This window comes from Pezoporus flaviventris, unplaced genomic scaffold (assembly GCF_033815535.1).
Source record: "Pezoporus flaviventris isolate CSIRO_AGI_PZ_B2104156 unplaced genomic scaffold, CSIRO_AGI_Pfla_v1 ptg000015l, whole genome shotgun sequence".
Lineage (NCBI taxonomy): Eukaryota > Metazoa > Chordata > Aves > Psittaciformes > Psittacidae > Pezoporus > Pezoporus flaviventris.
The window spans coordinates 38,699,228-38,760,175 of record NW_026892563.1 but is presented as its reverse complement, the minus strand read 5'-3'; the positions used below and the strand labels follow the sequence as shown (position 1 = coordinate 38,760,175).

The window sequence follows — 60,948 nt, the reverse complement described above, 5'->3', positions numbered from 1 at the left end:
AAATGTCATCTGATGTGGTTAACTGTGATGCAGAAGTAGTTCAACCAACTTGCCAATTCTGTGGCCAAGTGTAGCTTAGAGTGTCGAACAAATACGTCAATCTACCCCGTCCTTTAGGTGGAACTCAGAATAAACACCACAGCTAATCCCAACAAATGTCTCATTCTGGCTGATAACTTTCTTCCCTTCCAAATGTCCCCGCAGTTTCACTTGTGTGGAGTACATGTTCGTGTCCTGGGCTTTGCTGTGGTGGCACTTTGCATCGTTAGGCAGTCGCTGTGCTCTCTTTCAGAGGTACCTGCTCTTCACTTGTGGATGAAGAATTCTGCTAGCAGAGGGAGTGGAATGCTCCATGATCTTTCAACCAAAGGTATTATTTAAGTAATTGGTGTTGTTTAATTGTTATTAAAAGACAGTTCTGGATGTTAGAGCAAAGTGATACCAGAATCACAGAGAAACTCATAGTTCTTCTGAAGATCTTAGGGATAATAAAAGGATGTTATTGAAAGAGGCAATAGTGAGAAGGAATACAAAAGGCAAAAATTAGGGAGATAGAAGGGTTTTTTAGTATAATAACAGCATAATTAAACAACAACCCCAGAATTTTTAGATGTAGCTTAGAGCTCTAAAAGACTGAGCAATAGAAAAGTTTAGCAACTGATTAATATAGTTCTGCTTTCTAGCTGGATAAACACATAGGAATCACAAACTGTCTGGCAATGGTATGCTTTTAAAATGTGTCCATTGTTGGATAGTTATGTGGTTGTACAGCTTTGTGTTTGGGTTCAGGGCATCCGAGAATTCTCTGACCTTGCCATGTTAAGGGAATTTCTTTGGGTTGTGATTTCTTTTGATAAAGTCGGTTCAAATCAGCCTGCGTTTACAACATGGGAGAAGGATGATGAATGCATCTTCTGGATGTCTCTAGGCTAGCTTTTGGGTCAGCAGTGGAAAGTCTTAGTCATACATGTCCTGTCTCCAGGAGACTCATGGAGCTACTCAGTGTTGAACAGGGTAGGAATTCTAGAAAAATTCCCTACACTAGAGGAGTCAAAAGAGTCGGTTTCTACTTCAGTATCTGGTTTTGTTTTGAGCTCATCATGAAACGTGGGGGAGGAGAGTCTTCCCATAGAAGATGTAAGATGTAAGGAGATGTACCTGATGTAAGAAAAAGAACTAATGCCATGTAAGAACATGTAAGAAAGGAATGTTTTGAAAGGTACTGAAGAAATTTAGGAGTCAAAGAGCACAGATTTGAAAGTGTCTTTCAAAAAATAGTTACTACATCCAAAACTGAAAACAGGAAAAAAGAGAGCAAATGAAAACCCAGGCAAGCATACCAGGCACAAAGCCCTTGTTTACTCCAAGACCTTCATGCTTCTGTGTACACTGGGTTTTCATATGCTGGATTGGGAGGAGCAAGAGACAGAAAGCACAAGCCAATCTCAACATAAGTCACACTGGGCTTTCTGGCACTTGCCCTCAAAAGCAAAGGGAGTGAAGTTGTCTCTTTTTCATGAACATCAATCTTACAGTTCCTCAGTGGAGGCATCCCCCTATACTCAGCCAAGTGGGAACTACTTCTTGACTTTTCTGAGGCTGATTTGGGCCAAACAAAAGCAGTCACAAATAGGGTCAGTAAAGTGCATGTACTCATATGGTTTCTTCTCCTTATGGTGATTTTGCTGCAGATAGTGACTAGAGGGTTGAGTGTGACTGCATACTGACAGAATTTCAACTAATACACTTCTCCATTTTTCATCTCTGACATCCACATGTGACTTGTAATTGTGAGTCATGGGGACATCTCCAGGAATGAGGAGGCTGACAAAGCCTCAAAAGGCAAGAAAGACACGCCACATAGTGCTAGCCTTATTTAGCAAGGGGAAATGACTGCCTCCCAATGGACTCACGTAATTCAGGATAACAGAGATAATTTGTAAGCCCCAGGTCTTTGAACCACTCCTATCTCATCAGTTATCACTGGCACTGTGAGAAAGTGCTGCTTCCACAGCTGGATGTACCCAGAAAAACTACACATACACATACACATACACATACACATACACATACACATGCTCTGAAGTGAAGCAGAATGCTCATGCACTGGGCCATGGCCACTCTGAGGGCAGTTTGGTCTACACGTTTTGCCAGCAGCAGGCCATACCCCAAAGCAAAGTCTCTCTTTTTCCTCTTGTCCCCTTTGGCTGCTAAACAGGTCTGGAATACAACCAGTCTTTCAATGGCCTGCAGATATAAAAAAGAGAATTGAGCACGGAATGTGTATTGAATATGCCAACACAGAAACTGTGTAATTCACCTTCTTCCCCTCAGTCCTCTGGACACTGGCTCAAAGAATGTGCATTTGCTGGTTAAAGGCATCTTATAAAAAAGGGGGAAGAGAAGCTACTTGCCATACTGGAGTTTTAGTGACCCAATTCATGATTCAGCAGCTCTCACATAAGAGTTCAAGTAAGACAAGCCGCTTGCCACACTCAGTGATCTCTCTCTGAAGGGAACATGGGTGTACACCCCTCTGCAGACCCACAGGATCCTTCTTTATGCAGCATGCCTTCTCCTTGAAAACAACAGCCAGGAAACCATGTAGGAACCTTGAGGCTTCTGTCCTCACTGCTCCAAATCCAACCCATAAAGCAAGGCAAGCAGGGTTATCTGGTATTTTTCCCTGGGTTTTATTTCTCTCTAACTCTTTCTTTCAGTTCCAGTTTTGGTCTTTGCTGCTGTGAGACAGTGATTGCAAGACATGCCTAGCTATAGCATACCTTCCCTGCTTAGTTTCCAGTTGCTAAATCATTTTAATTTCTCTTCTAACACACATGCACTAGATAAAAAAATAAATAAGGGCTATCCTTTTTTTTTTACTTGAAGCAAAACTTCTTATTCACTGGAGGAAAAGCTGACTGCTGAGCAGGGGGTTCTGTAGTTTTCAGTGGCGGTTTGGCACAGGCGGTTTTATTTAGGCAGTCACTTGTGTGGTTTAATTCAGCGGGGCCCAGCCGAGAAGGAAAACCTCTTGACAAAAGTTCAGCATGTGAACTTTACCACAGGCAGCTTGAGCAGAAGGAGAATGATCTCCTACAACAATGGATTCTGTACAGGCCCTCCCTCCTCTTTTGCTGGTAGATGGATCACTAAGAAAACTACCGGTGTCCTCCGAGACATTTGGGCTTCTTTCTCACCTTTCCTAAGAAAAGGCAGGATGAATCTGGTCTGGAAAAAATATTCACAGCTCTGTACATTATAGTACACAAAACCCATGGCAGCCAACTGAGGAACTATTGAACAGAAGAGACTCGGGCTCCTAGGGAACTGGGGTAAAGACTGCAGCAAACCAGCCATCCTGGGTTCAGTGTAACATTTATCTCCTCTCCCATAGCTGGTGCAGGGCTGTGTTTTTGACTTCAGCCTGAGAACAACACTGATAACACACTGATATTTTTAGTGGTTGCTAAGTAATGCTTACCCTGCTCAAGGACTTTTCAGTCCCTCATGCTCTGCCAGTGAGGAGGGGCACAAGAAGCTGAGAGGAAGCAAAGACAGGATGCCTGATCCAACTTAGCCAAATGGGTATTCTATACCACAGCACATCATGCCCAGTATAGAAACTAGTTACCCAGAAGGTCCAGATCACTGCTTGTGTAGGGCTGTGTATAGGTCGGCACGTGGTGAGCAACTGAGTTGTGCATCACTTGTGTTTATTGTTTTCTTTTCCTCTTCCACTTTTAGTTTTATATTCTCTCCCCTTGTTATTCCACTTATCACTATTATTATTGGTGGTAGCAGTAGTAGTTTTGTGTTATACGTTAGTTGTTGGACTGTTCTTATCTCAACCCATGGGGTTTACATTCTTTCCATTCTCCTCCCCCTCCCTCCAGAGGGAGTGAGGGAAGAAGGTGGGGAGTGAGCAAGTGACTGCATGGTCCTGAGTTACCAGTGAGTCTTAAACCATGACAGTGCTTTTTGGCACCCAGCATGGGGCACGAAGGGTTGAGATAACAACAGATCTGACCATAGTGTGTCTGATCATATTTGTGATAAGCATTCACTGTTTCAGATTAATAGTCACTCATCACAATGTTGATTTATTTGCTCTCAGAGCTGTTGCGCTTGGTCTCAAGAGTTTCAGCATGTTGTACCTTACTTACAGCCAGTATTTACTGTTTTAGTGTTTATCACCTGGGGGGCCTGGGCTAAAGCTCTTGTTTCTCTGTACTTCATGGTAATGACTTGTAATGCAATAGAATCATTGATCTGGGCTGGCATGCACTGTCAAAGTGATCACCTCTATACTTTGGGAGGCATGTAATGGGAATTGTTGACAATTACACCTCTTTTTTTTTCCCCCTTGGAAGGCCAGCCTGTGGAGGATACATCCTTCCCCCTTTTGACAAAAAAGCAATCAGGAAGCTGTACTACTAGTGAAGACAGAAGACAGCAATGTCACTGGTTTTAAACAGTGTGAGAGCTAAAGAGTTTTTACATCTGCTCCAGCAAAAAGAGGATTCTTTGAAGCTGTTTAAAGGAGGAGAGTGAAGGACCTTAACAGTGGTGGTGTGGAGGCTTCTCCCAGATATATGAAAAAGACACAGGAAGAGCACAAATGTGCTGCTAAAATGCAAACCAGCCACCACAGGCCAGTTAGATCCAGGTGCTGCTGTCACCCCAAAGCATGGGAATGGCTTGTGGCTGTTTCCCGGGATTATAGGCCCTTTACACCACATAGAATCATTTTTGTTTATGGGCTGTAGGGTTTTTTTCTTTTTATTTTAAAAAGATCCAGTTTCTTAACCACAAATTAAGTGCTGTTTAGACTCAATTCTTTAAACCATACAGGATTTCTCTCAGTTATATTTTACTGATGTGAAGGATAGGTTCCTGTTACAATACTGAAGGTTAAACACTTCAGCACTCCCGGTAGCTGTCATCATCACGCTGTCTCTCTCACCACCTCCTTCTATGTCACCCTCTCCTCCCCCTTTACTTTCAATTCCCCCTTCTTCCCCACACTGCCAGGACAAGCATGTTCCCCATTCCTCTTTCCTCTGCATGAGGTCTTTTGGGTATTCGTCCTACCCTTTGCACCTTGGGAGCTCTCTATTCCTCCCATGGCATACCCTGTCTGCAGCAGTCCTGCATCACATCACCTTCTCTGTAAACCAGAGCTCTGTCATGGCATGTTTCTTGTTGCTAAAGGCTATGAAGCACACAGAAGTCTTTGCACCAGTACACAGGAAAAGGTGAGATTAACTTTCTCAATAGCCTCTCTTGCTAAAACTTCTTCCTGTTTTACCACTTCTTTGGGAGTACTGGAGAAGGTACTGGAATGTTTTCATATTTCATATTTCCTCATATCTCTTCATCAGGGACTGTAGCCATAGGACAAAGGGTGAGGATTTCAAACTTAAACAGGGGAAGTTCAGGTTAGATATAAAGAAGAAGTTCTTTACTGTGAGGGTGGTGAGGCGCTGGAACAGGCTGCCCAGAGAAGTGGTAAATGCTCCATCCCTGGCAGTGTTCAAGTCCACGTTGGATGAAGCCTTGGGTGACATGATCTAGTGTGAGGTCTCCAAGCCCATGGCAGAGGGGTGGAACTGGATGATCTTAAGGTCCTTCTCAACCCAAACCATTTTGTGATTTTATGATTCTATGTTTCTGTGATTTCATATTTCTTTCATTCTTCCTTCTTACAGCATCATGGAGGTCTTCATACTCTATGCTATGATACTTCTCCCAGGTAAAAGGCACATTTTTAATTGTAAAAACTCTTTTGATTATTTGTGTCCTGCTATGTGGTACTTTCTCATCCACTAAAAAGCTCATTCCTTAGCAGTATTTAATGATTTCCACTGCACAACCAAGGTCATATAGCCTATGTAATGTGTATTTAAATTGTGTGTAGGGACTCTATAAAATATATAGCAAGTACTTTCTCTCTTCAACTTTGTATCTTTACATTACACTTGCTTTACATTGCTCTTTAAATTTTTGATTTAAATCTTTCAAATGTGCGCATATCACCCCAGTACATTATAAAGGAAAGCAGTATTAAACTGAAACCTCACAGTTTGATGTGGGACTACTGGAGTTCTAGACAGCTGCAGAGATCATTTTGCAGCCTGGTGCTGTTGAAGAGCAGTCAAAATTTTGCACCAGGAGAAAGGCTATAAATCTTCTCCTCCTTTTGAACACAGCAGAGGTGTTTGTATCTTTTGGGACAGAGGACTTCATTTCCCATTCCAAGAAAAGATAGTCTTCCTGGCCCATCACCACCCATAACAGTGGTTACATGCACTGAGGAAAGTAAGGGAAAAATCATCCCTTAGGTACTACAGTTCGTCCTTTCCTTGCATGAAGGCATAACTGTGTTTATTTCTATTCACAAGATCAGCAACAGAGCAATTAAATCTGACATTTAATTTGTCATCAAACTCTAGATTAATTACAGAAGAGTTAAATCTGACATTTAATGTGTCATTAAACTTTAGATTAATTCTTCATGAGACTGAAAGTGTTCACCTGTTTCTGACCTACTGGTCATATATTCCCTAGACACCAGCATTTACCACACACTGTGCACTTCACATTGTCTTCAAAACTGCAGTGCTGTGTTCTTTTATTAGGAGAACAAACTCAACTTTTTAAAAAGAAATTATGCATCTCTCTCCTTTATGGCAGCATTTCATTATCCTTGGGATGCTGTACTCAGGGTGCAAGAATGGTTTGGACCTTTTGCCTGCAGATAAGTATAGATGCTTGCAGCCTCTGTGTGGTAGGCCTTCCTTGGAGAGTAAAATATAGAAAGGAAAACAAGAAACAGTTTTATGACCTGAAGTCCACAAGACTAAGTGAGTCAGTTTGAAGAACTACATGTCTTGTCATACCTAGTGGGAGCATTTGTGTCTAAATGCTGGCAGTTTACTGCTGCTGTCATTAAGTCTTGCCTGTGTGAGTGCAAATACTTGGTGTTCTTCTGTAGCTGATGGAAATCTTCTTTGTCGAAGGTACCACTGGCACCGTGCATCAGGTGAAGTCATTTCTCAACCACACTGCATACCTATCCTGTTATTTTCCAAACTCTCAAAAAAGTGACATAAAGAATTTAATAGTTTTTTGGCAAAAAGGCCACGAAGTGGTGCATGAAGTGTACCACGGCCAAGAAAAACATGATAATATCAGTCCTGAATATAAAAATCGCACCAAGATGGATATGGACAAATGGACCTTGCAGCTGTTAAATGCAGGGATTGTGGATGAGGGACTGTATACGTGTATCATACAGCAGAGAGTTAAAGGAATTTCAAGTGTCATACATCAGTCTGAGTGCTTACTGCACATCATTGGTAAGTAAGCTCTTCTAATTGTCATCTGGTCTAGGGATTGGTGGGTTTTTGGGGGGGAGGGGGCCTCTGTCACTTTGTTCAGTCCAGAAATATCTGGTATTGTCCCCAACTCACCGAAGATGTACCTGCACTGGAGCTGGATTTCTAAATCATAGAATCATAGAATAGTTTGGTTTGAAAGGACCTCAAGATCATCTAGTTACAAGCCCCTTGCCAGGGGCAGGGATGCCTCACACTAGACCATGTCACTCAAGATTGTCCAGCCTGGCCTTGAACACTGCCAGGGATGGAGCATTTACCACTTCTTGGGCAGCTTCTGCCAGTGCCTCACTACCCTCTCAGTAAACAGCTTCTTCCTTATGTTCAACCTGAACTTCCCCTGTTTAAGTTTGAAATCCTCAGCTCTAAATGCAATGTACCCAGGTGAAAGGAATCAGAAGAAGTAGAAAATGAGGTAATAATTTGCTCAATATTTTATATTCCTGAATCCCACCCTTTCATAGTTGTAGTGAAAACCATTCTGCCTTCTTCGTCTTGCCTCCTGGAAGTTTTATGGCTTTTAGGACTCTGGAAAATACAGTTCTTCATTTGCATCTGATGCACTACCTTCTATTAAAAGTAGCAGTAGTTATCATCGTTGGTGGTAAATTACAGTTGGAACATAAGATTTCTGTGAACACACAGCTATTTTATGATCATATAAATCACAGAGAAAATAAGAAAAGAGCAATTTACGTGGAGGAGTAGAAATTCATATGTTCAGTTAGAAGAAGACTGAAAATACTCTGAGGAAAAAATGCATGCATTGATGAGATTAAACTTGATTTCTTCTGTGTTATCAGACGAAAAGGCGGCAGATCTTTCAACAGGAGAATGGAAGGGAGAAAGCAATCCTTTCCCAATACCTTCCAATATTTTTAGTAATTCCTAAGATATTTTCCTATGGTTTTTCTATTTTAAATTGTTCTGTTAGTAACCTTAGTCCATACGCCTGTGTTCTCTCTTCCACTGTGATAGTGCATTAATAACAACTTCTTCTAACTTCCACTGGTGTTTTCAGGCCTCAGGATACTGTTTCAAAAGAGAACAGGCCATGTGTAACTGCAGCCAAAACCAGAGTATCAGGATGTCTGAGCCTATTTAGCTCTGTGCTACCAGTAAGAGTTCTCTCAATCCACAGATAGAAAACCTAGATTGTTAATTTTGATCCTCCCAGAATCTACTTGACAAGTATTTTCAGCAAAGTTTTATAACTCAGAAACTCACAATGTGCACTCAGGATCAAAGCTTCCAATTTGAGGGAATCTGAGCATCAACTGCTCAGTTAATTCAAGCAGTTCATTGTAGCTTAGCCAGCATCTGAGCAACATGTTACAGAAGTCTCACAGTTAGGCACTGAAACTCTCCTAGACCTTTCAAGGAAGACTGTTTTAAACTGTGTACTGCTGTTTTCCTTCCAAATGACTCTGTTCAATAAGCTCCCAAAGGAAGAAGCAGCATAAAATCATATTTAACAAAATTAGAAGGAAAATACAAATGTTGAAATGTACTTGTGCTAACTTACTGTTTCTTAAGTAGAGTCTCGTATAGAAGGCTTTTTGTAGTGTGAGGTGTTACACTTAAAACGGATGTTAGAAAGACTGAGTGCTGTACAAGAATGACAGGACAGTTATCCAAAGTTATCTCTCTTGATCACTTGGTTACCTAGCCCATTCAGAAATACAGAAGTACCTTCTGATATGGTTTACATGTGTTATTTATATATATTATATTAGGCAAATATACAGATAGATATATGTATAATAAGTATATAAATCATCCCACAGCCAGGATGATTTATATAAGAGCATGAACACGTATCTTTCTCCAGAAGGTATGGTGGGCTTCACAATGGAAAGCTTTGGCACTTGAAAAAAACAAGGTAGGGACCATGGGGACAAGCAACTTAACTGGAAATTCTGCTGCTATAGCATGTCTCTAGTGATTCTTTTGGACGGATCAATAAGGGAAGTAGGTGAGACTAGGGAAGCTTTTCCAAACTATGTGCTAGGAATAAAACTGATGTCAAGAGAGAGACATAAAATTTGTGTCCTCATTTTAAAAGGGATGTTAGAAAACCTACAAGCATAAAAAAAGCTCTGCTAGAGTTATCTGAAGGCTGGAAAATTACTGTCCAACTGGAGACATTAAAAGATCAATCTGATTACACAGAAATCTGAGAGGAGACTGGGTTTTCAGAGTGTGGGAACCTGAAATGCACATAGAACACTGGATATTGAAGAAAAAGGTAATTTGCTTAGTGAAGATATAAAAACAATCAGCAGCTAAAAGTAAGGGAAATTGTCACTTTAGAAAATAGAACAAAACCAGTTAAGTTGATTAAGCCATTGAGAAGAATATTAAGGGCTTGATGGATCTGTTGTCTCTTGAGGAATTTAAATCTAAGCCCATAGTGGTTTTGGAAGATATGTTATCTTTAAATACAAAAGACTTCCTGAAACAGGCTTCTCTGTTAACAATCCAAAACTCACAAATACATTGCCCATACCCTGCGTGCAACCAACAGCACTTTTCAGTAAATTGAGGTTCCCAGAAGCCATAAACCAAAAGTGCTTTGATCAGGGTATATTCCTCTGCTTCTACTTGTTTACTGTCAATAGGATTGAAACTCTTAAATCACTGGGATGATTTGGCAAATTTCATAGGCATGGAATACATTCCTGCTCTCCCTATAAAATGCCAAGAAGAGAATAAATACTGTAGACCAGAAGCTGGAGCGAGCAGTCAGCTATGCAACTCAGATCTTGAGGAGAAAGAGGAAGTCTGAGCTTTCCTGAGGGACAGTTTAACTAAATTTAACTAAAAAAAGAAGGTGGGGTTTTTTCCATTTTGAATTCACAGCCATGGATTTTCTTGGAATTTAAGTGAGTAAGCTAAATCCTGCTCCATGTGTGTTGGTATAGAGCAAATAAAGTAGCATTATATTTCTTCATTCATCCATACTAACAATTCACTAGGGCAAGGGTTGGAGCCTGGATCCAACACATTTGAGCAAGTGTGCAAAAGAGTTAGGGTCTCTTAGGCTCATATTTTTCTAAGAATCCTTTTCCCCTTCTCCAGTATCTCTCCATATTGTCTTTAGTCCTATTGCCAGTAACGTATTGAAGTATTCTCAATGAGTCTTGAGTCTGTTTCTTGGGTTCTGGTTTTGTGGTTGATTGATTTTAACTTGCTATATGCCAATGTGCAGTCAGTATTATGTCTGCATTCTCTCCTTTTCCTTTATAGTTTGCTATTTCCACTATGACCTTTTAACGAAAGGAATCCTGGTTTGGGAATATTTGGTAGATATTTAATAAAGAGTACTTCCATTTAGCATTCATATTCATAGACCCATTGTCTGGCTGATCAGACTTATGTCCTTGAAGCATTCTGCAAACAAGGAGAAGCAAGTTCAGACACGCACCAGAACAAACCCTTCTTGGGACTCCAATTGTTTTCCTAAGACAATTGCTTAGACTTGCTCCTGCCTAAAAATCTTAAATAATTGGAAGGAACTGTCATGAGATGCAGTATGTCTGACTCATGATGCTTTCTCTTTGGTCTATTTCAGCCAACTATAGTCAACCTGAGATAGCATGGCTGCACAAAGGGGAACTAAAGCCCAATGAATATTTGAAGCTTTGCTGTTCTTCCAGTGGAGGTTATCCAGAGCCCAAGCAAATGACTTGGTTAATTTCACATGAAAACAGAACACACAGGCTTATGAATTACATGGATATCTCACAGGATGCTGTAACAAAGCTGTACAATGTTACTACCAATCTGAATACCACTGTTCCTACAAACACCCTTACTAATATCAGCTGCTTGCTTCACCTTGGAGAGGAGCTGGGGAGCCTTGTCTCAGTGCCACTAGGCATAGGTGAGTGCCCATTTGCCTTTTCCACTTTTTTCATGGGTTGGAAAAGGGCACATTGTAGTAGAGCTAATAACAACAGCATAGTCAAGTCAGAGAATAAACACTAGGTAGCAGTAGGAGTTGATTACAAGGGTTGTATGTTCTCTATCCAGTTCACCAACACCCACAGCCACCAAATTCCCTCTTCTTTCCATATGGGAAGTCTTATTACAGCAAGAATTGGGCACAGAGAAGGAAGGTTACTGCTACACAATCCGGAACACAGTCCTGTTTGTCACCTCCATAGATGCTGCTGTAATAAGCAACAAAGCAAGCTGGGTGTCTCCATTAGGCATCAACCAGTCTCCAGAGGTGACAGCTGTTGAGAGATGTTGCCACTTCACAGGATTAGAGAACTGCTGAGATTGGAAGAGGCATCTGGAGATTATCCAGGTCAAGTGCTCTGCCCAAAGCAGGGTTAAAAGGTAGTGCAGGGCCTTATTTAGTTGAGTTTAAAATATCTCCCAGGATAACTTCTCTCAGCAAACTGTTCCAGTGTTTGATCACCCTGACAGTAAAAATGTGGGGTTTTTTTTCCCTGATGTTTAAGTACTTGAACTGAATCACTCCTTAGAGAGAGATAGAAGGCTAAACAGAAATGTCCCTTGGATCAGATTTGGCTCAAAATCTGCCAAAGAGACTGTGCTGAGTTTTAGCATAAAGGCCATGAAGTTTTGCCTAGTCTTAGAAGCATTCCTGGCGGTTTTCATAATTTTTGGCAGGACAAAATATGCATTCCAAAATTGCTATCTGGGGATTTTTTTTTCTCTAAGATTGTCTCTTTTTTTTTTCACACACTGCTTGCAAGAAGAAGCTGGGGACCTGAATTCCAATAAGGCTTTTCTGCTGGATCATCTCAGGGTTCCGCATGGCTAATCCTTTCTTTAAAATAAAGCTGATTTTATTTATCTCCTAGGAAAGGAAAACACCCTTTGACATATTTTTGTTTGTAAACTACAGCACAAACACATCAAAATAAAGACAATTCCCACTTCGGTCATAAGTTCATTTGGCTTGCACATGTTTCCTTTAGACAGCATTGAAGATGGAGAGCCGTGCTTCAACTGACAGGAATAGGGAGCCAAGAGGGAATGGCAGAATTGCAGGAAAGCCTGCTAGGGTAGTATAGGCATGCACCTTACTACTGCAAATGTGGTAGAGAAAAGAAGTAAATAAAAGAAGCTTGCCACTTGTTCTGAAAAAGGTCCAGGGTGCTGTTTTCTTCATATAAATCTAGCTACAGGGTTAAGTCATCAGTGCTCGATGTGACAAACTGCCTCTGATGGCCTGACATTCTAGCATTTTTAAATAACATTAAAATACAATACAGAAGTCTTCTGAGGTTTGCACCGCTCTACATGAGTGTTAACATGGCTATATTAGCTATATTAGCTAATATACTTATTAACTATATTAACTCTATAGCTATAGTGCTGCATCCTCCTCTTCCCTACTGAATTCTTCTCTCCTCTCTGGCCCTATGAAAGTAGTCACTTGATAAGCGGTGATGGTGGGTAAGAAACCAGGAACTCCACATAAAAATAAGCTCTGTTTGGCAATAACTGAAGCTCTACCTGTTCCTAACCTTAGCAACCAAAATCTCAAAAGCACAATAACCAGAAATAGAGGGAAACTCCCTTGATTCTCTGCTACTTTCACATCCCTTATGGCATTTCATTAGGCTTTGACCATCATTTACACAAATACCCAGTAGTAACATATCCCAGGTCCTTCGAACTTGCACAGTGGCACAGAGCAGCATTAGCACAGTAGTTGCCTCGTAGGCTCTTGTATTAATTAAGTTGCTGATCTCTCACCTGTTACCCAAATATCATAAAGAGTACTTTGCCTTACTGTTGTTGAAGTGGCCGCTAAGACCTGAGAGTTTCCCTAGTTATTGGAAATGGAAATAAAACATTGGAGAATGATTTGTTTGCAATATTAAAGCACTGTAAAAGCAAAGGATGCTGAGGGCCTTTCCCTACATTTCTAATTCACATAACTTTGGGATAGAGTGTTTCAGTTAATAGTCACCAAATTAAATCTTTGCTGTGTGTATCTCCTATGTTTTCTTATTCAGAGATAATTCAAGAGGAAGAAATAGAGCAAGTGAAGATACATTTCTTTGGCCCACTTATAGCTGTGATTGTACTGATCACAATTCTTCTAGGTTTTGTGATCTTGAGGAACAGAAATATCTCATCCAGCAACCAGAGTAAGTTATTACTTCTCATTCAGTTCTACTGTCCCTCAAGTCACAGACTTTGCTCTTTGCAATTATCCCTTCACCTACAATCAAGATGCTGACAGAAAGTTAGATTTCATGCTGGATTTAAGCTAAACATTCTTGGGCAATTCAATTCCTGCAACAACTTAGTCCATCCAGCAGCAAGTCAAAATATCTTTCTCCTGTCTTGTCCTGGGATCCACTTCTCTCTCCACTTTGTGCTCTGTGAGACTGCCAGGTACCAGTTTACCATTTTCTGCAGTTTCATCCCTTTCTTTTTCCTGGGGTTTGGGTTTTGGTTTGGTGGTTTTCTTTTTTGGTTTGTTTTTTTTTTTTTGGTGGATGTGGCTCATAAAATCATTGAACTGTAGAAACATTTCTTGTCCATCACCATTTATAAGAAAGGTGGTGCTGGGTGAGAGATGAGATGACATTTCTGTCAAGTGCAAGTATCTCTGTCAACGCAGAGCTGAAGGGTCAAGGCATTGCTCCACCACAGGCAGCCCAACTCTGGGCTGCAATAATCATCTTGTACTAGGAACAGAATTTGAACTTTGCGTTGCATTTTTCTGTTTTGTTTCAAGACTGGGTCTCAGCTGTCCAGGGTTTGTTCTGCACTTAAAGTATCCTTTTGCTGATGTTAGAGTCTACCCTTTCTTTCTTATAGCAAGAGGGAAATGCATTCCTCACAGTCCTGTTTCCTTACACAGCCAAGTCTTGAGCCCTACCTCATTCTTCCTCCAAATCCTAAGATAATTAAGACATTTACTATGAACTCTCTTTCTGCTCCAATTTCTCACGTTTCTGTAAATCACATATTCATCTATTTTAGGTGTCAGTCTAGCAGTCTAGAAGCTATCAAGCTTGAAACTGCAGCCATCAGCCAGACTGCTGACTGGAAACCATCTCTGCACATAGCAAGGCCTGAGGTCCTGTGTTCTTACATGGTGCGCCAGAAAAAGAATCCTCCCCAGATATCCTACAGAGCAACATGCAACATTTTTGCCTGATGGTTGAAATACACTGTCCAGTGATCTCTGCTTTTATTTTTGTTCCAGAATGTAGTAAATACGATGCTCTGCCTGTCTGCATGACTACCTTTTGGCTGTATCTTCCATTACATCCTGTGACATTGTAAAACCCTGAGAGTCAATGAAGAAAGCAGAGCTGTGTGGGTTTCAGAAGATTCAGAAATAGAAAGTGTTAGGCCACAATCTGTGAATCACAGCCATCACTGGAAACATGATCAGAGGCAGGTTATTAATTATGAACCATAAATGCTTTTGGGATAGCCAGTGTGACTTTGTACCAGTAACTTTCTTGTAAAGCTCCACCACAGAAAGAGAAAATCCCCACCCTCTGAGATAAGCTGCACAATTCCTATGAGGCCTCTGAAACTAGACATCACCTGAAGGAAAGACTCGCTTTAAACATAATTGCTGGTTATCCTTTTTTTAGTATCTTCCAAGCTTAATAAGCCCAGACAGTTAGTTCCTGGACTTTCTGAAATTGTGACTGGATCCTGTACTAATTCTGGTGGATGCAGGGATAGAAAATGAAAGCATGAGGTACCATTCATATGTGTAGAAATCTACATATACAAAATTAAGCTAATCATATAATGAAAAAATATAAGTAGATTTTCTTCCAATTTGTTTGACTGTGTTCTCCTTTTCTGAATCTTGCTTCAACCCCTGAGGATAGAGCAATCCATACACTGTGGTATGCCCAGCTATCGGAAGTAGTTTGAACTTTCAGAAAAGATTCTCCGTTTCACTCAGAATGTGCCAGTTCTCCAATCTTGAACAATCTCTGCACTTTACATTCTTCAACAGCATTGATATCTTCCAAGAGGAAGAATGCAGCAGAACTGAGATAGAATTCTGCTGAGGTCTTCATTATGTTTGTGTGGCCTGATATTTTCAGCAGGAGCAGGGACATTACCATCACATTGCAAGACAAGTTCCAATGTGTTGAAATTTTCAGTCTAGGGACTTAGAATTTCCATGGTTTCTGCTGGGTACAAATACTTTTTTCTGTCAAATTATGTGAGTTGCTAGATTCCACCTAAATTTTTACTCCACTTTCAAGTGTGTGAGAGAATTTGCATGCCCTTTTGTGTCAGCTAAACCATTTGGGAGTCAGTTTATTAAGCTATTACACTAACATCCCAAATATTGACATTCAGATTAATATCATTCAAATTTTATTAAAAGTTAAAGTTTTTATTTTTATGTAAAAGTTTATATTTGTTAGTAAACTTATTTAATGACTTAATAAAATACATGTCTTTTTCTGTGTTGGTGTTTTATTCTCCTTCCACTAAAGCATGAAGGAAATACCCACATTTGCTGTTCTCAGGGAGGAAAAACTCCCAGGATTATTTCTTGGAAGCAAACGAATAAAAGAGGAATTGCTGCAATGACCAAGAATGGCACAGCTGAAGTTTTCATTCATGGAGCTGGATATATGTATGTGATATATCCATGTATTCGTACCTCCTTGATTTATTGACATCTTCACCTCAAAGATTAGATTAATTACAGTCTGAAAACTGGGCCTTTTGATTCTATGCTGCAGATTGTCAAATGCATCTCCAGTGGGTCACACAAACTTTAACTTGATTAACATTTGCTTCGTTAAATAAAGCATGTGTTGAACCATTAGGTGTACTAAGTCATGCAGATGCTCACTAGATTTGTGTTGTCTCTCCTGCCTTTTTTAACACATGCTGTAATTCAGTTGATTTTTCTCAACATTTTCCCTTCCCACCTAAGTCATCCACCTCAAGTCCTCACTAACATTGAGGTTCAAAACAATAGCTAAAACCTACTTTGCTCCTACCCAAAAAAGCTTTGTGGGTCTTTTGTCTTCTGTATGCCTAGATTAACAAATGCACACATACACTCTCGAGCTCACAGTCTCGGAACTCCCTTACCAGTCCCTAAATTCTGATGTGCTGGTCAGCTTTCTGCAATGAGGGGAAAAGCCCTTCACCATGTTTTCCCATAGGAGAAAACCAATCAATCAGCAGCTTCTCCACAATGGAGAAGGTATCTGGAAATCTATGCTAGGACTCAAAAGTCCTACTCTAGAAAAATTCACTTAGCAAAAAAAAAGAAGAATTATGAGAGCTTGGAATTCAACAGGTTTTGCAACATGTCATAGTACCTCTGAGGGGGCTTTTCACCCCAGTACACTGTCCACTATCACTACCAGCAGTTGTAACTAGTGACAAAAAGCCACACACACAGTGGGTTCATGTTTTCTTCTGACAACTCCCTTCCATCCTTAATTTGTTCCCCATCAGTGAAGTTGTTTGTTTTCTCCCTTGCCATCCCTCTGCTTTAGGCTACCAACCTCCTTTTTTTACCCGCTCAATTTCTCTGCCTCCTCTTTCCTTGCTCTTAAAACCAACTGTATTCCCCACCTGCAGCTAAAGGCAGTTCAGGGGGAAAGAAGCAGAAGGGCTTCAGGGAAATCGTAGTTTGTGTCTCTCTGTTCAAATGCATTAATCCTCTGCAACAAGCAGGTGTAACGAGCACAGTAGCAAGGCACAAGAAAAACATAGCCACTTTGTTCGCATTTCTGTCCTCCATATGAATTCATTCAGGTTTCCAGGTTATCTCCTTACCCACTTTGTAGTCTTTTCTTTGACAGCATGCTTTCAGACATTTAGTGACTCCATAAACATGGCAAGCAAACGAATGAGTGTACGCTCGCTACATACCACAGCATGGAACAGCTTCACTTAAAAACACCATTCCTTTATTTCTAGGCAGAACATCGTGAATTCCAGAAAATGCTAACAAAGAAATGGAAATGGTGTGTTAAACCAGTAAACAATGCCCTAAAGCATACCTGTCATCAGACTTGTGATAAATTGCTTTAGGTTCACTGAAAACCCACAGAATAGTTGATGTTGGAACGGACCTGTGGAGGTTATCCAGTTCAACCCCCCTGCTCAGGCCTGGAGCAAGTTGCAGAGGTTCAAGTCCAGACAGCTTCTGAGCATCTCTGAGGAGGGAGACTCCACGACCTGTCAGGGCAACATGCTGCAGGGCTCGGTCACCCTTTTCAATAAAAAGGGGTGACTGAGCCTCTGTTCCTTGTGTTCAGAGGGCAGCTTCTGGGTTTCAGTTTGTGCCCATCCACTCTGATACTGTCAGTGGGCACAAACAGCACCTTTTTCACACTGCCCCTTCAGGCATGTATACACACTGAGATCTCTCTGGGGCTTCTCTTCTCCAGGCTAAACAGTCCCGGTTTCCTCAGATGAAAAAGACTCCAGTCCCTTAATAATCTCCGGGATAACCTTAATTATCTCTGGGATAATCGCTGCACTCTCTCCAGTATGTCAATCACTCTCTTGTACTGGAGAGCCCAGAACTGGACACAGGACTCCAGGTGGAACTTCGCTAGTGCTGAGCAGAGGGGAGGGATCACCTTTCTCAGCCTGCTGGCAATGCTTTCCCTGATGCAGCCCGGATACTGTTGGCTGTCTTTGCCACGAGGGCGCACTACTGCCCTACCTTCAACTTGTCCACTGGGCCATCCATGTCCTTTTCTGTAATGCTGCTTTCCGGACGGTAATTATTCCAGGGATTATTCCAGAATAATTATTCCAGAATAGTCCACAGTCACTTCTGAGGGGATTGCCATTTAAGGGGCCATCTAATGGAAAATGTCCCTTAGCGGACTTTTTGCTCTTCAGGTGAATTATTTGCTCCTGAGGGTTACATTTGACCACAGAAATTGGCAATTTTATTAAAGAAATGTAGTCCTTGCGTATATTACCTCTTAGGTTTTGGTTTCAGATTCTAGTTCTGCCCCTTTTCCAAACTCAGATGGAAAAAAAAGGAGAAAGAAAAGAAAAAGATATGAAGTACTTACCCACACTTGAATCTGGGCTGCCATTATTCATACCTAGTCTCACGTTGTTCCTCCATCTTCTGCACTAGAAGGGCCATAATGCTGGGGCAGGCAAGGGTCTAAAGCATATTTTCTGATCTCAGGATGAGCTACCAGAAGGTACAATTAGGCAGGAAAGCTGGGGGAGATGATGTGGGCTGAGAAAATGTAAGGAAAAGAGTGACACACCAGGCTAGCGGCCCCAGGAAGTGCACGTGCATCAAGTGCAGTCCAGGCACAAGCCCCTGCATCACAGACCCCAGGAAACAAAACATTCTAGCAGCTCTCTGCCTGTTGCCTACTGGGAAAAGCTACTCTCCAGATAACAGCAAGGGCAGCTTCCGCACACAAGTCCTGAAACCTGGGATATTCCTCCAGCCCCTGGCTTGCCGTACCTCCTAACATACTTGTGAGTTGTATGGCAGGTGTAAGTAAAGGTCAGATTTTCCTACACTTGGTATGTGTTTGATGTCAAGACCTGCGCACCTTTTGTCCACTGCTTTTTTTAATACAATTCTTAAAACAAAAAATCAGGAGAATCATAAAAATGATGCCTAGCCACCCTTTCCTAATAAGCAGTGCTTATTATTTCAGAAGAACATAGACCTAGGAAAAGAATGGAAAGATGAGGGGAAAACAGCCCAAATTGCAGTTACATACATCCATGCACAGCTGATGAACCGTGTACATTGCCCACCCTCTACAGAAGAAGAGAAGTTCAATAAAAAGCATAACTAGTTTGTTTCAGAATAATTTTCTAAAGCTTCCCTCAGCCTAGTTCTATTCCTGTTAGCAAGAGAAACTGCTCCCTGTCCAGATTGTTCAAAACTGAGGAGCTTTCTTCCACTTCAACAACTTTCTTTTACACCCTTTTTCATCTTCACCCTCTCTCTCATGCAAGTATTACAGAATCCATAATCTGAGAGACTTTTCTCAAGGTACACCATGAAAACAGCCTTTCAGTTTGCCAGAATTACAGTCTGTTTCACAGCTGAGAGGACTAATGCAAACCTTACAGGTATGGAAAAGGGACTATGACACAGAAGCAGAGATCTTACTTCTTTACTTGCACTGCTGAATGCACTACTGTATCCAGAACCATAAGTCATATTTTTAAAAGATGCTCAGCCTGGCCTCAGCCCTGACCGCATTTGGAGTTGGAAGGTGGACCAAAGACCTCCTGAATCATAGAATCAACTGGGCTGGAAAAGACCTTTAAGATCGTGAAGTCCAACCATTCCCCTGCACTGCCAAGGCCACCACTGACCTGTGTCACTGAAGGCCTCGTCTACACAGTGTGTGAACACTTCAAAGGAGTGTGACTCCAGCACTGCCCTAGGAAGCCTGTTCCAATGCCTGAGCATCCTTCGGGGAAGGAGCTGATCCTCATCTCCATCTAAAACTTTCCAGGTGTAGCTTGAGGATGTTTCCTCTTATCCTGTCACTTGTTCCTTGTGAGAAGGGACCAACCGCACCTCATTCCATCCTCCTGTCAGGCAGTTGTAGAGAGCGATAAGGTCCCCCCTGAGTCTTCTCTTCTCCAGACTAAACACCCCCAGGTCCCTCAGCTGTTCCCCATCACACTTGTGCTCCAGACCCTTCACCAGCTCCATTGCCCTTCTCTGGCCCCACTACAGAACCTCAATGCCGCTCTTGTAGTGAGGGGCCCAGAACTGAACACAGGATTTGAGGTGCAGCCTCCCCAGTGCCCAGTGCAGGGGAAAATCACTGGAAAAGCCCTGGCCCTGCTGCCACACTATTGTTGATACAGGCAGGATGATCTTGGCCTTCTTGGATACACCAAAGTGTAGTCAGGCATTGGAACAGGCTGCCCAGGGTGGTGGTGGAGTCACCGTTCCTTGAAATGTTCACAAACCGTGTAGCTGAGACCCTCAGTGGCATGGGTTAGTGGTGGCCTTTTCAGTGCTGAGGAATGGTTGGACTTGATGCTCTTTTCCAACCCAGCTGATTCTATGATTCTATGATTAAGGAGGTCTCTGGTCTGCCCTCCAGCTCCAAATGGGGTCGGGGCTGAAACCAGGCTGAGCTTCTCAGGGGTTTGTCCACTCAGGTCTTGGAAACCCCAAGGATGAGAAGTGCAAAGCCTCATGGGGGACTTGGTCTGCTGCTTGACTGTCCTTGCAAAGAAAAAGTTTTGCCTTACCCCCAGCCTGAACCACTCTTCTTTCACTTTCTGGCTGTCATCTGTCATCCTCCCACCATGCACCATTGTGAACAGCCTGGATCCATCCTCTCAGTAGCCTCCATGTAGGTGTCCTCCAGGCCAGACAAAGAGACCTCCTTCAGGCTCTTCTCAAGTGCTCCAGCCGCATGACCACCTGCGTGGTCTTCCACCAGACTTGCTCCAATTTATCCACATCTTTTTCACACTGGGACACGCTATTCTAGATGTGGTCTAAGAAGTGCCAAGTAAAAAGGGGGAGCATTGCTCGCTTTACTCTATTGACATCAGCAATAGCGTCAATACAGGCCCGGATACCACCAGGCTTATTTGCTGCCAGAGCATTCTTCTGTCATGAGCTACATGGACAGAGGCATCCCACCAGCATCTTCCTCTCTACTGAAATCTGAAAAACTTGATTCCTGTCTACTCTTTTTGCCTTTTTCCCAGCAGCAGCTAAAGCTCTTGGAGATGAGGTATTGAGAGTCGATGTATTGGCTCCACCAGTCTTTTCCTGCCATTTCCCCTCTTTCTCAGGCCTGGCTCATGACCAATCCCACAAGTCTCAACAAATTCTTTGCAATTCGTTCCACTCACATTTGGGGATCTTTTCCTGTCAAAGTAGAAGGTACTCCGAAGATACAGAAAAAAAAGGACATGTATTTATGTGAACAGAACTGTAAAGCAGTTCAGGCAAAAAAAAGAAGCTATGGACTTCTATGTCTTCAAGACTGAAGTTTAGAAAAGAGGGGAAATGAATTATAGTATATGTTTGAAAGTGAAAAGATATTCAGCAACTGATTGCAACAAGGAGAATGGAATTCATATAGACAATTGGGAATCTGGATAACAACACATCAGAGATGGACAGAGACTCTCCAAGGGGAGAAGTTCCTTTTTTATTAAACTTATAATCCATGAAAGTTGAAGTTGATAGACGGCAGTTTTTCTCTTGGGGAAAATGTTAATAATTTAAAATATAGTCTCACACTTAAAAGGGAAATTATGAAAAAAAAAAAAAAAAGGATTTGTAAAAACTGAAAAAAGATCCTGTCCAAGCATTCAATTCCAATCATGTCAGTCCTGTACAATGCGAACAAAATAAGGATCAGAATGAGAATATATAAAATATCAAAATAATCCTTGCTGAGTTTCAATTATTTGCCCAACTTTTTAAAGACAATTTTAGTGAACTGTTTTCAGCATTCTCAAGAGGAATAAACAAATCTGTTGAAATTTTGTGTTTAATACCTAAAAGCTTCTCTGCACTGAATTTTCCCTAGTGGCTGATTTCAACCGACATAAAGAGGAACACTGGGAGACTGGGATTTACCAGGAATAAAGAGGCCTGATGGTTTTGGTTAGATAGAATCCACAATCTAGTATGTGCCATTAGACATGTATTAATTTAAGTACAATGTTTTTTAAGCTACACAGAATAGTACAATTCCATTGTGTATTCTCTTCTCCATGGGCTGTATATCCTGACTCTTTTATTGGTGTGAATAAGTAATGTTTCAAAAATAAATAACAATAGGAAGATACTGGAATTAAGTAATACTGCTAAGAGCAAGGTCAGACAAGAAAAGGCCCTCTAAAAAGAATCTACATGTAGCAGAACTGTGAAAAGACAAGAAGTGTAGTACTAAATCCTTTCAGTTTGCACTAGCACTCCATACAATAGAACATCAGCCACCTGAGACATGAAAATCCATTTTCTTACATGCCTCTGACAATTTCCAAGCATTCAGGTAGTAGGCACCTGTAGAAGAAGGCTCCAACATCACTTTTGTTACACACCCATAATGACATGACTCCCACTGCACAATGTAGAGTAGCCCTGACAGAAGTGTGAAGCTGGGTGGGGGTGTCATAGTGATATTTTGCAAAGCGTGATTTTGTCTCATTCCCTGGTGACCTCAACATCTTAAGGAAGGGCAGTGTTATCTTGTCCTTATGACACTACCTAAGGCAGAAAGTGAAGAAGAGTTTAAGCTTTGTCAGAATGAAGAAAGTATTCCTGTGATTATGGACTTTTAGCAGCCAGCTTTTGCTTTCCCGGAGCATTTGAGGAGGTAAACTGAAGAGCACATGGGACTTCAAGTCTTTTAGACATTACCATCATTATTTATTTGGTTTATATTGAAATGTTACTTACCTATTACTGATGTGCTCTAAGATACTTTGTGTTTGTGTGCATTCCTACTCTGGCTATACAAGCAAGATTAACGGAAGTTTTTGCCTGGGCAGTAAAAGTACCCTAAAACCCCATTCCTTTTTCTTTCCTTTCTCCCTCTCGTATGTGCAGGGAAGGAAAGAAAGAATAACAGGGAATGGCCACCCTTTTGGTCCCAGCAGCAGCTCTTCACGTTCCAAGAATACAAGATATTCTGGAGGAAAGCCATCAATATCACTTGGGCTGTTGCAGTTGATACCTTAACTGTAGCAAGAGCCTCTCTTTTCTACCTTTCACTGTACATGTCTGAGCAATTTGAAGTAAAATAATAGTGTCTGGGCTTACCTTGCCAGCCCCTAAGTCTGACTCAGACACAGCAGTCATTGGACCCTCCATGGATTTTGTTCTGCTAATATGAGAAGAAAAAATTGCCTGAAAGCCAAATTGCACAAGAAGCTTTTAAACCAAACCCAAGATGCTTCATCCAGAGAAGAAAATTTCCTGATTCGAGTGCACTCCTTACATAACCTCTAATACATATGTCAGCCAATACAGTATATTGGATAGCAAGCAATTGCGATGGGTCTTTGCCTTCCTAGTTCTTCCAGGTGATGTAAATACAATCAAAATGCTTTTCATGTGAAAAGGTGAAGACAACAGCAGATTACCACAGGCTTAAATGATTTCTCCACAAAGATTCTTTGTGAAAAAAAGGGAGATCTTCTGTAGCTCCTGATGAAAAGTTTCTGAGCATTGCTCAGGTAAATCTAGACCTTGGCACATTAGGACCTTCACAGTAGCGCAGGGGGAGAAAATCAGAGAAATTGCTTAGTATATTATGGCAGTAATGCTACTGAGCACATACTCAGCATTCAGTGGGAAGATCCACTGCTTTTATATAGAGCTGGTAGTGTCAGGAAGAAGTGAGTTAGATTTTACACTGTATAGAATGCAGATTGTTCTGACATGTTTGTCCAGTGGTCTTTCCCCAGTAATTAACTGAAGAGGAACAAGCTTACTCTCTTCCTCATTCTGAGAGTTGGAAGCAGCTGATGTGATTAGTAGCTGAGTGATAAAGTCACTCTTAACTGGCCCTAGAACCAGGCCTGCATGAACTATGCTGGGAACTAGTAGAAATATAACAGCTTCATCCCTTCCTTATCTTTCTGGTAAGTGCGCACAGACCAGCATCAAAAGGAGAATTTATCTGTGTGAGTCTGCATATTTGAAGATATGGGTGTTTGGTGCTTCTTTAGATGGGAAAGGGTAAAGATGTTTGCCTGAAGCTCCATTCTGTTCAGAAACTTCTGCAGTGGAGTGACAGGTGAACGTGCTTTCAGTGAAAGAGAAATGTGGTTGCCCTGTTAAGCCATCCAGCCTAATTTATAATTAAACAACTGGTGCGATGTATCATAAGGAAAAAAGTATTAAGATGAATATTGGGGGGGAATTTTCTTTTTTTTCTTTTTTTTTCATTAAGTAAGATTTCTTGATTCACAGACCAAAGGAGGAATCTGCCACATTTAAGTCATAGAAAAAGAATTACAGGGTCCTCTACAATGTCCCTGGTGAGCGTAAAACACAAGTCGCTGGTGTTGTGGGCCCTTACTCTTAATGATTTCCCTCCTGCAGCTTAACTCCCACATAAAAATAGAGAACTAAGACCTGGCCCACAGCTTTCCCCTATTGGTTTTCCTGCTATGGAAATGACACTGAAATGGAGTCTTGGCCATAAGGAAATGTGCCTGGGAGATTAAGTTACCTTCAGTGAGGGAGCCGTGTGAAGGCCTGTCTAATTCTGTATGTGTCATATTCATTTTATGTTACAATCAGCTGCAACCTGATTTATCATCTGGCAAAAATGAAACCTTTCAGCAACAGGAAAAACCTGGAACTGAAACGAAGTAGCTAAACAGCTCCAAAGAAGAGCTGAGGAAACACCTAAGAAACTAACTTTAAGGGAAGACACATATGAAGGTCCCAGTGTCTTTGTAACAGTGAGGTGTAAGTCAGGGCAGACATGGAAATTGGCATTAGAGCTATCTAGACATTTGGGTACTCGATTCGTCAGCATCACTATAATGTACAAGAAATTCCCAAGGGATGTAGACAAGTACTGTCACACTGTGCCAGCCATGGGAGAAGCAAAGCACAGAGTTAAGCATTTTGGCTGAAGCCATACAGGAAAGCTTTGATAGAGAAAGGTACAGAATCTGATCTCCTGAGGATCACTCCACTCCGATTCACAAGACCGTTCTTCCTTGTTGAGTGAGCTGCTTGACAGCAGATCTCAGTCACTGCAAACCACTTTTCCAACAGCAAATACACATCCTGGGCTTTGCTTGAACCAGGTTAAAAGAATGTAGATGTTTCTGAATGGTAACTGGGTAACAACCAGGTTTAGAATCTGGGCATGCTTCAACCTGCAAGGAAAAAAGAGCACAGTGGAGGAAGTAAGTCAGAAGCTTGAAAGTAGCAGTTTGACAAATCTGGATTAAAGGAAGTATTGCTTTATTGGTTTAAGTATCCCATATTCTTATTGGAATATATGCTTTTATGCTATCTAAAGCAAATATCCCTGCTTGTCATCCATCAAAACAAGTATACTTAATCTCTCATTAATAACTCTATTTCTTAAATCAGCCATTGGCATTTCCATGGCTCCTGAATCCTAGACGCGTGCAATCAGTACACAGCAGTGTTAATAGATTTTCCATAGTAATCCTTCTGTAGTAGCTCACTTCCCAGGCACCTAAAGAAGCATGTTGCATCAACAGTACAGTGCAGATATAGCTAACAGGAAACACCAGGAAGCTGTCAGTAGACAGGAGGGACCACCTTACTAACCTGATCAGACACTCTTGAACTTTACCATGACGGAGAATATATAGAAATAGACTGATTGCCTTGCAAATAATTTCTTGTCTCATGTGCAGCTATCAAGAACATGCTTTCTTATGCATGCATATCCATGTGGCTAATTGATGTCTCTGGTAATTCCAGTCCCTGTAAAAAAAAACAACAAAACTTCATGTTACCATCTCTTCATCTTACATGATCAGGTCTCCTCCTCAGGATACCTGCATCAGCACTTTTTTTCTGTGCTGATCTTGCTGACCTGTACCTTTTTGACAGCTCTTAATACAAAGCTAGTTACCACAAGGTGATGCATATGAGGAGTTTTGCATTGCTTTTAAACACAGTCTTTGTTGCAACTGGTTATGGATTTCCTAAAGTAATGTTGTTCATTAGGAAAAGCCACCTCTTTGAAACCAACCTGGCTAGGGAGAAAGATCAGCTTTGCATAAACTGAGTCCATTAAATCTGAGGAATAAATTATGCAGTTATGAGATCTGAATTTAATGTTTTCAAAATAAAGCCTTCTTTTTCAACTGGAAAATCTTTTTGTTTCCAATATTTGTGTTTTAAAAGGTTTAAAATATTCAGAAGCTCAGATGGAAAAAGTGGTTTTCAAAATCAGCATAACAACATTTCAAACATTTCAACAACATCTCTAACCCTCACCCCCCCCCAGAATTTCTATTCACTGTATTTGATAAGCTTAGGGGTGTTGTGCCGCCTTAAGAAGAGATAATTCGAAATCAGACCTTCACAGAAACAAAAAATTGCTCGAGACTCCTCTGTAAACTTTCATTACTTTTTTCACATCACTGGTGCCTATTCAGATATTGCAAATCAGGCACTCTTCTAAAGTGGTTCTTACTGGGGTCTTTGCCAAGAACTTTGCCTATTTTCCAAGCATCTGCTTGTGTTCAGCATGTTCATTTAAAATCACAGCCGTTGGCAAAATTACTACATTCCATCATGCCCCTTCCTGTAGATCACTACAGGACACTAGGTGTTATTCAGACTTTCTAGATCAAAGAAGCAACCATTTCGTAGTTCAGGTCCAGGCTCTGAAATACTGCAAGAACGATCGTCTATCTGTACAATACTGTGCAATTTCTACTTTCATTCTTGGCTGATGAGGGAAAGTGAAGAGATATGTAAGCACTTAAAAGTATAAATCAAATCTGAACTTTGAGTACTGATGTTTAATACCTTGGACAAAACACACCTGGCATTGCTGTTGTCAAGCTCTGTATCCAGCAAACAACTTCTTTTATACTGATGGTGCTAGTCCTGGGTCCCATGTGGAGATTTGATACTCAGGGTTCAGGGAGCCAATCGGAACCTACAAGAAGGCTAAGATTTAAACAAAAGTATTGCTGCACTATATGCTGTATATAACTGCATGTGTTTTAATACGTGTGCTTTTATAAAAGTGGACAGAGTAGAGATATATACACAAAATTGTTGCAGATATCATTGTCGTGGTTTAAACAGTCATTCATTCATTAGAACATGGGACTGAGCGTTGAGTATCTCATCTCTAAAACAGGAATAATAATACTTCCTTGCCTGGGTAGGCATCAGTCTCCCCTTTGGTAAATCACACTACAAAGTCACATTTTGGTAGTCTTTTAGCTATAGGAAGGGTTAGTCATTTAATAACTACAACACTAACAAAGTGTTTGGCCCTCTTAAAAATTAAATCTTTGATGCTGTAAAAACAAGGTCCACAGAGTAAGGAACAGTGTCTGCTGTTGCCAGCCATTACTTTCTCATTGCATGACTTGACTTTGCACCTCAACTTTATTCACATTAGTGTCCCCGATTGTTAGATAAGGTAATGGTCCCCCAAGCTACAAAAACACTTCAGCATCCCTAGACAAAAGGTACTGTGGAAGCTCAAAAGAACTGTTTACATGAGTTAAAAAATAACTTTCAACCTTTGATCTTGAAGATCTATTTCACCATATGCTCAAAAGCCTGACTGCTTCAGCTGCACCTTTTTCCTGCGGATGCACTCTTTGACTTCACAGCCCTTATGCTTTTAGCTTGATGGCATCCAAGATGTTTCTTAGCAATCATATTCTGCCAGCAACACACATTCTTTGCTCCTCAGGATCTGGGAAATTTGCTGCATTCCTCTCTTTTTTCCACACTGCTCTTTGGAGAAGTTAACCTCTGAAGAAACCCAGGCAAATAAACAGAAATCCCTCAAGCATAAGGGATCTGCAGCATGTTGAAAATGCATAGGGGTGGAAAAACAACTCTGTAGTTGTCAGCTGAAACTGATCCAAACAATCTGATCGAAGATGATAACTCGACTTTGTTTTGTGCAAAAAGACCTTTGTTTATACAACAAGGGGAAACCATTAGCAATATTAAAGTAGCTGGCTTGGAATAAGAAATATAATGGCTAGAAGAAAGGAACAGCACCCTGAAGAAGAAATTCAATTTTTATAGGGCTTCTGGTGACAAAGGAGGAGATGGTATGGAATGTGGAAGGTTTACTTCAGGGCAAATAGTTTTTAACTGACACTTTGCCTCTAATAGTTGATTTACAGAATCTTTTGGGGCTATGAAATGGGTAGGAATAGGAACAGAGGTGGCCATGAGCACCTTACACAACGCACCTGTATGGTGATTATGTTGAAAGGTTTTAAAACCAAAAACCAAGGAGGCTGCTTGCCCATTCCAAAGGGTCACAAAAAGGATGAAAACGTGAGAGAGATGGGAGACAAGACAGCAGCTTCACACTGAAAGTACTCAAGTACTTTCAAGTATTTGTAGATGAAAAGTAGGACAAGTAGATGAAAAGGCAGATTCTTTCCCTGCTCTGCCTTTCTTGTCTAGCACTCAACTAATAATCACGTCACTCAGCCTGTCTCCCTGATGACTTGATGTCATATCCTAATGCATTCAGCTCTACTCTCCACCTCTCTCTCCTGGGTCCCAGTCTTCCTAAGCATGTAAGAACACCATCCTCAGTTGTACTAAGAGTAAAAGAACAGTCCCCATGTGGTTTAATTCTCTTCCAGGTTCTAGAAATCCACCAGTTCAAGTCATCCCCAAAAGCCAGAACAGTCCTGGCTGGAACATTCTTTCATGAGATTGTCAAACCCCATTTTGAGCATATTTGTACTTTTGGCCTCCATCCCATCCCTTGTCGCTGAACTCCGCTATTTATGAGGAAAAGACATTTTATCCTTTTGTTTGTTTGACAATTCCCCATATTGTTTTACCTGACTCCCAATCCACTTGTATTATGAGAAATGGCAAATTTCTTTTTCACTTTTTCCAAAGCATTCATGATTTTGCAGACCTGTACCATAACCATAACCTACCTCAGCTGTATCATCTCGAGACTGAACAGCCTATTTTAGTCTCTCCCTGTACATAAGCTATTTTAGTGCACTGATTATTCTTGCTCCTTTACTTTGTGCTTCTCCTTGTTCCAGTATATTCTCTTTTTGGTGGGAAAGCCCAGAACTGAGGACAGCATTAAAGATGTGGATATATCAGGCTTTTAGTCTTCCCATGGCATTTCCTAGTCTACTTGGATTCAACAAGAAGCTGAAAGGCAAACAACCAACTGGTAGCTGAACTGCAACCAGTTACAATCAGTGTAAGATGCCTTGTGCCTTACAAGTTGATAGGTGATGATTTTATTTCAAACTCCAAACAAAATAAATTGGATTCTGGGAAAGTTAAAAAATTAATAACTGTAATACTTTGTGAGGGTGGAAGGTGCTGCTTAGAAAAGCAAACAATGCAAAGTAAGTGTAATGACTAAAAGAGAAGGCAAATGGTGAAAGCAGTATGACAGCTACTGATGGAGGACTATGTAAAGATCATCATAAAGTAAAAGGTAGAATACTAACATTAAGACTCTGAAATACTACCTGAGATATCATCTGTGAGTACTGCCATTCAGTCATGCCAGATTGGAAAACTGTGAAGTGACGACACTGATTGCCAAGCCTTTGTTATAACAAGTTCTGTTTAAAGTGCTTCCTCTAGTTTCAGAGTTTACAGTGTGTAATGAGTTGAGTAACTAGATTTATAACCGTACTTACATCAGTCTTCCCCCAGATTTCTAGAAATATGAGGTGAGCACTGAGAGGCAAATCTTAAAAATCATTGAAACTCTATTACACTAAAAGTAAGGACCTTTCAATCTGAGGAGTGACTTTAGCTTACAAAAGCATTTTGAGAACTCCTAAGCAAGGCTTAGCCATTTGGAAGAATCTTCCTTGAACTAATCAATGTTTTATGGGTTATTTCTCAGAACAGTTTCAGGAACATTCAAGGAATAGAAACATTCTTTCTGGCCACTTTTTTACAGCTGTTTCTCCTGATTCAGGCAGGTTCTCTTTCTGTTCCCATCTGGCCTCCTTAGTTGTGATGATCTGAATGATTGTGAGGCTGTATGGGGGAACGGGAACAGATAAAAAACATGCATTTTAAATTTTGATTCTTTAATCAGAACAATTCCCCAGTTTCCTGTCCGTGTCCACAGTCAGCCACACACAACAAAGAGGGGTAAAGGAGTTTTTGGGACCAAAGAAACAAGTAGGAATTTCTTAGCTTTGTGGCTCTGCTAGGAGGATTTTCTTGAAGCTGTAGCTTCAGGTATAGACAGGGGATGTGTATCTTGTTAGGCTCTTTCTTTCTTGTAGAAATCCAGAACTACTGGTGTTAGGACAATATGTCCATTTCTTTTTTATTTCAATAGGGACTTAGTCACTGCATCAGCTTCCAGGCAGATGAGAGGATGTGGTGTTGGAATCAGTTAGATAAACTGGCCAGTCACTGACAGATAATGAGGCAAACAAGATCATACGGGGATCTGTTATAGACAACTAGACCAAGTCACAGCTGGTAAGGTGGACTAAAAGCCTAAGTAATAAATCACTGCCCAGCAGCGAAGAAAGAGAGACAGACTGTTTGTTTGCAGAGTTACTTATTCCTGTAAGTATCTGTAACTATCTGTGCAATAATGAATATGGATATTAGTATGTGAATTGATACCTATTTGCAAAGGAGAGACAATACTTAACTAAGTGTGTCTTTGGACCAATGAACTTTTCAGAAGCAAAGTACTTCCTTAATGGAGACATTTTGTCATAGAAACTATGAAGACTGATGTAGAAAAAGCAGGTAGTAGGGCATATAGCTAATCATGGTAACATTTATTCCCTTGCCCTTCAAATGTGATGTCAATAGTGACAAATAACTGAGTTTTTAAAAGCCATCCAGGAAATTCTCATTTTCTAGAAAAGCCTAAAGAGTCACTCTACCCAAGAAATATGTTCTGAGGCATGGTAAGGGTGGAGAAGTATATGGCAAAAAGTATGTGCAATATAATAGCCACACTTTAAATTACTTTTCATGGTTTTTAAAAGAAACAGAATGTACTTGCTGATGTACATGATGGGTATCATAATATCCCATTAGCAGCTATGACACGGAAGACCAGGAATTAATTACTTCCTTTCTTTAATGACTAGATTTATTTAGTTATGGCTGAACAGTACATGTGACCATTTCACAGGAAAGCAGAGGTGGTTAATGAGAGCTTCATTAAGACTGATGATCAAACAATACTGTAACAAAGGCATAAATGCAGAGGCTGAAGGGGGGTGCAGAGGGATGTTATAAAGACAGGAGAAAGCACTGTGAACATTAGTCTGACCTTTTCTGTAACAGAGACTGCTGGATTTGGAATAATGGCCTGACTATTAAAAAAAACCACAACAAACAGTTTTGAATTGAACCGATTTATATTGCAGGAGATTGTACCATAAATTGTTTGTAATTGTTCTGACAACTCTGTCAGAAATATTACAAAACTTACTCGATGTCAAGTCTAAATTTGCAGAAATTGAAAACCACTGTCTCTTGCCCTGCTAAGTGCCTGTAAACGCAGGCACATGACTGTTTGTCCATTGCTACCCATCTCTTTTTGCCTAGCTTGGAACACCAAGCAGGTATGGTTATCTACTTTTTTGCTTTACTACCATAAAACTGTATTTGGCTTTGAAATTGAAGAGCTCTCTAGTACCACTTTCCCCCTGCCGTGTTGATACTTGATGGCTGTAATAAACTCACTATTTCACCTTCTTTTTCATAAACTAAACAAATCTGTCTCTTTCAAATTTTCACTGAGGCATTTTTTTCCAAATCTTTAATAGTTCTTACGTCTTTTTTTCTTGCTCATCTTTAAGGCCATCTGTATTAAAGTGAGAACACTTGCACTTGATACACCATGCCGTCTGCTGCCTTGGTGCAAATCAGGGGCAGAAGATTCATAAACGAATCACAGTTTATAAATGAATACTTTTCTGTGCAGCATTGTTCAGGTGAACCTGACGTTCACCTACATCTTCAAGCTTTCATAGCAATCGAAGACTATGCCCTTAATGAATACATGCATGAATGTCAGTGTGTGTGGATTTCTCATCGTGAATGACCCAACATCAGCTAAAGAGATTAGATTGTTCTGAATGACTGAGTAGAAGTACTGAGATAAGACTGATGTCATTTTGTGTGAATCTAAAAAGATACTGATGACACTGAGAACTACATTCATCCTGGATTTAAGATGGGGGAGAGTTTTCCTCTATGTTTTAAGGTCCTGGCTGAAGTATCTTGGTTAGGAGTGAAAATTGCCCCATGCTGGCTCTCTGCTCCATAGGGACAGGCACCTCCAGCAGGCTGTTCAGATCTCTTGATAGGATCATATACTTTCACTCACCTTCTGTTATTTTTTTATATAGTAAGTATCCTAAAGGATCTGCATTACAGATCATGCTTGCACTGCCAGTTCTTCATCTTGCTATTGTTATTAGAGAACAATAGGAGACAGCAACTAATTTGTAGAAAGGCAGGTCCTTGTGATTTATATGGAGGAGTGCATTAGTATTCAGCCTTTCCTACACTACAAACTTTCACTTACCAAGATTGTAAGGAAAAGTAGCTATTAACCTTCATCATCATGAATAATTAACCACAACAGCAGCCGAACTGAAGATTCATCTCTCAGTTAATGCTTGGTCCAGACAGATGATACCAAACACAAACCCCACACCACACCCAGGCTGTCTGTCAGGATCTGCTCCAACCTGCAACCGCATGAAGCAGAGTTGACTCTTTAAAGAAATCACATTTTAAAGTTCTTTTGAGCGTGTGAGCTAATGAAGATCAGGCTGTTCTTAGAAGGCTGTTTATTATTCAAAGTGTACATTCTCTGCGAATGCTGCAATTCTGGGACAGATCGTATGTACAACTCAAAATTGGAACAGAAATTACAAGAGAAGGAAGTTGGGAGAATAATCCAGAAAAGCAATCTTATGTGAATATGGCTAAAAATCTGGCTAAAATGCAGCACTTCTGTGATATGCTCTCTTAATAGAAGTGCAGCAGAGATCAGAGAGGACAGGAGCTGTGGGAAACAAAAGGGAAGATCACAAGGCTTCCTAAGAATAAATGAACAGTTAAGTTCAGTTTTGACCTTGACATTTTTTAATACCTACATACAGATCCTCCAAAAGCACTTCAAAATATAGGGGAAGAAACATTCTTTAAGCTATCCATCCATAGCGTCAAAGTCTTATTTCAATGTAGCTCTTTATTTGTTTTTAATCTTATGCTATAACTTTTGCTTGGGTTGTTAGTACTGAAGGGATGTTCGGAAGTCTCCTTCGAGGTCAGATTTGATGATTCTCCATCCCAGCACTTCACTTGCGCTAATTGCAGACTGACACAGGGAATAACATTTACACACCTGCATATGTACTCATCACTAGTGCCTCAGAGTGATGCGCTTTAGTCTGAGTAAGGGGAAAAAAATACAGGGCAGTGTGCACAAGATTTTTTCTGTAGTTCTCCTGAACCAAACTTTGGAAATATAGGGAAGAAATAAAGGTGAGAAAATGAGGAAAGACAGTGAGAGAAATAATAATAGTCCAGAGGAGGGCCACGAGGATGATCAGGGGACTGGAGCACCTCCCATATGAAGACAGGCTGAGAAAGCTGGGGCTGTTCAGCCTGGAGAAGAGAAGGCTGCGTGGAGACCTCAGAGCAGCCTTCCAGTATCTGAAGGGGGCTATAGGGATGCTGAGGAGGGACTCTTCATTAGGAACTGTAGTGACAGGACAAGGGGTAACGGGTTCAAACTTGAACAGGGGAAGTTTAGATTGGATATAAGAAGGAAATTCTTTCCTGTTAGGGTGGCGAGGCACTGGAATGGGTTGCCCAGGGAGGCTGTGAATGCTCCATCCCTGGCAATGTTCAAGGCCAGGTTGGACAGAGCCTTGGGTGAGATGGTTTAGTGTGAGGTGTCCCTGCCCATGGCAGGGGGTTGGAACTTGATGATCTTAAGATCCTTTCCAACCCTAACTATTCTATGATTCTATGATAATACCAGAAGGAAATGGGGCTGGGGGATGGGGAAGGGAAAAAGAAAAATCAAACCAAAACAAAGCAAAACTGACTGAGAAAAGAAGATCAGAGAAGACAGGAGGAGCCTGACTTGAAAAAGCAGACGGCCAGACACTAGTAAACTTTGCCTTCATTTCAGTTATTGTGCTACCACTGGAAAGTTTCATATTCAGTGGCCTGTTTTTTTCAGGCTAGTTTTCCCTTTGCATTGGTGAGCAGATTGTTCACCACACTCATTTAACAGGCTCTAGAGCTGCAATGTGGAAAGCAGTTCCTGCCTCTCAGAATGACTGTTTAAGCTAGCAGCATTCTGGTGAAGATATCCCTACATCCATTTTGACTGTGTCACTTGTAGAAAGTTTTCTTTGCCGTCACAAAATGTAGACCTGAAGCTGTTCTTGTATCCATGGCTAGCTCCTGAAGCACAAGATGACTGTCATGAGAGAAAACAGCCAGCTCACCAAGCTGCATCAAGTAGGCCAAATGTGACCTATAGATCAAACAAATGCAAGGACTGAATAACAAAGAAACGAACTACAAGAGTTACAAATAACACTTTAACAGAAAATTCATTGCTGAAAAATTATAGCAAAATAGGTTTTTAATAAGAGTGTGCTCAGCTGTGATTGATAGAGGGACAATGCTCTCTGCATGCTTCTGCTTTGATATTCAGCAAATACCTTGGAGCTTTGGTTTTAGCTTTTCATACTCCCCAGAGCAGGATATTCCAGGGCTGCTCAACAAATAACTGCTCAAATGATATTGCTTAGGCTGCTTGTATCTGCCAGAGTAGCCCTGCCCAACTGCGCATATCCTTTTCAGAAAGCTAAAGAGAGAGAAGAAACCCTTAAGGATAACCAAATAAGAAGTGCCTGTGCCTGAAAAGGGAATACAAGAACAAAAAGGATGAAGAGGGAAATGAGCAAAGAAAAGGAAAAGAAAAGGTAGGAATGGACATCACCAGCTATTTCCAGATCTGTACACAAAGAACAGAGACCCAAGAAAGTAGAACATTTCAAAATGAGTTTGGAGGTGGTCCTGGAAAATATACATGCAGAGCAATTCTGCAATGGCAGCAGGGGGGATGGACTGGATGTGAACTTAGTGGTCTTTTCCATCTCCAGTTTCTATGAAAACAGTCACCATTCTTTAGCAATATGATAAATATTTTAAAAATCATAGATACAAACTACATAAAACATATTAAATAACAAGTTCAGCCAATTTAATCATGACTTTTCAACTTTTCAAACCAAGACAGCGGGGAGGAAGAAGGAACAGGCTTGAGATTTTTAGTCCTCTTTGTTTAAGACTAATTCACATAGGACACACCTTCATGAGACTTGTTCAATAACATTTGTGGAGCTGGGCTGGAATTGTTGTTGGATTGCCCTCAGTCCACAGGGCTGCTGGTTTTATCCAATGCACACTGGGTGCTGTCTCTCTCTAGCAGCTTTTAATTCAGATTTTACCTTGTTTATGTTTCACTCCTAGCTGGACCAGTAGATTTCATTTTGGGTAGTGTAATAGCAGTCTAGTCCTTTCAGCATTTAAATACTAAAAACTGATTCCTTTCTTCATTCCTGCAATGACCAAAACAACATCAGCTGCCCTGCAAGAGAAAACCTGCTCCTCTGCAAGTGATCCATGTGTTGCAGATACACAGACTTCGTGGTCCTCAGCAGGGGAAGAAGAATTTTTGGCTTGAAAAACATAGAACTCATTATCTGAGCACGTGGTGTATCCATAAAGTCTAGCTGCAGTGAGGGGACTTGTGTTCCGTGGGGCAGCCACTAGACAGTGATATAGCCACATCTACACAACCAAAGCATGTCAGCTTCACACCCTTGTAATAGCCCCAGCCTTTCTCTAGCATTTCCTTCACAGCCTAGCAGCTCAAATTTTCTCTGAATCCCAGCTGAAACTCAGCTTGCATACATCCCTTTTGAGCAATCATCATTCATTCTCAGCAGAGAGGAAGGCTTGAATAAAATCTTTTCTCTTATACAAGCCAAAGATAAGGAACCTTCTGGGGTAAAGGGAGCCAGGGATATGCCCTGCCTGTGATTCTCAGCTTGTCTAATGGAAAGAAAACCTCGCCTTCTGGGCTACCAATCTTCAAACCACCAGTCTCGCAATAAAAGTAGTTGAGGCAAATATAGCCATTCTCCCTCTCACATACTTCCCTAAACTTCTGTAATAGAACAAAACAATAAAGCCTGCTTTAGGCTTTATCAGTATAATTCTATTCAGCACATTCAGCCATCAGTAACCTAGCTCAAATTTGGGCTTCAGCTTCCCAGGCAACTGGTTCAAGCCACTTCCATGCACACCCGTTGCATTAAGCATACCTCTGGCAAGCACCAGCTCCATCCTCTGAAAGCTTTGTCAGAACAAACATCAGACTTTCCAGTTATCCCATCTGACTTTGCACCTTGTCATCCACCCTTTACACCTTCTTCCTCACCCTTTCTTCTTCTCCTGCCGCATGCACACCCTGGATGAAAGACTCAGATAAGATGGAAGAGGCCAACTTACGGGAGCAGCAAGTCTGTCCTAGCACCAATCCACCCTCCTACTCAGGGCCAGGTGAATCATGTGGCTGTCCAAGACCTTTTAGAGAGCTGCCTGACTGCTGCACTTGAGAGCTACGCGAGTTCTGTTTGGGACGTCACTTACATCTTTGCCCAGATTGTGGACAGAGTTGTCCCTCTGCAGAGTTACTGCAGGAAAATGCTTTTGTGAAGAACACCCAGAGGAGACCAGCTTGTATGCAAAGAGCAACCTTCAATACTCTGCCTTAGAAGCTGACACCTGCCCTGTTCACACCAACGCATTACCTCGCCACTCCCCATGCCTTTGTGAGACTCCATGGCATCTGCACATTCCCTACTCTGGCTGCTCAATAGGAAAGCAACTTGGTGCAGAGAAAGTCATCCTCATAGACAGTGTAAGATGGGTGTGCAATGCCATCCGACAGAGCAGTTATTCCTGACCAAGGATCATCAGAGGCATCATCAAAAGTATCAGCAGCCTAATGTAACTTGTCCAACTGTACCCTATAGGACAGTCCATGATATCCTATTTGCCTTAATTCTGCACAGTAAGATGTGTTATATACATAAAATCTCAGCAGGTCCAAGTGACTACAGATGCCACTCCAATCCATGGTCTCCTCCAGGACTCCTTCCAAGGACCTGCCCACCTCTCTTCCAGCCTGCTTTTGCCTCCGAGTTGCTAATATGCTGGGCATCTGACAACATACAGTAGAAACCATACCAGCCCTGCAATCAAACAAAACCCTTGCAAGAGGAAAGTAGCTGGTTTTGAGGGTCCTTCTGAATTCTCTCCTTATTCTGTGAGGCACCCCTTGCTCCTCCCTGAAGAATCTCCCTGCTGATACCAAAGGTGTCTTTCCATCACAGGGCACCTGCTGCAGCTTGACAGACTGGCTTGACAATACAGCCTTTGATCCCCTGCAATCAGCCCCTGAAGGAGAGACACAGTGTAGTAGAGGTGACCACACTATGCTGGAAACCAGAGAAGTCTCTTGTCACCTCAGCTTCTCTCTCCTTTACCCTTAGGTCTGGTGTTCCAGCTTAGCACTTCCTGGCTTTTCTTTCTTTAACTGCTTGTGGTGTTTCCAGGAAATAGTCAAAGGTGGTTTTGATTTGTCATTTAAAGGTAACAAACAGCTGCATGTTCTCAGTAGTTCTGTGTATTCCTTTTCTCACGTAGTAGTGATCCTCAGTATTTGTTGGTTTCATTCTTTCACAGGCAGTGTACCATTGAGCTACTAATGCTGTTTAGTATTACAATAAATAGGGAACGAAATAATAAAAATAATATATTTGGCTTTTACTTGTTATTTTTAATGCTGTACTTTAAGCATATGTTGCACATGGCAAAGGCAGAAAGAAGCTGGGACATAAGGATGAGCTCCCAAATCAAGCTGCTACTGAAGCTGGCTTGGATCCAGTCTCTACTAAAAATGGCCCTTAATCTGCAACGAGAGTGATAAAGTCAAAGCTGCAATCAACTGTCATTAGCAGAGGATTCAAAATATTAGCATTTCCCCAGTGCAAGGAATTTAGTCTTTCTTTTCCCTCCCACCTATTTCAAAATAAAATGAGGCCATGTGCAACAAAAGGAAGGATAGCATAGGTTTAAAGTAATTCTTCCTCTGGGATGCTCTGTGGCCAACTGTTTACTCTGTTTCCATGCCAAGTGAGAGATGTGGGTTCAAATCTGCTTAGATACAGGAAGAGATGAACTTTCTACATCCTGGCTGAGCTCTCCAAACATCTGCATTTGAGGTTGCCCTGGCAAAGTGCATTCTGGCATGGTCTGCTTGAACGCCATAGGTGAGACAGAGGAAGAATGCCTATTGTGTTGCCCAGGCTTAGATGCAGGGATGTAACTTTACTACCTCGACTTGTCTAGCTGCAGGGAGCAATGAGTTGTCCAGCACGAGTACAGAAGGTCCACATGGGCTTGATAATCCTGCCTCTCCACTGTCCCATTTTTTATCAGTGGAAACAGTTTTTGCTCTGTTGCTACTTACCATGGTGAAAGAAGCAATCACAAAGCGACAACAATGAAGCTGTCACAATGAAGCTACAATTAATATCAAGAGAAATAAAAAATTAAAACCTTCTATTACATTGTTTCCTGTTTGATACAGCCACCGAGCCACACAAAACCTATGGTATAAATTGCATGGTTGGCTAAGTAGGGGTAGCACAGCAATAGCTGATTTACAGACTTTGTGGAAGAAGTTTGGGAAGGTACCACAATCTGACGTCCGACCTGGATCATTTCCCATTTTAAAGGTTTTGTTTTCTTCCATCATTTCTGGCTCTGCCCGAAAACTATAGCTAGATGTTAAAATAGCCACTTTTCCCTTCTCTTCCAGTTTCTGCACAACCAGAGAGCAACCTTGAAAAAGTTTATTTTTGCTGTCATGCCACGTTGTTGTCCTAAAAACCCTGGCTCCATATATTTGGTGTACCAAGAAATATCTACTCTTTCTCCAAACAAGAGTTTATTTTGACTTCGGATTCGAAACATTAACACTTCTGACAGCTGCAGGAAAGTGTTTGGTTTGCTTGGGTCCCTAAATGAACGTTTAGTTTAACCTTAATAGGGAATTCTCTGAATTTGTAGACCTTTTATCTGGAACCATCTCCAATTAAGCACGATGAAGAATTAACAAAGCTATTCACTCACCTCTGGAATCAGTAATTCCTTTCTTTTTTTAATCTGAAAAGTGTTTGCAGTCATTTCATTATGGTTGTGCAATTGTACTGAAAAACTATCGTAAGGATGATATTTTATTTCTTAAACGTTTAATGTACTGCAGTAGAAGCAGGGAAAAAAAAAATACAGTAGTTTACCAAAGTTAACTGCATTTTAATACAGGAAATGCTACTTGAGGACCTAAGTGGGCAGAAGTCCCTTGGTAGTTCTGCAATAATAGATGGACTAGGCATTTACTCAAGTTAGTTCTGATGGATCTCCTTCAGAAATAAAGGTGTCTGACACTTCTTCAAGGTAAAAAGTACAATACACTTTTAATACATTCTAAGTGTCACTCTCACCAGTACATTGCAACTCTAACAAGATTTTTGTTGTGATTATTCAGGAAAATGAAAAGTGGACTCTCAGGACAGACCCAGACTTTTTGGGCTAGGATGTAGAATGGCATCAGAATCCAAATGTGGGATTATGTGCTACTTTTCCTTAAAAAAAAAAAAAAAAAAGCAATAAAACACCCCAAAACCCAAAAGTATTTTATGTGGTTAAGAGATTTCAGATATAAACTGTGTAGTGATCCCAAAAGACAGCGTTGCTCTCAACCAAAGCTGGCAGATCTTTGGACATGAAAAGCAGCGTAGCAATACAAGTGCTGGCGAATAATGATGAAAACATTTCGTTCTCTGCATTTCAATTCTTAAGATGGAAATAAACCATCTGATGAGTATAGCAAACCTGGAGCGTGCATGGCCGCGCAACCACACAATGCTTTAACTGTACAGAGTGAGCTGCTGCTTCTGCTTGAAGAGATACAGGTCTTGGTATCTGTACTGCATGAGGTTCAGGTACCAGAGAAGCGGGCAGCCGGACTTTTTCCGTGTGAACTGGAAAAAGCCCCCAGTCATGAAAACAAAACTGAGCGAGCAATGGGGTGCTTTTGTGTCCCCACAGTGGTGTTCTGCTGCAGGGTAAGGACTCGGGTGCCAACCTGCCGAGTGCCCTGCATGGGGAAGCGCTGGCCCTGCGGCCGTACCCCAGTGCCGTGCAGCGGCCCTCGCACGTCCATCAGCGCAGCAGCGGAGCAGCTCGTCGAGAGGTGTCCGACCTCGCTGCCCGCTCGGGCCGCTGCGCGCTATGCCCCGGCCGGGGACGCCGTGCCCGGGAGCAGCGCGGAGCTACCTGCGGGCGCAGAGCGGGGCGGCGCGGAGCGGGACGCCCCGGGCGGGTCCCCACGGTCGCCGCCGCCGCCGCCCGCCCCGCCTTGCGTGGCCCGTGGGAGCGGGTCCGGGTGCCGGAGGCGGCGGGGAGGGCTGGGACGGGGCCCTGGCCAGGGGTTTCTCTCTCCCCCACCCCCTCCTCCCCTCGCCGCCGGTTCCCGTGAGGCTGCAAGTGCCGCCGCGGCAGCTGGGGGGGCCGGCGGGGGATGCTGCCGCCGCCCTGCCCAGCGCCGGAGTGAGGGCAGGAGCTGGTGGCGGCAGGAGCAGCCCCGGCGGCGGGACGAGGTGAGCGGGGCAGGTGGGTGCGGGAGCGGGGCCTGGGCCGGGGCGGGCAGTGCTGCTCCCGCTGGGGACAGCCCCACCGCGCTGGGGGCGCCCGGGAAAGGGACGGGGCGCAGCCTGCGGGGTTTGCACGGGCGACGGGGCGGGGTGGGGGGAGAGAGCCCGCAGTTGCAGCGCCGGGGTCTGGCTTTCGGGGTGCAGACAGCCGGAGGAGCAGAGCCCCCGGAGAGGCGGGCTGGGGAGCGAGGCGAGGGCGGGAGGGGAGCCAGGGGCATTTCAGGCTGAGCCCGGCCGGTCATGCCAGATGCAGACGTAATTCCACGGAGGGACCCCTCCGCCTCCCCTCCCCAAATCCTGGGCAGGGTGGCTTCTGAAACATGTAGGATCAGGCAAAAGTCGAAGTTTCCGTAGAGCTCTGACTTGTTTTCTCTGGCTGAAGTTATCTAGAAATAATATTGAGGGGAAGAACAGTCATTCATAACAAAACTTTGAAGAGCATCAGGTTGTTTTACTGAAATCACACGCGCTGGGAAAAAAAATCACCTCAGGTGGTGCTGATAGAAAACGGCTAATAGCAGTATCGTGCATACCTATTTGTAACATATAGGAGATTTGGAGGCTCTTAGCACTACTCAAAACGAATTTCACCATATTTCTGGAGAATCATGCTTTCATACGTTTGCTTGAAATGTTTGCCTTTTTACTGATGATTTGCCTACTCGAAACGGGTGGTCCATGTTGCACAGCCCTCCTGCTCAGTGTCACGCTCTGCCCCCCAAAACCTTCTCTGTGCGTCTTTCTTTGCAGACCTGGTGCAAACTAGAACTAACTCTGGGCTGGAGTCAGAGAAGTAGGGGAGGTAACAGACCACTAACCCTACGTCTCCCAACCATGCCCGGCGCAGTGCTCTTGTTCCATCATACATGTGCGGAAGAGTGGCTTTGCGGGCTCTTCCCGATTTTCCTTTACCAGTAGTGTCTCTGTCACAGTCAGAACTTTTTTGTCTCCTACTCGAGTTTCACTACCTGGTGTAAATGCAAAGAGGATGTGCTGGGAGGGGCAAGGTCAGGGGAGGATTAGTGAGGTATTGCTACGGCTATTTCCCAGGCAGTGAGTGCAGCGTCCCTGAAAGCGTTTATGCTAATTGCGGACTTTAACTCCTGTTCTGGATTTAGGCTGGGGCTGGGCAGCTGTGGGCTCTTTTCAGTTAATGTCCTCCCCTTCTCGCCTCACCATGCTGAAGGACTAAGCTCTTCTTTGTATGAGAAATGTGAATTCCAGCCCTGGGGACAGGATCCGGTTCTGTTCCCTGTGCATTCACTGGGGTCCTGTCGTTGATCCCGGTGTTGCAAAGTCTGGATCCAGACATGTCTTCTGATTATGAGAGAGGAAGAAAATTAGTAGGATGATTATTAGGAATATTTTTTGCTGAATTTTACTGACTGAAGGTGAAGGGAGCTGATGGCTGTTCAGATGAAACACTGTTTCAATAACTAGCTTACATCTAATGAATGTGTTTGAAGTTCTTGAAAAGTAGGTAGTTTTAAAGCAGATTGATTATGGCAGGTTGATGATGGAAAGGCATCCCAAAGTGATTTCTTTTATTCTAGGACGTGACATGGCCGATGTTTGGAGTGATCTATAAAATTATTAGGGTGATCCCAACTCTATGCCCAAGTGTGTGTCAGTCTCATCACAGTATTTGACACAAGACAGTCCTACCCATAACCTCTCAAAGAGGCAGGTGATGGAGTGGGTGACATGCAGGCAAAATTTTGACATCATTCTCAAAGTAGCACTAGAGCAGTACAGAGAAGGCTGTACAGTTACCTAATGTGCTAAACTTTATGGCTTAATGAAAGAATTCCGATCCCAGGTCTGTCAGTCTGACATCCTTTGCACCATCCTCAATACTTTCTTGATATTTGGTAAGCTTGTTAGAATTATCATCTCAAATACAAGCAAAAATGTCAAGTGAAACAGGGGCAGCTTTTCAGTCCACTCCTATTCCATCTGCATGTCTGTTGCAAACTGTTGCATTTACTGTTGGTTGCAAACAACCTCTTCTGCATAAGTTGATAGAGTTTTTCAGTCACTTATTAACTGCAAGAGTGTGAAATGCCTTACCTGCACTAATCTGTGCCAACGATTGCAAGAACATTATTGACACTGAGGTAGACTGAGGGGGGCATTGACAGAGTGGTGGCAGCTTTATTACCAAAACCTTCTCTGCTGGTGTATCAGGAATAGTTTTTATTCAGCTGAGAAAGTTAGGACAGACGAACCACTCAGCTCACAAAATATGAGAGATTGTAATCTCTTCATACACACATGAAGGCACTGCAATCTGGAGACTTCATTGTAAAGACAATTCTAGAACCTGTTCTGGGCTTGGACACTGACCTTGGGCAAACCATTTCCTTTCAGTTTTCCACTTTCAGAAGTGGGGATAAGAACTATGCCTCACAGGGTCTTGTGGAAATGTCTTGTTTAGAAACAGAGGTTTATAAAGCACACTGGAATTTCCATGCAAAAAGCTCTGTGTTGTTCTAAGGTATGGTTACCATGTGGGAACACACAAAGGTGCAGAAGTTTCTGAACCTTTTGCCCTCCATTTCCAGGAGGGTTCAACTGACTGTTGTGGTGCACAGGGTCCGGCAGCCACTTCTGTGTTCTGCAGCCTTCAGGTGGACCTTATAACTAGATCCCCTGTACCTGAAACTAGCTTTACTGATCTATCCATTTTGGAGTTGGAGGGAAAACTTCATACTACTGAACTTGATAATAATTTCCATTTACTAAGAGTTTGGGGCACATGGAGCTAGCATATTAAACTGTCTCTGACTGCAGTGCCTGGCACTGGAACAGAGGCTAGCTGGTGCCAGATACTTTGGTGGACAAGATACTGACCACCTGCAAGAATGTCTGATATGGGTATGACAGTTAGTACCCGGGTTCTGATTTTTGGTTGTTGAAAAATGGAGGGGCAGGGGCATGAAACACAGCTGTGACATTGCAGATAGAGATATGCAATATGCTCTTGTCCAGAAAGCATATGCAATATGCTCTCTTATCTTGTTGCAGGTAGAGATATGCAATATGCTCTTGTCCAAAATTACTCTGACCACCTGCGAGAATGTCTGATATGGGTATGGCAGTTAGTGCCCGGGTTCTGATTTTCGGTTGTTGAAAAATGGAGGGGCAGGGGCATGAAACACAACTGTGACATTGCAGATAGAGATATGCAATATGCTGTTGTCCAGAAAGTGAGGGCTGTAATGCTGCGTCCTAAGTGTGGAGGTACATTTAAACCATCGCACATCAGGACTTGTCAGTGTACTCGTGGTTATCGGTGGCACTTTGCATGCTAAGAGTGACCATTCCAACACATTGCACAGGGAATGGGAATTTGTGATGCCACATACAAAGAGAAGAAGACAGAAAAGAAAGAAGGATGGGGAAAGAAAAAGAGACAGGAACAAGGGTGGCAATTATCCCAGCAAAGGAAACATTTTCCAGTAAGCAGTTCTAAATGTGATATAAAAAAAATAACAACTGAAAGTTTTATTTTACTACATGGAGCCCAAATTCTTCCTTTGATCTCTGTACAAGCTTCCTTTTGGCATCTGTGGGAGATCAGTGGAGAGAGGGGAGTGTGTAGTCTTGAATTTATGATGCAGCTCATAGACAGTCATAAAATGGAATTCAGTCCTCTCAAAAAATGAATACATAGCCGTGAGTCAACCAGAAAGGAGCACTCACGGTCCTAAAATAAATGCTGAAAATCAGTGTCTTCACAGACACCTCACAACCAAAACAGTATGTAAGTTATCTGAATACTCTGTTCATTGCAGCTCAACTGTTGGCATGTATTTAAAACAAAACCAACCGAAACAACTCAGTGTCCATGCTACTGTCTACAGGAATTCCTTAAGCCACTTGGTTTGTGTAATAGTTCACACAACTGCGCTATTCAGTATCTACAAACAGTTCTCTCAGTTTAATAAGTTAAGAGCACAGTAAATAACTCTAATGAGTACCAATAAGTGCAGCACTTTCTTAAATTATGGGATCAGATTAGTAAATTTTGGTAATTAAACTTACTACTTGAAAATAGCTTTAAAAGATATATAACAGATATAGCAATGTTTCTGAGCAAACCAAATACACAAGAATTCATAGAGCTTAAGATGGTTGATTTCGACATTTTTTGCAGCTGTTTGTCATAAGTAATCCACGTATAGGTCTATTTATCTACAGAAAGCACACTTTAACTGGAAAGAGTTTGACATCTGATGTTTCTGTTTGCCTATTGTTCTATTGCTGTACTTGGACACTTAATATCTTCAATTAAAATGTTGGAAAACTAGGGGCTTTGGGGTTTTTACATACATCTTGCCAGAAACAGAACATTTAGGAGCAACTGTAAATCATCCGTGCTGTAAGAAGCTCTGCCTGCTCCCTGCTGTCAGTCAGGAAGTCCTTCCAGCACTATGACACTGTTCAGAGCAGTCTGCTGGGTTTTGCAAGTAGCAAAGCTGCTGATCATTACTTGTCTCCACTTAGGAGGACATCTTGTAAACCAGAATAGTGGTTCACAGTATCCTCTTGCAAACAGAAGGGAGAGCTGGTCCCTTCCATAAAGTGCTGAAGTTGTCTCATGCAGATTAGGTTAAGGAGATGAAAGACAGTTCATGTTTCCATTTCCTGTCATCATCTCCTCGAGGCAGAGTTTAAGAGATTTAAGTCCTTTTTCATCTAACCTGTGTTTTCTGCTTTCTGTTCTCTGTGCTTTATTTTTGTCTTGTAACATTAATCTCTTTGAAAAGTGGACGTTTATTTCCCATTCCTCTTTTTCTACCCTCTGGCTCACAAATGGCCTGGCACCATTTTCTAAACATTTGCTTGTGAAGTTTCTTTGTTTGAGAACTGCCTGTGCTGAAGGAGTGCCACTGAAGACAAACTGTTGGAGGAATGTAATATGGGGAGGTTTCCTCTATCCCCATTACTCCTGGCTCCTCTAGTACCAAATGGAAGCATCAGGAGGGGATAGGACCAGACTGATTTTTTTCAGTGAATGCACACCAGATCTGTGTCTCCTACAACAACTGTTAGTGTCAAAGCATCCAGCAAACTCAGGAGCTCTCCAAGAGCATCTGCTCATGGCTGTGGTCCCATGGTCCATTGCACAAAACTTTTCCACAGAGGCAAGGCAAAAAGGGAAGTTGAGGCCTGGTGGTGATGGGTTCATCAGTGAATTTACAGATTAGTGACTGAGGTAGCAGATGGGTTGTTCATCCAGTCTTCTACTTAAATCCTTTTTTAAGAAGTCTGAGCTGATCTACAGCTTGCAGATGGTTTTGGTGGCACCCCTTTTCCCAGAAAGGCTCAGGTACCTTTAAAATACCCAGTGAGTACCATTTCAGGTGCACAGCAGTATGGCACATAGCCTGCAGCAGCTGTGCTCCAGAAGGGCAAGGATCTTTTGCAAGTTAAATCTGCACGTCTTCAGGTGCAGTTCTCTGATATTCTAGTGAGACATGGTATAAGTGGGTTTAAATGTCTAAACTAGTGCCTCAGTAGTCGGTACTTGTGGCAGGGGTTGGATCCTTATTCCCATCTTTTGCCACCTTTCACCTCACTGCTGTGCAGTGCAGTGCACGTTTCTGCTCAGCTCTGTGGTGCCACTTGAAACCAAGCTGGAGGAAGCCATGACTGAATAGGTCCTCATGTAACATACTCAGTCTGCTATGGTAGCTACTTTCAAGATGGCCTATTTAGCTGTATGTGTTTTCCAAACATGTAATCATTGGTTCTTATTAGGACCTTTTGACGAACCCTGAGCAAGTCAGCTGTCCTGCCGCAGTAAGCCCTGCAACAGCAAGCCAGTCTTCAGGTATCTGTCTTTGTTAGAATGTTAGAATGTTTTACCTTTAGCCTTTGAGGAGGAATTGAACTAAGCTGTACCCAGTCTACACCAAGCAGTACACTCTGCACCATGCAGCGTTACAGCTGTTCAGATGCCATTCTCACTACGCAAGTGTTTTGTAAGTATTTTGAATTGTGGAGTGGCTCCTTCCAGGTGACTTTGTACTGGAAAGACGACAGTTTGCTCAAAGGACTACTAATGTACAGCACATTGAAGTCCCACGGGTGTTTTATGTCTTCTGCAGAGCCATATATTTTGCAAGACTGTCATATTCTTGCACAAATTATAAAATGTCAAACCCTGCTGATGAGTTTCCTCAATTCAGTGGCCTTCAGCCTCGGGAAAATAAACAGATTTATAAACTGAGCTCTAATCCTAAATCTTCTGCTGCCTGTGTTTATTATTTCAGGGAACCTGTTTACAGTCCTTATCTTACCTTAGGGAGGCAACTGTAATTCTCCTGGTTTATGTATTAGAGATTGAAGGGGCTGAACACAGCTAGTGAATGACAAATCTGGTTTCTAAACAGCAGAAATAGGTTCCATCTGTTGTGCCACAATGTCATTTAAATACATTACTCCATATGATACCCTTGTCCAAAGCATTGCAATAAGGATACAAATAGTAATAACAACAGTGGTGTGTGAATGAATAAGCATGAATTCTTGATATGATTTAGACTTTCATCTTTAAAAACACATCAATAGCAGATTATGCTTCTTTTACTTCCCAGGATGGTCTTAGGTTGAGGAATTGCAGCAGCTAGCTAAGGTACAATTACTGCTGCTTCCATTTCTCAGGAAGCAGTGTTTGCATAGTTAATGATTTCTGGTGTGTCATGTCCATTTTCATGGACATTTGCATACATAAACCTTTGAAAGCAGCCTCCGTCAGAAAGATTTGCTTAATCTTAAGGAGATTCTCTATGAAGCAGCACAGCATCAGTGCACTGGTTTGCAGAGATGAGATCTCAGCCCGCTAGGCTAGCTGGATGGCACTTCTGAGGGTGGAAAGATCTGTCCCTCAAGTGGATGATGAATATCTGAATGAGTCCAGGTGAGCAAGATGGAGAGAAGTGCAGTGATTCTCCTTGGCTAGACTTCCTGTCAGCAGTGACAAAGCTGAAGATATTCAGCTAGGGGCCTGGATCTAACCTTTTTTTGGTACTTGTCAGACTGGAATTACCCCAGCTGAAGTAGGATATGTTGTATCATCAGCACCAGGCAATGTAGCTGTCAACACAGTGTGATGGGAAGCCTTGCAGTGGTAGCACTGAAACCAGCAGTAGTGAGAGGGTCTGGAGCAGATGTGGAGATGTCACAAGAGGCAGTGGTGGTGGGAGCTGAGGCTGGCACTGTCCTCTCTTGCAGACCTGCCTAAGTGAGAAGAACACCATGCCTTCCATGGCTGTGAGAGTGAGGGTCAGTAAGGTAAAACAAGGGCCTGCAAGACTGAGCTCTCCCCATTTGTTGTGGTGTTTGTATGAGGATGGTGTGCTTTCCCTATATAATGCTTGGTTCCTTGCTCCCCTCATAAACTATTCCTTGCTTTCTACATCAACATGTTATTTGTAGCAATAGACTTATTGCCTGTTAATGCCACTGAGTCATAGCACTTAATTCCCATAATTCTAGGTGAGGACTATTGCTGATTATAGCTGCATTTGACATTTTTGTAGACCCTTTAGGTTGGTGGCAGTGCCTGGCAAACGACACTAAAGATGCCAAAGACATCCTGCGAGAAGAGACTATTGACAAAGATTACTATTGAGGAACAAACTGTTTTAATGCCACTATATCAAAATAATATAAATAACTTATTTTGAAATGACTTCTTTTTCCTGAAAGTGTTATACTTTCACCAAAATATCTTTCCTACAAGCAATGTCATGATAGTGTTTGCAATTGCTAGAGTGAAATCTTATTCTAGGCGGTGATTTGTAGTAGTCTCATTTTCTTATTCAGTACATCTGTTGCCATATTTATCAGGGTGATGGCTGCAGTTACTAAAGACTGAAACAAATCTTGGCGCTGTGGTTTATTAACATTGCAAGACCAGTGGAGCTGACGCAATGGTTTGTATCCTTTCTCTTCATGTGCATTGCATAATTACTGACTTGTAATTGAGAATTATTGACAGTTGTGCCAACAAACAAAAAGGCGTACAGAAGAGTGTAGCTGAGGGCACACTGAGTGCACAGTTTGTTCTGATGACTTTCTGTTGCCATTAGCAATTTGCTAACTGGTAGGTAAGACTGAAGGGATAGCCATTAAAATCAACGACATCTTGTAAATTATAAAGAATATACTTGCACACAACATATGTGGAGTATTGGTTTTATAGGCACTTTTTGAAACAGCCCTACAGTATATGGCCTTGTTTGAAAGCTCTGCCTGTAGTAAATCAGAGCATGTTGAAATAGCTGTCTCAGAAATAACAAAAGTTGGCTTGATTGAGCCAGGATTTGAACATACAATTCCGGACAGTAAAAACAGTTGACGACAGCTTGGCATTCAGATATTGTCTATCATCCAAAGATCTAAAAAGGCTTTTAAAAATGTCTAATTACAACATAATGGGTTACCGTTTTTTATCAAGGATTATCAAAATAGAAAAAATACACTGCTATAATTTCAGATTCACATTTCAATTGTTGGGTACTTACATTCCTATTATGCTCATGTTTTTTGATCTAAATATGGGGTTTAGATGGCAACTTGCATTTGCTTTTGAAAAGTATCTTATTTCCAGACCAGGATGAAAAGTGAGAATTTTTTATGAGCATATAAAACATTTAAAAGCCTGAATATTTTGTTTCTCCCTGGGATTTGTGCTTTTAAATTTCTTTTGCCTCTGATAATTTTCTCTGATTCAGGCTGTAGTTGCCGCCTGACACATCCATGACAGTTACACTAATATTATGCCACCTTCTTCAGAAGCAAAGCAACCACAAAAATTCTTCAGGAAACATTGCAGGAACAATAACTAGGAAGTTCTAATTCTTAATTAAGCATGTAACATGGCAGTGCTGGCATGCACCTAACAATGCACATTTCCTCCTAAATGAAGGATTTTAGGTGAGCAAGAGTTCACATCCTGCTGGAAGAGGGATTATGAGATATATACCTCTTAATTAAGGGAATACAGTTTCACTGGAACAGTGGCGTTAAATAACTCGCAGGTCTCATTTTTTCTTTTATATGCTGTGGACTGATAGAAATTGAAGATGAACACAGTGATAAAGAGATCTCTCTGCTTTGCCTGTACACTTTGCCCAGTTTAAATCGAAGTGCTATCATATTAACTTTATGGCATTGTTTCATCCAAAAAGTACATGGAGTATAGTTTTTCTCTTTCCTCAGTACCTGCCAGCCTCCTTGATGTTTCTTATAGTTGGGGAAAATACCTGTGGCAATTAAAGTTCACCTTCTCCCAGTAGCCCTCAGTCATCAAAACCCCTGCTTGAACCACAGGCAAGTGGGCGATGTACAGTGTGGTCATGTACATCGTGGCATGTAGGGCTGGGGCTGGCTTCACTGTTTATTACTCGACTTGGGCAACTGCAAAGGTGGCATAAAGCTGTTTTTATTTCACCTTCTCTGGGCTTATGCCAAGAAAGAATCTAGGCATGACTTGTACAGCAACATTTATGTATGTGTAATTGTTCACTGCAGCACGTAGCCCCTTCTCAGTCAGATGTTTAAGCTATGGGTTGTAACAGATGCCTAGATTCATTGCTTGCTGCTATCTTTAGTTTTTATTAATAAAGTAATAAAATCTTTATCTGCATGGACTGTGTAAATCTGAAGGAGGCAAACAATAAATCCCTCTGCCACTGCTTATTTAATTTGTACAGCCCACTGCAATCCTGACATCTGTTTAACACAGCGCATGTTAATAGGTACAACCTAAATGGTTTGGAGTAATAATTATGTATAAAAATGTACAGATATCCTCACTTCAAGCAAAACCCATAACTGTAACAAAATGGCAACCCTTATCCCTTTACTCACTATGCCTCTATTTTTCCTAAATGCTTGAAGAAACAGGAAGGATCTTGTGGCTCCTTTGCAGGTTGCCAACTGAGCTGTCCTTGTTACACTATCTTCTTGGACCACTTTTTCAGACATATTCTGCCTGTTTCAAGACTCTGCATTGATACATATAAAGTTATAGTAACAGCTCCTGATACGGTATTATTCTAGGAATATATTGAATAACTGTGTAAATAAGCATTGCATGATAATGCACATCTCAGCTAGTTGAGAAATCAAAAAGTCATTGTCATTTATTCTATACTGTGATGAAAAATGAAAAAATGGTTGAATAGAGCAGTACAAATTGGAGCTCATGTTGTGGAGCTGAGCCAGTTAATTCTTCAGCTCAGTGCCACCACGATTGAAGTTATTTCAGCTTATTTAAACAAAATAGCTGTGATTTGAGGAAAAGCTCCTGCTCCCTGGTTACAGGATGATTTAATCATGCATAAGTGATCAGTTAAAATTGATAGCAGGTTCTGAAATTTGAATTAACTTTACACAGCTTTTAATGTTCAGAAATTTCTATCAGGAATTAATTTCCTTTGCAGTTCTTCATGTATTGTTTGCTATTCCATAGTCTTAAACTATTAGTTTAGAAATTAGAAAGCACATATGCAACTACTGGACCCTTTTAAGGTCATCTGATACCAAGAGAAAGAAGCTTTCTCAAATGTTATTTTTCTGAACAACTATCCTGCACCTTTGTTCAAATCTGTGTCCTCTTTTAATCCATCTCCAGACTTCTGGTACTGTGCATTTTTCACACACTGAACCAGGATTTCCTCTTGTCACACCTTCCCCACGTTGCTAAGATTGATTCAGTCCTCTTGCTGCGTGGTCTGGCCAGTGGCAGAGCACATTCGAAGGCTGGTGCTTTGCAGGCAAGAGTTGTGTTCTTCAGCCTATGTTAACAGCCCTACCTCTGGACCCTGACCAGGGGTCTGAGCAGTCTAGAGTGCAGGTACATTCACAGACAAAACAGCAGGTTCTTGTGGTTCTGTGTGAATAGAGTCGAGTCTGAGAATGTTTTGGATTATACAGCTCTAGAGGAAATGAGGATAGTGTTTGATAGAATAAGTGAAATGATGTAAATCAAATCATGGAAGAGTATTAAAGTTGTATTAGGAAAGTTGTTGGTTTTTCTTCAAATACACAATGCAGTTTTGGGTCAAAAAGAGGAAGACCCATTTCATAGTTGAATGATCATAACCTAATGTGCAAGTGGATTACTTGCTAGGTAGGATGGCCCAGTTCTAGCCTTTCAGCCAGATCAGGGCCAAGTAGACCTAGCTGGATTCCAGCAGGTGTGTATGGCAGACAAGCGCCCATCTTACCAATGGCACTGGCCTCACTGATCGCTGACCAATGTTTCTTACATTTCTAGCTTAAAACTGGGAAAGTTCTTGCAGTTCTTCCGATGTGGAATAGAAAAGATGACCTAAGTTCTCTCAGCATTCGCTGCATGGGGGAAATTTTTTTTACATAGCTTCATTATAGGGATGGCTGACGTGTGGTTTTGTAACTCCAAGTGGCACTTATATAGTAAACAACTACTCCTTAGACAGGTGTAAATCAAACTCCTGATGTTTTCAGCACCACCTAGGTTCTCAACAGTTAGATTTTTAATCAATACCTAAATATATGATTAGTAGCCTACTGGGCTTTTCCAATGCCCCTAATCACCCAGCTCTTTCTAGGCTTCAGTTCCCAAGTCTGAGGACCCAAGTCTGGAGCATTCATTGAGATGGCAAGTGACAGTGGTATGTCATTAAACCGTAGTCCAATACGTTTTCTCTCACTAAATCTCCACTTCTTACTTTCAGTTGTTAATTTCTTCATTTCCTGTTGTTAGCAATCATTGTAGCTGTCTTTATTCAGAAATTTGTTTTGCTGGAGGTATATCAGAAATAGGTCTTTATTTATAGGCATACATATTTATAGGCCTATATAAGACACTCTGGCTTAGGGAAAGCTGAACTAACTACAATGATTCATGCATTTCAACATGTGTCAAATGCATTAACAGCAAATGATGCTTCCTGCCTCAAGGCCTGAACTTTTTAAAGTTAAGAGCTGTGTAAACCATGCTGGATCGGAACCCGTGTTCCAACTGCAAATGAGACATCATTTTTCCCCCCTAAAACCTGTGTTGTTTTAAAGCTGCAGGTAAAGACTAACCTGGTTATTTTTACTGGGATGACATGATATAAACTTCATCCAATATGGCTATATCCCAGAAGACAGCATAGCTGACAGTCTGACTAACAAGGCTAAAGCCAGGAAGAACAGGCTGGCAGACAGAGACACACTGCTGGGTTTATGTTACTCTAAACACATAAATATATTAAAGACCTGAATATAAATCAAAGTTTATAAATTCAGAAATATTAGTCACCCAAATATGCAAATAAGAACAGTGATGGTGTCTGATTCATAGTTCTTGATAGAAGATATGATGACAAACACATATGACAAGGACAACTGAGCTAAAAGAAGGAAAAAGAGCAACTAAACTTTCTGGATTTCAGCAGTGTTCCTCTTTTTTGTCTCCTAAGTGCGGTTTGAGCATTATCTCTTCCTGATGGTCTTCATGTACGCACAATAATGTGTTTGGGGACATTTACCCAGCCCTTCAGTCAGGATAGATACAGAAAATCAGTATAGGTTTTTAAAAGCATTCTGGATATGTATATGTCAGTCAGTGGAAAATTTAAGCAGCAGAGAGAATTTATAGGCCTAAGAACATAGTAGGCTTGGAAAAATGCCTATTTTAAAAGAGAAAGTAGTGATGAATAGTCATAACAGTAAAGATATTCATTGCTAATGATGAGGCTTATTGGTAGAAAGATGAAGTCCTTGGGGCTTGAACAACTTCTAACTGTTGGAGATGACAGTGGGACCTGAGGTGGGAGGTGCATTATCCCAGCTCAGTGTATCTTGTTCTGAAATACCCAGGGTGGATTTCTGCTGGAGAGAGAACCCGGGCAAGTTCTGCAGAGGTGTGGATCTATATATTTCTGTGTCTGTACATAAATGTTGGTGCTTTTACCGGAATGCTGATAATCAAAATATCTGTTAAAATATTCCCTCCTTACTAAGCTCTCTCTAAAAGAAATGATAGAAATTTTCTTTTGTCTCTCCAGAAAGCCCTTTGTAGCCTTCCTCTAAACTCCGAAGACACTTATAGTCCCCTGATACTGATACGCCAGACAGAGCTATTAGTGCTGAGCATCCAGACAGAGAAATTGAATTTACAGGCTCAATATTTTAAGGCTTCAAAGAGCTGAAGGGGTGGAGAGATGCTGGCATGAAATAGTATACTTTCCCTGATTTCACTTTTGGGAAATCAAATAAACATTTGCAAATAAAATAATTAAAGCATTTTTCTAAAATTAGGTGTATAAGCATTAGCTGTTCATTATATTCTCCCACTTGCAAATCATAGTGAGGAGCCATTTGTTTTCCAAGACTGTGGTAGCAAGGCTTAATTTTATGTTTATTAGGAAGTCTTGGATCCTTGGAGAGAAGCTGTAAGAGGAGTATGCAGTATCAGTATCATAATTTTATGTATAACAATATCTGTTATTTTCTTTTGCTGAGGAACAAGGATTCAGTCTCAACATTCTTCATCCTCCACAGAAGAGGCCAAAGCTAATTGTTACTGGCTGGGGGAGCAGAGATTCCTTTTGCTGCATTCAGCATAATAAGTAAATGAAGCTGTCAAGAAGTAAGGCATAACCAGTGAGCACTTGAAATCTTAACTGATGTACTTGTTTACAGGAGTGCCTGCTACTACTGTTTTCTTAGCGATGTTTTTGTTGCAAATGGGTTGAGCTCAGAAGGAGGTTACAAATGCTAATGATAGTTTTGTGCTCTCTGATTCCTTGCAGAAAGGCCATGGAGGGGGGATGCTTTGTTTGATTTGAAATTATTTCCTTCAGCTTTGCAAATAGCAACAGACAAGAGTATGCTGTCTTCTGGAGGTTTAGGAGCAGCCTGCCTTGGTATTTTATCATTTAAAAAGCTGATTGTGCCGAGGCTTTAGCAAGGCTCTTTCCAGTGTTATTGCACAAAACAACAAACAAACAAAAGGGCTGGACAATTTGATTAAAATTTGCTGCTCCTGGTCTAAATGTTTGTTGCCTTGACTTTTTCACTGCCTATGTGGTATTTTCATAGAGTTTTCTATCTTACAGAAATCCAGATTAGCTCGTGCGTGTTTCTGTGGTGCACCTTAGGTTTGTCTTTTCATTAGTCTGAAGGTAAATAATATGGCCATTATTTTCCACTGATAGATTTATTTTAAGAGTGTTCACTTTGTATCATACTACCTCTTTTGGCTGTCTAACGATCTGGTAGACTTGGACTTACCAAGGGTGCATTTTGAGTACTGAATCTGTACAGTCAAAAAGAGGAGAAAACAGGATATCACTTTAGAGAGGAGCCTCAGGAGGGTTTGAGAATGAGTTTTCAGGTGCAGCGTTTGTACTTCCCCTTGTAAGTATGGGCAGCTCTCATAAAAGTGAGGTATCAATGAAATGACCTCTTGCTCATCTGTATTTATTCTCCTTTTGAGGTTTACTCTTTGCTCTATTCAGTTTGTAAGTCAAAACAAAGTATCACACCACTGCTAACGCTGCAGGTTTTAGCCTGCTATCTGAACATCAAGCCAGGCTTGTTCTGCTTCACTACAGTAGCACCCACAGGAAAAGGACTCTGGATCTGGAACTTATCAGTGTTTTTTGTTTATGCTTAAGACAACTGTACATGTGACCTAGACTTCAACTTTTACTGTGCTGACACTATAGGAAACACTTCCCTTGTCAGTAAGTTGATATGTCAACAGCAGAAGGAGTTACAAGAGTTACAACTAGCGGCTACTTTTTTGGCTATTTTTCTGGTCGATTTTTTTAGATACTGTAAGAGAACTGCCTAAAGAACTGCAGCTCGACAGCTCTGCTCAGGGAGTTAATGCCTCTACAACCAAAGTTCAGATGACCTCCAGCAGAACTCAGTGTCATATCCTTCTTATCCTATGGCAGTTACACATCTGTAGCACATTCTATACACGTTGGCTTGCCTTATGCCACCGGCTTGTGTTATGCCCTGAGGAGCTTGCAGTAAAACTGTCATGGGACCTGCAACTTCATAGATACCTTTCTTTTACCCAAATACTATGCATGTCTTTTGCCCCACATTTACTGAGAAGAAACAAGCCTCTGAGTCATGCAGTGATTGCATCCCCTGAAGAAACATGTCTGATTTTTTAAGATCTTGTAAATCTATCAAATCTCTGGGTTTAAGTTTGTTATTTACATCTCCCTGTGCAAGTCTAGGGAGATAAGAAGAGAAAACAGTGAGTTAGCTGTGCTTGGGATTCTCGCCAGTCTTTGTGGGATGGAAAATTCCTTCCTAATTCCATATCTGACTTTAAATTTGACCCTCAGCATGTGAGCAAGATAGACCAACACACACACTTCAGGAAAAGAAAAAAGATCCTTTCTGTTCTAGCAGGACACTGGTGCAACTTTTTCAGGGTCCCAGTCTAGCCGCTGCCAATCAGTGAAGCTTTGTCTTCCCTCCAGCATCCTAGCGCCTGCGAGTAAATTGGGCATCAGAAAGGGAACTGTCCTCTCCCTCCTGCAGGCTGTCAGCAGCAGCCTTGAAACATGAGATTTAGCCGTTAGAGTTCATTTCAATACAGAGCTACCAGAAAGATGGGTATGTTGAGCACAAAGCAGGAAAACGCTGGTCCCCAGGGAGAGTTGTAATTTTGTATAGTCCAACATTAGTGACCACTGATACATCAAAACTGTCGTCTTCACTGCTAGCTTTGTGTTCTTCTCCGTCTTTAACACTTTCAGTTTGCTGCCTAAAGGACTGATTAAACAATACTGAATAGGTTCAGAATTAGATTGATCTCTGGGTGATGTCTTTAGAAATTACTCTGCTCACTGATATCAGGCCTTTAACAAAACTGTTGAACTCTATCCATAAACTACTTTTGGATCTTTCTGTTACTGAAACTTTTCACATTTGTACAGTCGTATGCCTTGAAGAAGTCCATGTTTTACCCCGTACGGTTGCCTTTATCATCAGCTTTTCATAAAAATAACAGCGGGGATTTTTTTCACAACATGGTGCACATTAATTGTGTTTTATCCTTGTTGGTTTTTAGGAAAAATGCTGTCTGAACTCATTTCCTCATTGTATCCATATTGATGTTGGGGTAAGGTGTCTCTAATTTCCCGGGCCTTCCTTCTTTAGTAGCTATTTAATACCTAGATACTTGCAGTTCTCTGACCCTTTGGAATTTTCCCATTTTTCCATGAGTTGTTCAGTATCAACACTAGTGGTTCGGAGAACTCCTCATTGAGTTTATGTAAGACTCCAGGCCTGTTGATTCGAAAACATTTAATTTTAGCAGACCTCGTCTCACATCTCCTTTTATTACCTACAGTGAATTTTGTTGTGCTGACGTAATATGGGATGATACATTCTCCAGCTTCATTCCAAGGACAAAACAATGTGAGAAGGACAAAATGTTTATTGGATATTTCCGCCTTTTTTGGATTGTCAGTTGCAGTTTTATCACCCGCATCCAGCAATGGGCTCATGGCCAGGCTCAAGCACACTGATACTCATAAAAATATCTTTTTTGTCTCTTTACCTCTGTTAACTATTAGTACTTCCTTGATTTTATTAACTGCCTTCATAAGTTCCCTGCATATTGTATCTTAAAATGGTTATTAACTTCTACTTTCCTCTTTCTTCCGTGCTACAAATAAGTGATTTTTAGTGTGTTTTATTGCCATTTTTTTCCCAGACAGCTTCTGGTTTAGTATAAATATTTTTATGCTTGTAAGTGCTTATTTGGACTGTGATCGGGTAGGCTTAACACTTCAGTTTACATTTCCCATTTGATTTTACATTATCACTCAATTGAATTGATTATTGTTCTAAGCTTAGAGTTTGGCCTTTTGAAAGCTCCAAGCCTACATTGTGGAACCAGTCCTCTCTTTCTGGTCGATGACACGTTCTGCTTGCGCATTGTAATTGCAACGATATCACCCAGTATTGGTACCTGGGAAATCGCAAGGTTCAAGGAAAGCACTTAAAACTTCTAGTCCATCGCAAACAAGTCGGTGGCTGAGCTGTTTGAACGTCACAGGGAAAATTCTATGTTACCAGTAGAACCCAAGGAAACTTGACCATCGTTTTGTTGCTGGCCACTTGACAGGTATAGCACATACCCTTTGCAAAAGCACATTCCCATGACCCAGTTTATTTTAACATAGATACAGATTATTTCAAGTTAGCAAAGGAACTGCAATAAGAAGTGGGCAGGAAATGTGAGCAAAAAGTCATTAAGAGCAATTCCGATGAGATTTCCAAAGGAAGCATGAAGGGTTGCCTGAAAATCCTTAATTTTTTTCCCCTTCTGCTGGCTGCTCATTCTTGCTCCATGCTGTTTGCCACCCCTGATATTGTGCTAGTGGAAGCGTTTATAGAGCTGTGCTGTAAATAAGAGCACCAAAACCCAATCAGACTTTGTAACCAATGATGTGTTCTGATATATAGCAGCGTTCCCTGGAAGTTTTGTCAGACAAATATCTATTCTTGGCAGTTTTAATACCAAACTGAATAAAGCACAGGACAGTATATTTTGTCCCTGTCCCCAAAGCAGAGAGCTAAGCTAGATACAGGTTATTCTTTACACAGTGGCACAGTGAGTCGGGGCAACCCCTGGTATCAATACAGGCTGGGGGATGAAAGGATTGAGAGCAGCCCTGAGGAGAAGGGCTTGGGGGTACTGGTGGATTAAGAGCTGGATAGGAGCCGGCAGTGTGTGCTTGCAGCCCAGTGTATCCTGCGCTGTATCATCCAGGGGAGTGTGGCCAGCAGATCAGGGGAGGTGATGCTGCCGCTCTGCTCTGCTCTGGTGAGACCCCACCTGGAGCACTGTGTCCAGCTCTGGAGTCCTCGGTACAGGAAAGACATGGAGGAAAGCCTGTGAGGAAAGGCTGAGAGAGTTGGGCTCCTTCAGCCTGGAGAAGAGGAGACTCCAGGGAGACCTTATTGCAGCCTTTCAATTCTTAAAAGGGTAAGAAATAAGAAAGATGGGAGAGACTTTTTAGCAAGGCCTGTTGTGACAGGATGGGGGGGGGGGGGGGGGGGGAATTGAAGATGTCCCTGCTCATTGCAGTGGGTTGGACTAGATGAGCTTTGAGGGTCCCTTCCAACCCGAATTATCCTATGATTCTAAGTGTAGCTGACATGCTCACTTCTGTAACTTCAGTGCTGTATGAACAATCTTGGCTGCATCTTAAGGAGGTTTTACTCTGAGATATTACAGGGCTCCCCCTTAGAGAGAAAAGGGATAAAAAAGTCAAGTTAAATACCTGGGATCTTGTTGGGGATGATGAAAGCACATGAATAAAGGACAATCAGAAAGGAAGGCTGCTTTTTCCACTATGAAGTGCAGTTTGGTTTTATCTTTTGGTGAAGGGGAATCTAGTTCATCCACTGGTCTTGCACTCATGTCCTTGCTAGAGGACAGCAATACGAGCCCTAAATGAAGAGGGTCTTCACCTTTTGACATTTAAAAATGGACTGTCTTGCCTCCCTCCAGTTCTTTTTTTGTCATCTCCTGAGGGAAGCCCTTTTGGGGGGCGGGGGGGGTTATAGGCTGCAGGAAAGATTACAGGAGTAGTTCAAGGGAGGGCAGGATTCTTTTCTTTCAGTAGGGAGCAAAATTCCTCCCAGGAGAGGGGAACGCATGGCTAAGAAATGGTGAATGAACATTTGGCTAATATCGCAAGTTCCTTCCATTCCTGCACCTGGAATAGTGACTCTCATTACTCACCTTTTCTCCCTTTTGCCTTTCCCCTCCCACGTAGAAAACGAAAGTGCCCATTAACTGTGCCTCTGAGAACCATGTAGGGATGGAGTGAAGCCCTGTGGACAGGGGGCTGACTCCCATGGAAAACGTTACAGGAGGTGAAACACACATCCAAGTCTGCCCCTCTCTCATGTTCTTTCCTTTGCCACTTTAATCCTGACAGCAGCACAAGCAGTCAGCAAAATGCCTCATTATGAACAAATATACACACGAAATAGCTAGTCAAGGTAGAACATGTGGGTTTGTTGGTTTTTTTGGGGGGGCTTGGTGTTCCTTTTTTTTCTATTTTTTTCTTTTTCCACTTGCTTAAATAAGCACAGCAGAGCTGATTTTTTGTCACGCTCCTGCTCCTGCATTTTTCCAGCCCAATTAGGCCATTACCAGGGCTAAATGAGGCATGGAGCCTCCAAAAGTCACACCGTCGTCCCGGAGATGAAATACGTATCGCTGCAGAGTTGGCAGGCAGGCGAGGTGCTGGGGCTCACCGGAGTGTGACCCCACGTGTTTTTCTGTTCCAGAAAGATCACCTTCAGAGTGGAGCAGGGGGAAGTCAATGCAAACATATTGATTTTCATAGTGCTGTGTTCATGAGGGGTTGCCACACCATGAGCAGTTAAGGTGGCTGCGTGTCTTAGGGATGCTCGGAGGAAGTAAGTGGCCACAGTGTCTTGTGAACATGGCCAAAAGGGCTGTGAAGGCCACTAAAGCTGCCATGTATCTTCCAGTGGTTTTGGTCCTTCCTGGTCCAGGGCTCCCTCCCTGCTGCAGCCTGTCCCAGCTCTGCAGTGCTCCCAGGCAATCCGGCTCTGCTGGGGGACAGCCAGTACTCCAGCGACCAAGCTTTCTTTCCAGCTGAGGGCCTTCAAGTCATTCCTAGCTTGTGCAATAAAGCAGGGTGCTCCTCAGCTCTTTCCATGACACAAATACCAGGTTTGCTTCTATTCCCAAGCTGCTGGGAACTCTTTGTGCTGGATGCAGAAATGATGCAAAGGAGGTGGTCACCTGTCCTGCCCCAAAGCTCTAGTAGCCCTTACCAATCATTCTTAAATTATGAAGTGGAAAAATGATGTTGGAAGGGGGAAAAATGCCAGGCTTCATGTAGAAAGACAGAGAACACAAAGTCTAGCTATTAGACTCATCAAAGACAAACTTGGGATCTCTTTCTTTATTTCGGAGAGGAGCTCTGCCAGGAAGGATGGCAATTTTCTGACA

At 41.8% G+C, this 60,948-nt stretch overlaps 1 protein-coding gene and 1 long non-coding RNA gene across 2 annotated transcripts; both read left to right on the top strand.

The window, feature by feature from the left end:
• The first annotated feature begins 231 nt into the window (after positions 1–231).
• CD86 (CD86 molecule) lies at positions 232–15,843 on the top strand. The gene is made up of 6 exons (XM_061454183.1): positions 232–370; positions 5,712–5,755; positions 7,023–7,361; positions 10,975–11,286; positions 13,403–13,537; positions 14,382–15,843. Exons 2-6 carry the CDS (start codon positions 5,716–5,718, stop codon positions 14,399–14,401), a joined length of 846 nt encoding a protein of 281 aa, XP_061310167.1. The 5' UTR covers positions 232–370; positions 5,712–5,715; the 3' UTR covers positions 14,402–15,843.
• Positions 15,844–36,374: 20,531 nt separating this feature from the next.
• On the top strand, positions 36,375–39,339 carry LOC133269651 (uncharacterized). The gene is made up of 2 exons (XR_009743511.1): positions 36,375–38,942; positions 39,026–39,339. It is a non-coding gene; the product is annotated as an uncharacterized LOC133269651 (long non-coding RNA).
• The last annotated feature ends 21,609 nt before the right edge of the window (positions 39,340–60,948 follow it).

What these genes read in the sequence shown, in the direction of transcription:
- CD86 (XM_061454183.1), top strand. Translation starts at nt 5,716, where the DNA reads ATGGAGGTCTTCATACTCTATGCTATGATACTTCTCCCAG. An exon ending in GTGCTTACTGCACATCATTG is followed by an intron (nt 7,362 to 10,974) that starts GTAAGTAAGCTC and finishes GGTCTATTTCAG; the next exon opens with CCAACTATAGTCAACCTGAG. An exon ending in CTCAGTGCCACTAGGCATAG is followed by an intron (nt 11,287 to 13,402) that starts GTGAGTGCCCAT and finishes TTTCTTATTCAG; the next exon opens with AGATAATTCAAGAGGAAGAA.